Raw genomic sequence first — 71,441 nt, forward strand, 5'->3', positions numbered from 1 at the left:
TCGTAGTCTATACTATACGTCTGAGTAAACCCCTTTGCTACAAGGCGTGCTTTATACCGATTCACTTATCCATCTGGATTATGTTTCACAGTAAACACCCAACGACAACCTACAGCCTTCTTGCCGTGTGGTGGAGGCACAAGTTGCCAAGTATTGTTCTTCTACAACGCCTCCATCTCTTCCTCCATTGCCTTCCTCCACTTTGGATCCCCCAATGCATCCTGCACTCTGTTAGGTAATGATACAGCAGATATTTGATTCACAAATGATTCATATGACTTAGACAACCTCCTAGTGGACATATAATTGGCTACTGGGTATTTTGATTTGGCAGTAAGAGTAGGTTCATATCGTTTGGCTGATTGACCTCGAGTGGTCCTATTTGGTAACACATATTGCTCAACATTAGACTCACTATTGCTAGTACCAGTGGGTTGACATACCTCAAATGGGTGATCTTCAGTACCAGGAAGTTGTGGGTCAGGGGTAGAAGTGATGGCAGGAGGGGCAGTTGTGTCTTCAACTGCAGTTTCAATGATTGAAACTGGTGTTTGGATGTCTGGAGCCTCTGCTTCTGGAGGTGAGGAGCTGATGCTCTCAACTGGATCCGGCAAAATGCCTCCTGCTTGTGCGACTTCTCCACTTTCTGATTCCTCCCCCTCTCCATGATACAGCTCTTCAAAATATGAAGTCTCCCCCTGAAGGGCTGTAGCTGAGGAGGAAAAATAACTCATGTCCTCAAAGAAAGTAACATCCATAATGACATAGTACTTTTTGGTGGGTGGATGATAACACTTGTACCCTTTCTGATAACCGCCGTAGCCCACAAACACATACTTCAGTGCTCGGGCATCCAATTTAGACCACTGGTTTTTAGGAATATGGACAAAAACAACACAACCAAAGACACGAGCTGGAAGATTATGAAAGGAAGGTAAGTTTTCTATATTATCAATTGAGTGTTTGTTTCACAGTGTCTACAAGATGAATCTTTACTTATTTGTTTAGGTGCGCAACTAAATGAATATGTTAGGTCTCTAATGCTAGGAGTTACACTAGATTCGTATATGTTGTGTGTTGATTCCAATTGAGTAGCAAAATGTTTTCTTGAATTACATGTGATTCAAACCCTAGGTTTAGCAAGACTATCAATGTACTTGTAACCCTAAATTTATCCAAACCCTTTTCTTGCTTAATGATTTTGATATGTTAAACTTAGCGAGCTTGTGTCTAGGTTGCATAATCGGAAAAAGATTAAGTGGTGAGTTTGTATTCACTTAACGAAGAACTAAGAAAGAGTAATGGGTTAATTCCAAGGACTAAAATATTGAATATCGAGGAATATCGATAGTCCAAAAAATGGAAATATCAAGGAAATTTCGATCTAAGTAAATTTTCGAAAAAAAATTATGGAAATTTAGAAAGTAACATGGAAATCATTAATGAATTTTCATGAAATGTTTACATGATCAGTTACATATAATATTTCAAAAAAAAGTGTTTGATAAACTTAATTGTATAATGATTGTAGTAATTTAGAGTATAATAAGATACACTGACATGACAAAAGAAATGAAATTCTACATGAGAAATCTCAAAAAGACTTAAATAGGAGATTAGGAGAGTTAACTATTAATTATAATAATATTTTACAATTAAATAGATATGTTAAAATAAACATCGGTCTTCAAACAAATAGGAAAAGAAATAGGTCCCGATTGTAACAAAAAAAAAAACAAATAGGAAAAGAAGTAGAAAATGGTCCATAGAAATAAACTTTCTATGTTTTATTTTAATTTTTTTTAATAGAGCCAAATGTTTACTAGTTAGCAAATTAGATAATCAGAAGATTTATAAGCATGGACCATGGAGGGAATAGACTGAAAGAGCGATACATGACCCTATAAATTTTTAAAGTTTTCCTCTTTAGATGTCATACAGTTTATTCGAATTGGATAAAGACAAGGGCTAGTTTTCACAAGGTATCAGGTTCGAACCCCAACCTCGTCAAAATTTGACTTCAATTTTAATCAAAATACTTTCTAACCAACCTACATATCGTGAGAGGTGACAAAGTCCTCTTTGAACAAGATAGGCTGCGACAACTCAATCTCCACTCTAGGTGTCATTGATCCTCTAGGCACTTCAAAACATGCCCAGAAACAATCAACATTTATAGTTTTATACTCCCTTACTGTGCGGACCCGGGCCATTTTCCTGAGAACGGTGCAGGCAAAGGAGGCGGCGAGGCTAACGATGCCTGACGTCACAAGTGTTGTTGAATGATCCTCGAAAACCCGACCCCATTTTTTGCGCTAGGTTTTTCAAATTTTAACGACATTTGTGATTCTCTTTATTTTTCTAGTGAAATTTTCAGTGAACGATTATACCGTTATTTCGGATTAATAGAAGCTCCCCCACCACACACACACACACAAACCCATGGTGTCTGTAAGACAAACAAATGATGAATCAGATGAGAACAGAAACGAATGGCTACAGATATGTAGAAGATTACATACTACAGATGGATAACAAATCATACTCAACAATAACGTAACTTTTAGGATTCATTGGTTGAAAAAGCAAATGCATAACATTATGGACTACAAAAAAGTAACTATCGACAACAGGGTTCTTTTGAAGCATCGACAGTTGGTTGGAAGCTCATAAAGATATTTGGTCCTCCACCAAGGAAATCTACTCGGACGTCTCATCCTCTGCATCAGAAGACTGCTCAGACACCTCATCCTCCAAGTCCTCAGACTTCTCAGAAGTCTCACTATCTGAATCCTTAGACTTCTCAGATGCCTCGGCCTCAACATCATGTTCAGGAAGGTTCTCCGTCTTAGATTCCTTCAACTCATTTTCGTTATAAAGATCCCTTTGAACCGGGACATTCATTTGCTGCTGGGATGACATAACATTTGCAATGGCTCTAAATGCTGATGCTTGATTATTATCTATTAGTGTATCGTTTTCTACTTCATTGGCAGGATGCTCCTCTGATGGCAATTCTCTTTGTGGAGGAGGCACAAAAAATGGTATCTTACCCCTCTGCCAATCATGGAGGATCATCTTTGCCGCTGTCATCAGGTCAGGTTCCCCACCCTAGAAGGTGTGTATACAAAATTTTTAGGAAGGAAAATGAAAAGGAGAATTCATTGAAAAAAAAAAATCATATCAACATGAATAATTTGCAAGCATATGGTCTAATTGTATAAATTTTCCCATAAGTTGCAAGACTTCCCATTAATTGTTATATTTGACCGATTTTAAGTTCGCAAGTCTTGCAAGCATTTGAACAAAAAGCTGTAGCTACTGAAAAATAGCAAGAGACAATTATTAAGTAGCTAGTTACCTTCAAAAGCTTTCCGGATGATTTGCATAGCTGAACTAGAAAGTCATTATCATCCTCCCTGAACAATAAAACCACGTTAGGATTTACTACTTACCGCTTACATAGTTGCATGTAATTAGCAGGATTGCTGTGACAAGAAAATAAATAAATACAAAAACAGACTCCACAAAACTTTCAGGAAGAAGATAAACTGGTACAATACTGCTTATCAGGTGCACTGTAATTGCCAGACTGATACATTTTAAGGTTATTTTTTCCAAATCCAAAGCAAGATTTTTCGGGTCTTCAAGAAACGCCATTTCAAATTATACTCTTTTTTACTGTGAACATGGACTCAACTGAAGAGAGTGAAGACACCAGTGCAATCACAAGTTTAGAAAGATTTAGGACACTACAAATTTCTATTTAATACCAGGATACTAACATCAAATTCATCAGACAGAAAAGCACCATACCAGTCTTTTATCTTATATGCTCTTTGCAAGTGCTCTTTCTTAACTCGTTTCAAAACTTCGCCTATGTGTTCTGAAGCATCCTGCAAGTTTGTGACGCGTACCTGGAAAAGACATCACAATTGTTTAGCAGATGGTGTATAAAATATTGCATTCAAAGGCTCCAGCTCCAAAGTGAATGCGAACATATTTTACAATCATGATGCTTAAATGCAGAAGCAGAAGAAAATATTTTACATTATATATACACATCTACTGCACTGTATCAATCGATGTCGGACTTTAGAAAAAAAACATTGTCGAGCTATCGTATGGATAGACACAACAGCACATATTAACATTTTATAAAACAAGAACACTGCACTACTTGGGAAAAGCAGGTATAACCGTTAGAAGAAACTGAACATGCACTACTTCAACCTCTTTAATTTGCAACTCAAAGTGAAGACAGTTTGAATAAACCATTTTGCACCAGGGCACCATCTTTAAAGTATACATTCAGCTAGGACATTCTCACCCTAACCCTCATATTTTCACTAGATTGCTCGTCCTATCATTTGCCTAAGGAAATATCAAAAAATCAATATTTCCAAATTAAAGAGCAGCACAAAGACATACCACGCCCTTCAGTACAATATCTGTTTCAGAGTCGTTGGTTTGATAGACAACTCCGGGGCAGTCAATCAAGAAGATCCTCTTTGTGAGTGTTATATATTGCCACACTTTCGTTTCCCCTGGAATAGGAGCAACCTTGCAAACCTGCAGAGATAGGAACACACATAATGTCAGCTAGATCCAGTACTAGACTAGCAATCATTATAGAAAGACAAACCACAGCCCAATTTGCTATCCTTCCACTAAATTTGCAGAGTAAAGTTCCATAAACCATAATTACTGAGATTGTGCAAGGGTAAAACAGATCATTTTATTTTCAGCCTTTAGCTGATTACCACTGGCAGAGCACAGGATTTAAATGTTGACAATGCAAAACTAGAAGAAGAAAAAGAGTTCAGAAATGTTACATTTTTTGTTCGCAGTGTGTTGATAACAGATGACTTTCCAACATTGGGATACCCAACGAATCCCACAGAAATTGCTTGCTTGTCACTTTTTAATCGGGAAAATTGCCTCAACACTGATAGAAGGGAACCCTAAATGCAACAAAGCAAAATCAATACATTATTTGAAATAAAATTTATACAAGGTAGCAAGTGGAACAAAAAGAAATAAAAAGTTAACCCAGTTTTGAGGGGGCTAAGATGATTTTTTTCCCTATTAGTTCTTTTAAAGAGTTTAAATCTGATAATGACGAACAGAAAGTAGATTTTCAGATAATAACTGGGAGAAAGTAGATTTCATATTGAAGATACAAGTTCCAGAATTCCCGAGGAGATCTTCACTCCTTGACACACAGTTAATTTAGATGAAGGAATCAATCCATATGGAAGGTACCTTGCCAAATGACTTGTTGATGCTAGCATGAAATGCAAGAGTTGGAAACTCCGCCGACAATACTTTTAGCCAACCTTTTGTTGCCCACGCGGGAACCAAATCACACTGGAGAATACAAGTACTGATATTGTTACACTGCGCTAAGCTCATAATCATCTAGGACTCCAAACATGAGAAATAGAACCAACCTTGTTTAACAAGAGAATCAAGTGTTTATGTTTGCAATGCTCTTTCAAATGCTTCTCTAAGTGGTAACATCTTGTACCTTGCGGATCCCTTGCATCCAAAACCTGTAATAAGAAAGCTGAGCAAGAATTAAAACTAAAAAACAGCAATATGATGGAGGATGTATCAGTTGAGTGATCTCAGACAAGAAGGGTGAATAATTGTGGCAAGTGAGCAAACGATAGCATAAAATCAAATTAGATTTGATAACTATCAACAATCCATAAAGCGACTCTATGGATGAAGGTGGATGAAGCAAGATGCTAGAAGTAGAATGCACATTTTAAATCCAGAATTATTATGATGTACAGAGTCCTAAACCTACAAAACATGACAACATTATAAAACAATCCTGGTTTGCCATGTTACTATGTGCATCAATATGAACAGCAGAATAAATACAGTTACACTGAAATTAATTTGGTATACTTGCAAAGGTAAATGTGTAGATTAATATAATCTTAGTGGATGACAAAAGGGAGAAACACTGACCTGGACAACAACATCTGAGGAGTCTACCACTTTGTAGAGCTCGCCCCAAATACGTTTACTCTGTCCCTTCTCAAACATTGAATGGCGAACCAAGTCCCTAAAGCCGTCCGCTTCGCCTGCTTCTGCAGCAATGTCATCGTGCTTCTGCTCAAACACATCTACAGAGTAGCAAATTGTATTAGGTCAAGAACCATTTCATATTAGAAATAAGAAGTTGAATTAACTGACTCCTCTAGGTGTAAATCACAAATAACTGACCGCACAACTTAACCGAAAGAATTAGTTCTTCACAACAACTGGGTCCAAAAAACGAAGAAATAGTTACCCTGAGAACCATCGGCTTTCTTAGCTAGGGACTCGTAATTAGCTGCCAAGAGTTTTGGACGCTTCCTCTTTGTCTTAGGTCCAAATGCATCGGAAAACGGCTCTCTCTCAAGCAGATGAACTCTGGATTGCTTCATAAATATCATCAGAAACGTGAATTTAGTACATTGGAATACGATTGTGAAGTATGCAATCCATAACCAAAGTTAACAGATCAAATTAAACTTGTGAAACAAGGCCATCATAAATACCTTCTTATGGTCATTAAGAAGAGACATGGGCAATTTCTTCTCCTTCAAAATCACATTGTATCTATTAGACATGTGATTCTCGAGCTCGTCACGAAAGACTTGAAGCTCCTTCTGGCCCACGACCCTAGTATTCCCGAACCAGCGGCGATCGGGTTGGATTCGAGTGTTGGGCAACTCCTTGGACTGGAATTCGTTGCTGATGAACTTGCCCTTGCGGTCACGCTTGGGCCTCACCTTGTACATCTTGAGGCGGCGCACGGTGGCCGCACTTCGCTGCTCTTTGTTCTTCCCATCCGTGCGGTTCGCGTCCAGGGAGTGCTTCGGCCTCCCGGAAACGTTCACTTTCCTCTCAGTCTTCTTCGTCATCTTTGCGGTGGCCGGAGGCAGACTTCAATGGCGGCAGAGTTGTTTCTGTTATTCGTAAAACCCGAGTATAGGGTTTCAAAGAGGCGCTAGACGTTGGAGATATCAGTTATAATAGTCGACAAGGGCGTGGGTATCGGGTTGTGGGTTAGGTTTATCACTTCATCCTCAACCGACCCGTTTCTCAATTTTTTTATTTTATTTTTATTTTTAATTCCTATCATTTCCTTTTTTAGGCAAAAGATGGTCGTTCTTTTTACAAAAAAAAAAAAAAAGAAGATGGTAGTTTACAAGGCAATGCTCTTTACTAATTGAATAAAGAAATTATGTTCATTTAAAAGAAGAAAAAAAAATGTTCACGGTGGGGGTGGTCAACGTACAACAAGGTGACCCTCTTTCGCCTTATACTTTTATCTTGTGCATGGAAAATTTCATTAGAAACCTTAATGCCCCAACTTATAAGTCAAAGAATCATATTGGCCTTCTGTCTTCTCCTAATGGCTTTAGGATTTCTAATTTACTCTTTGCTGATGACTGTTTGATTTTTGCCAAGGCCTCAAACAAAGCTGCTACGTTTTTATCGAGATTTCTTCACTCTTTTGCTCAAGCTTCTGGTCAGAAAATAAATCTTGATAAGTCCTCTACCTAAATTTAATATGAAATTTCTAACAAAATTAAAAGTGAGATTACCAATAGGTTAAGTATCTAGCATAAGTCCACTATTGGTAAGTGGGATTCACAATATAGTCTTTTGGAAAGACCCTTTAAATGCTGAAGAACTTCTTATAAAAATTTCTAACAAGCTCAATGGCTAGAAAAAAAGCCACCCTTTTTAGAGCTGGTACGTTGACCCTCATTAAGTCCAACATTTTTGGAATGCCTAACCATGTGCTTTCTTCCTTTAAATGTCATTCCAAAGTAGGCCTCGTCAACCGGCCGGGCCGGACCCATTCATAGCGGGCCCGGGCCCGGGCCCGGCCTAATTACATTTTTAAATAGTGCTGGGCCGGGCCAAGCCGGGCTTCATTATAAATCATAAGATCCAAGCTCATCCTTATAAGGCGGGCCTTGCGGGCTTTTTCGGGCCGGGCCAGGTAGCCCACCTTTTTTCGGGTCGGGCCAGACTTTTCTATATCATTCTAAAAACATATATATAATTTTAGTATTATACATAATTTTTTTTATAAATCTATATTTATATATCATACATACACTCCAAAGAGCAAACCTCTATAAATTCAAAGAAAATGGGAAAACCGATCGTTGGATGTGATTATTACAATAAATTGTGCGTGTGGTTAAAAATTTAGTCAATTTCACCATAGTTTTGAACCCGATCGGATTGGTCAACCGTAGTCACTTATATGTTTTCTTGATTGACCGATGGCGTGACAACCGCGAAACGTGCTTATTTTTTTCACATCACGTTTTTAAATATTCCATCGATGGATGTGCGAGGACATAAGATAAAAAAAAAAAATTAATTACCAACACATTGCCCTATACCAATTTTCCTTCTAAAGTTATATGACTTATACATTGCATTTAAATTGTTGAGGTTCATTCTAAAGTAAGCATGAAGTGGAAAATGAATTCGGAGAAACCAACCGCTCGATGGAGAGATTATAATGTTTTATGGTGGTTGTAAAAAATCCAGCCAATTTGGTTCTCGTTTCGAATTCGATCAACTAGGTCAAACTTAGTTACTCTTATAAACCTATATTTATCTATCATACACTCCAAATGACAACCTCTATAAATTCAAAGAAAATGAAAAAACCAAACTGTTGGATAAGATTATTACAATAAATTATGAGTGTGGTAAAAAATTTAGCCAATTTCACCATATTTTCGAACCCGATCGAATTGGTCAACCGTAGTCACTTATATGTTTTCTTGGTTGACTGATGGCATGACGACTGCTAAACGTGCTTATTTTTTCACATCACGTTTGTAAATATTCCATCGATGGATGTGTGCGGACATAAGATAAAAAAAAAAATTTAATTACAAACACATTGGCCTATACCAATTTTCCTTCTAAAGTTATATGACTTATATATTGCATTTAAATTGTTGAGGTTCATTCTAAAGAAATCATGAAGTGGAAAATGAATTCGGAGAAACCAACCGCTCGATGGAGAGATTATAATGTTTTATGGTGGTTGTAGAAAATTCAGCCAATTTGATTCTCGTTTCGAATTCGATCAACTAGGTCAAACTTAGTTACTCTTATAAACCTATATTTATATATCATACACTCCAAAGGGCAACCTCTATCAATTCAAATAAAATGGGAAAACCGACCGTTAGATGAGATTATTATAATAAATTATGAGTGTGGTAAAAAATTTAACTAATTTCACCATATTTTTGAATCCGATCGAATCGGTCAACCATAGTCATGACTGCATGACATGTAGAATACTAGAATATATATGCACATATTCTATATAGAAGTATGAGAACTTCCAATTTCACCATAAACCAAATTACAACAAATTCACACTCATACAAAGACACACACACACACACATATAAACATGTCTAAAAGTCCTGGATCTTCAATAATGATGATGTGGCATACTGAAGATTTCCAAATATATATGCTGGGCCTTCTAGATGGGGCTTTCCGTGCATATTGTAAAAGATGTTGTAGATTCTCGTCCAAGCTGAATTTTTTTCACTTAAATTGCCATAACTCCTTCTAGAAAAGTAGGAATCGCAAACCGTAAAATTCTTCAGAAACTAGACACATGGGGCTTTCCGTGCATATAGGATTGTAGGGTACAGCTCCTAATTCCATCCGAGCAGTTCCCAGTAATTCAGTGAAGTTAGGTTCTAGACATGAACTTGTAAAAGATGTTGCAGATTCCCGTCCAAGCTGAACTGCCTTCACTTAAATTGCCATAACTCCTTCTAGAAAAATCGGAATCGCAAACCGTAAAATTCCTTAGAAACTAGACACATGGGGCTTTCCGTGCATATATGGTGCAGATCCTAATTCCATCCTAGCAGTTCCCAGTAATTCAGTGAAGTTGGGTGTTCTGCACAACAATTTCTGTGTTGCAGATTCTCGTTCAAGCTAAACTGCCTTCACTTAAATTGCTATAACTCCTTCTAGAAAAATCAAAATCGCAAACCGTAAAATTCCTCAGAAACTAGACACATGGGGCTTTCCGTGCATATAGCGTACAGCTCCTAATTCCATCCGAGAAGTTCCTAGTAATTCAGCGAAGTTAGATATTTTGCACAACAGTTTCTGTGTTAGTTAGCTCAGCTTAGCTTCTTTCTTTGAAACACACCTACAAAGACACTAAATTAATGTAAATGAACCATAAATAAGGAGAACTAAACATATATACCAAGAGAAAGAGGCATAGAAATATAAGAATTAAGAAAATATGAGCACATCAACATACATATATAGATATATATATATATATATATATAATATAATAGTTTACGGGCTTTTACGGGTCGGGCCTAGCGGGCTTTTGCTGGTTTTTTGACGGGCCGGGCCGGGCTTTTTGATGAGGTCTATTCTAAAGTGACAAAAACTATAGATCGTAATGAAACCAGAAATTTCTTTTGGGGAAAAGACACTCATTCCCCTACTGTTGCTTGGAACCAAATTTGTCTTATATAAGCAGGGGCGGAACTATGTTGGGGTCTGGGGGGGTCCGGACCCCTGCAAGTTTTTTTCAATATCTTCCTTATTTAGATATTTTATTCATAGAATATTAATATATACCATACTTATCTCACCAAAATTAATATATTAACCAATCACAACCCAGAATAATTAATATTCAGTATGACTTTAGATTAAATTTGTGTTTTCTTTTAGAAACTATTAAACCCTTAAAAAATATTTAACCTTCTTTCTTACTAAAATTTTTGTTCAAACATAAATTATGATATAAAATTATTAATTACTTCTTGGCTAATTAGTTTTTTTGATTATTTTGAATATTTGGTACTTGCGTTTAAGAAAAATTGCATTTTGGACCCCCCCAAACTTTCGATCCTAGTTCCGCCCCTGTATATAAGTCCCTCGGACTCGGAGGTCTTGGCATTAGACATGCAGCTTACCTTAATAAATTAAGCAGCCTTAGCCATACGGCAATCAGTGCCCTGTGGAGCTGCGGTCATCCTTCGATTGTGCCTTATTTTCGTGGGCAGTATCTATTATGACTATGAGGGGACCCATAATTAAGTGTGGCAATAGCAAACTATTTTAACAATATTTGATTGCGTTTAATACCCATCATTAATACAAACCGTGACCATCTCTTATTGCAATTTGAAAAGAAAAAAAAATCTTTTTGGACCTTCAAAAAAAATTAAAACAAAATAAGACTAGAAAAGTTGATCATCTAAAACTTAAAACAAAAGGAAAACTGAAATGATACAAATCAATTTCGATAATCCTTTCTCCTGTTGGAAAAATGAAATCAATTACCAGTTGCCTTTCACCAGTAAATCAGTGTTAGGCTTCCAGTAAGTTGCTATAGACCTACAGTTCATGATGATCTCTGTTGCATGTTAGTCCCATGGAATGATCATCGACTTTTCTTATTACGCACTTATGATACATTTACTAACTTGAAGTTAGTATCACAATAAAATAAATGATTTTAATGCATGACTTCCAATGTGTTTACTAACACAAAGTAAATCAGAATGCAAATGGATCCAGCATAAAAAAGCTATCGAAAATTTTCTCAAAAAAAAAAAAAAAAAAGACTATCGAAAGCAACTAAATTATCAGGCTCTCCATGTCTTCGCTGCAGGACACAGAAACTTTGACGAGTTCCACCTACCAACGTCTATATCTTAATGGCTTCATTGAATCGTTGACTCAGTTAAGGCCTAAGAGTCGGTCACCCAAACTGTACGCATATGCAAGACTAGCCTTTCTAGTTTCTGCAATAGTCCCTTAGAAAGACTTTCGGGTTAGTTTTAACTAGACGTGGTCTTAGCTTTAGAAATTATCTATTTTTTGTGTTCTTGCTTTTGTAATTTCTTACAAATTGCAATCAAAATATGAGGCTTTTGCAACACATTCCATCCTAAACCACAATGGCTTCAAAATCTAGTCTTATTTCTCTCTTCACACTCGCTTTCCTCTTTCTCACCCTCTTTTCTCTCCTCTCTTGTGCAAATGCAGAAGAAACTCACAACAAAACATCATCCTCAGTTGAGCATCTCAACGGGTCTCACAAAGGTGAGGTCAAAAGCATCATTGACCTCCAAAATTCCTTTAAAAAATTGGTTTATTGGAATTGAACACAAGATCCACGATCATTCCACTGACGATGAATTCGTCGAATTCATGTAGGAAGGCATCAAGACTTTGACCACCTCTTGTTACTATGGAGCTGCATTGACATTGATGTTGTATGGGTTACAGCTTCACGATGAGTAGTTACATCTTTATAGATAATCTTATGTAATCATTTGGAAGAATGTTAGACACCTTAAACAGATGTTACGGTTCTTCAATCTTCTATTTAATTTAAATAGCTTTAGGTTAAGTGTGTCAACTACCCTTGGGTTATACAATCTTAAAGATTGCGGATGAGCTGATCATCTTGTCACTGTTTGATGAGGTCTTTTTAATCGGCAATTGACAGTGTTGCTCTGTTTGCAATTTGGATGCTAAAGTCAGTTGCTGTCGTTATTTTGTGTACATTCTCAAGGTCGATTGACATGTTAGGACTAATTTGCTTCTTCCTTTGCGCTGGAGTTTGGAATTAATATATAGAAAGAAGAGTAGTTGTGCCAGACAGGTAGGGGAATAGAACATGTCCATGTTTTATGAACATCTTTGATGTTTAAGCTGGAAGTATCTATATAGGAGCAGTCTAAATATTAAGCTTTTATTTTAACCAAGAAAGTTCCTAGTTCCTCATTTCGCAAGTTTAGATGAAACTCTACTGCTTGCTTGATTTTCATCCATTGCCTAAAAATGTGGATGTGAAGAATAATAGCCTTCTTTCTCTGTAATGCTCTGCTTTGTAATGTACATTGTACAGTTATGGCTACCAAGGTTTTCATATCACTCCTAAACTGATGGAAGACGAACATGGGGTGGGTTACTTATTTTCATTGTTTCACATCACTTCCAAATATGGTTTCGCATGCTTGAACATGTAGAGCTTTGTGCTTGTTTTAGAGAACCAAACTAAAACACAATTCAAACACACACACGTGTCACATATAGTTTGGTTCTGAGCTCCCAATACACATATGTATTGTTTGCCAACTAGCTAGCTATTTGAAGAATTGTCTAACAATGGAGAGTGACATGGCGAACACTTGATCTTTCGAATAATGAAGAATGGTCCGCCTATTCAAAGAATACCCAAAAAAAAGTGACGGATCTCACATATTCCGGTCAAGTGAGAAATCAAGTCTCATAAGAAAAATCAACCTATACTTTTGATCGATGTCTGACGGTCTAGAGTTAAATTTAAAATGAGACCTGCTGTAGTGCTGGTAAAAGAATCTGCCATTTGTGTTTCTCATGAGAGATTACTGCGACAGCAAATTAAGGTATTTAATTTGTACAAAAAAGTTCGTTTCCTTTTTGACGGAAAAAGACTACTTGATGAAGCTCATTAATCTTTCTTTACTATTAAAAAAAAAGGTCCCAAAACATATATTAACTTTGAGGCAGATTTGAAGTTTAGGTCTTCACAATTTCTACATGTAGTCCACCAATGGCTTCTTAACTGATTAATTTAGGGAGTAAGATAAGCTGCAGGACTAGTTCTAGACTTCTAGCAACTGATGACCTTGATCGAATGAGCCCGTAAATACTTAGCGTCTTCTCCGACTGAGGAACTAGTCTTTTAATCAATATAGCGTCTTCTTTACTTCCAATTGATCATCTCGAACCTCAGGACCTAGCTAGTAATGCTAGTCAAAGTCACATCTTTTTTTTTTTGTTAAAGAAGACCGCTAGCTATATATATGGAAAATATAGCGAAGAATGGCCTATATATAGCAATACAAATACAAGGCTTTTGCAAAATAACTAGCTAGCTAACTCGGAGCAATGGCATCCAAATCTAATCTTTCTCTCTTCACTATCACTCTCCTCCTTGCCCTTCTTACTCTCCTCTCTTATGCAACTGCTTCTCATCCCCACAACAAGAGCTCTTCCCCATTTGAGTTCCTTGAGCATCTCAAGGGTTGCCACAAAGGTGATAAGGTCAAGGGCATCAATGACCTCAAGAAATACCTTGAAAAGTACGGTTACTTGAAATACAAGAATCACAGTCATTCGAACGATGATGATTTTGACGACCTTTTGGAGGAAGCCATCAAGACTTACCAGATCAATTACCACCTCAAGTCCACCGGAACATTGGATGGCAAAACAGTGTCGAAGATGATGACGCCTCGTTGTGGCGTGCCGGATATCATCAATGGCACCTCGTCCATGCGATCAGCCAAGAAAAGGCACCACCATGGTATCTAGCCATTTCATCTTATTAGACAATTAATTTGTCCTCTTAACTTTCTTACGAGTTATCAATAGAACACGCACTACTATATACAATTATACATTAATATACCCAAAATGATACATACATGCATCTACAATTACCATTTCTCCTCATGTTAATTGACTTTCAAAATGAAAATTAAAACCATACAGTAATTCTCTTGAATTAAAACTTGAACATTCTGTCTAACGATTTAAGTACTCGATATTGTTTTACAGGTTCAATTCATACCACTGCTCACTACTCATTTTTCGAGGGAAATCCAAAATGGCCTTCCTCGAAATACCATCTCACTTACGGTTTTCTCCCCAACACCCCATCCGAAGCCACGGGCGCTGTCGCACGGGCTTTCGCAACATGGGCTGGGAACACTCACTTCATGTTCAGCCAGTCCCAAAGTTATGAGAATGCGGATTTGAAGATTAGTTTTCATAAGGGTGATCATGGAGACGGGTATCCATTTGATGGCCGGGGAGGGGTCCTAGCCCATGCTTTTAGGCCGTCGGATGGAAGATTCCACTACGATGCTGATGAGCCTTGGTCTGTGGGTGCTACACCAGGTGCTTATGACCTGGAGACTGTGGCTTTGCATGAAATAGGGCACCTTCTGGGACTTGGACATAGCTCAGTGGAGGGAGCTATCATGGCCCCAGGTATTCCCCCGGGAGTGACTCGAAGTTTGCATGGGGACGATGTTCAAGGAATCAAGGCTTTATACAACGTCTGAGGAGCAGTGCTTTCAGTAGCTCGATCAAACAATTCAATGCATTGTTGTTAATTACCACGTACTCTTTTGTTGATTATGCTCCCCCATGGTCAGCTTTTAATTCTTCTTTCCTTTATAAAATAAGGTACCTGATCGAATACCATTTGTGGAGATTTTTCAGATTAATTAAAATGTAACAAAGAGAGTTGATGTATGTATGAAGAGCCGATGCTCTGGCAAATTATGATACATCTTCTTTTTATTGAGTTGGTGTGGTGAGATGTGTCTCCTCTTTTGTTCTGCAGCATTTTATTAAGATATCGAATTGGATTAAATCAATAAACGAACTGAATCTATCCAACCTGAGCCGTTCATTTTTATAATTGCAAATCGTAGTTAGGAATGCCTTAATAATTATCAATTTGGCTGAAAATTTGCAGAAGTGATCTATACATTAAGACCTAAAAACTGAACCGTCCAGATGTAGATATGCAATCGAAAAGTGAGTCTATTAAGGAAATCCGCATATTTTAATATATGCGGGGCGCGCGCGCGCACACACAGACATATATACTAGGCCAATCACAGGCGGACGTCCGCACTGTCGCTAAAGTGCTGAAGTCGACGCTGCAGTAGCTTTCAAGCGGCGGCGGCGGCGGCGCGGGGCTTGCTGGACGAAGGCTGGAGGCATCCCAAACCACTTTTGGGCAGCGATCGAGGTCAGAGGAGATCGAGGTTGAAGGTTTCTGGGCAGCGACCTCACCTGCAACTGCAAGTTCTGGGTAGCGCTATAGCGTCGTCGTCGGCGACTCCACCCGACTGCAGACTAGATTCTCAGACCCCTGGCCTTCGTTCGGCAAGCGGCGCCGCGCCGTTGACTCTTGATAGAGGCCAGAGGAGCGACGTCCGCACTTTTTCTGGGTTGCAGACGGCTATATATATATATATATATATATATATATATACAGTCTGGCTACGTGCGGACGTCTGTACCGTACGGACGGTACGAATTTCCCATTTTTCCCCACTTTCCTATCACATTTTCACATCTTAACCGTTCAGTTTTTAGGTCCTAATGTATAGATCACCTCTGCAAAATTTCAGCCAATTTGGTGATCGTTAAGGCATCTAAAACTGCAAATTACAACAATGTACACGAACGGTTCCGGTTTAGGGCCCTTCTAGTGAGGGATCCATTTTTTTGGCAATTTTAAGGGATCGCTCATTAGACCCACTTTTTAATCATATATTCACATCTTAACCGTTTAGTTTTTAGGAATATATGAGTAGATCATCTCTACAAATTTTCAGCAAAATTGATTATCATTAAGACATTTACAGTTGCGATTTACAATTATGAATACGAACGGTTCAGGTTGGACAGATTCGGTTCGTCTATTGATGTAATCTAGTTCGATACCTTAACGATCATCAATTTGTTGAAAATTTGCAGAAATGATCTATACATTAGGACCTAAAAACTGAACGGTTGAGATGCCGAAATACTATTGAAAAGTGGGTCTAATGAGCGATCCCTTAAAATGGCTAAAAAAAGGGATCTATATATGCATTCACAGGTGGAGTTAACCATTAAATGAGGAAAAATTCGATTATGTTATAAACTAGAGAATAAGAGAGAGATAGAATATAGGAGGAGGTAGAAGTGTGTATTTTATTCTCATTAGACCCCTTTATATAGGAGTAGTGTTTACATCATAAGGACATAACTAATGAGTATTTACAGTAGACAACCATATATAGATAATATCTACAACAGATTAGTCTCATCACGACAGCTACAATAATCAGACTACTTTAAGTCTCTCTTCAAGAATTATTTCTGTAAAAATTAATTATATTGAAAACCATAGCATCAACTAATCTATTGGAGAAAACAGATATATATGATGGGAATGAAAATCAAATAATCAGTAAACAATTTGTACGTGTATAACGTCAAAAGAAACGACATTCATGCATGCAAGTGGCTATCCATCAGATGACTAGAATATCACAGCCTCTCTCATTCATATTATCTCAAACTGTGAACTCATCCATCTGGAAATTGGTTTTATATATAAAGGGCGGATTTGGTATTTGAATAATTTGTGCATCAATGATTTGGTCGATAATGAATGTTTCCACGTCGAAGCTAGTTTCGTCTTTACAATTCTCTGATTTAACAATTTAAACCTAAACTACTAACAGAAACCTAACTGATAATGAATGTTGCCAAATATTGAGCTCAGCATGTTCTGGCGAGAGAACGATTAAAATAAATTTTATATGATTTCTGCTTGTTAAGCTCAACAGATCTATATGCAACATCCAACTCTACAAAAAAACGTAATTGATCACACCATCTCTTTACATTTACACATCAATAATATGAGGCTTCTGCAACATCCATACTCTTAACTCGGAGCAATGGCACCAAAATCTGATCTTTCTCTTTTCACAGTCACTCTCCTCCTCCTCCTCGCCTTCTTTTCTTTCCTATCTAATGCAACGGCAAACTCATCTCCGTTTGAGTTCCTTGAGCAGCTTAAGGGTTGTCACAAAGGTGACAAGGTCAAGGGCGTCAATGACCTCAAGAAGTACCTTCAAATGTTCGGTTACTTAAACTATGAGAACCACAGACATTCTGATGACAATGATTTTGACGAGCTCTTGGAGGAAGCCATCAAGACTTACCAGCTCAATTTCCACCTCAAGTCCACCGGAACGTTGGACAACAAAACCATATCACAGATGATCATGCCTCGTTGTGGTATGTGTGCCCGATATCATCAACGGCACCTCATCCATGCGATCAGCCAAGATAAAGCGCCATCACCGTACGTATTTCATCTCACTAGAAAATTAGATTATCATCTTAATTTCATTTCGTGACAAATTTTATTATTTTATTGCTTAGCTTATAATGTCTTTGTCATGGACTCATTGATATTACGGTCTTATTATTTTGCTAGCTATCCTCCTACTTTGCGCACTTGGATGCCAGAAGCTACACCCCTACACTCCTAGTAGCAATTTCAAAAGCAGCTCCTGGGGTCACTGTCTTTCCGGTTGTCCCTACAACATGAGCAGTAGCTCTGAAACAGTCCACGGACAAGCAGTTTGCCAGAATTGCACCAATGATGCAAACCAGGAAATCTTTCAAAGAGTTGTAAAACTGAAGATTCAAAGAAGCTTGGAAAAAGTGGTAATGCCTACAAGGTAATGTCATCTGTTATTGTTTGAAATGGCTTCAGACAATCAGGAGTTTGAATCACCATCCATGTGGTATTCTACTCATTGTATCTTTTGGCTACCAGCTTGGCAAAACAACCGTTAAGTGCAAATTAAAATTAAAGATAAATAAGAATTTCCAACAGAACCAGTTATTGACTTATTGTTGAGCAAATATAACTCTCAAATTTCCAAATTCTTATGTTACTGTGTACCAATATTTCCTCCAACCAAAGAAATGAAAGCAGATACTATATAATCATCAGCATAGCATGGACTTGAATTCAATCACATATCCAATCTGTAGTACCAAAATAGTGCATTATAATTCACCTATTTCAAACTATTGTGAGTTCTAGAACAACTTTTTGCTTTCACTAAATGAATGCCTCGGAGTTTGCCATTAGGATTGCATGCCTATTCAGTGATCGCCTCAGCAGTTTCCTTCCTTGAAGCTTGTAGCCTGTCCCTCAATTTTTTACTCTGTTCAAAGTTGGCTTTCCTCTTCAACGCTTTCTGCGGGAAAATAGAAAAACCTTTATCCCAAAGTAATGATTAAGATTGTATTTACATTCTATAGAGAGAAACCACTCACTTCCTGCCGAAAACAGCGATCAAGCTTTATTTTGAGATCTGTACATTCACCAATGAATTTTGCAAAAGGATGATCTAAATGACATTTCTGAAACTCCTCAATGATCTGCACAAAGATATAAGCAAATAAATTTCACAAAAACTTATCTACTTGCTGCTAAACCCAAATAACTTGATATGGCAAAATTGACAATTCCGACAACAGAGATTTTGGAAAAACAGAATATGTAGAGAAAGTAAATGTGTCTGTATCAGGATAAAGCGAAGTGATGAATGTTCGGACTTATGCTCTGCAAATCCAAAAGGAATTGTTTGTCAAAACCATCTCTCCTACCTATAGAAGATCTAACTCCCAATTAGTTAGAACTAGCTACAAAAATCCAATTACACAACTCTTCTCTAGTTGGTCTAGTGTATGTACATAACTGCTTGCATATGAATGAACAATTTCATCTCTTTTAGGTTTATGCTTTCTTTTCTTTGATAGAAAAGTCAATTAGTGATTGATGAACGATTATAAAAAGAAGGAAGTGCTTAATGACCTAACCCAAAAGAATACCCCATCTCAAGGGAAAAAGTTGCTGCACACACCTAATGAATTCAATACTCGTTACATCTGCTTGTAAGCAAGTGACCAGCAAAGCATTATCTTCACTACTAGTTGCAGATATACTGTTTCTATTATGGGCAAAATCATTACAATGGTCAGGCACATATGAGATTGAAAAATGATCGAACCACTACAAATGTTCCTTGATCGCATCAATAAGGTGCCCAGATTCTCCTCCTCATCGATAGTATAAACAATAGCATAGGCGTTTAATTCCAGTACAAGAGAACAAGAAAAATCCAGCTTGGATGCAAATTGCTATTCCAGAGTTAATCATCATATACCTTGAACTCTGAGTACCCTTCTATGAGTCGAACTACGTTATTGACTAGCGGTTTGATTATGTTTCTTGTCACTTATTTATAGTATTGGTTATCCGTTCCAAAGATTTAAGGGGGTTCAGTGACCCTTTACAGATTTCCCCAGTTTAAACACAAAAACAACTGTTCAAAGTCCACAACTGGATTAATATAAATTTAACCCAAATATATTTTATGGAGCACTCTGGCATTTCCAACTACTCATACGTAGATTATCAAATTCAAAATCCAAACCCATTACTCATTAACAGCATAGAGTTGAAAAATTTCTAGTGATCATCCAATTTGTTCACAGAAATGCCAAAAAAAAAAAAAAAAAGATAAATAGCAGATGAAGAATGTAAAAAGGATTGAGAACTCACTTGTGCACACATGGGGTGCTTGTGTAACGTTAATGGAGGATGCATTTTAAGGACTTAAACTGAATCAAACTCTCCAGCACCCTTTGCATAAAAACCATAAAGAATAATACCCAATTAGGATCTTCACTACAAAGATGATCCCAGCAACAAGGTATTGAAAGGCAGTGATGAATTGGGTCGAAATGAGAAGCAGAGATGTACCGTTTGGTTATTGGGTTTGTGAGTAGCGGAGTCCTTGAGTTGTTCCCCTCAGGTTTTAACAGCGAATTGCAGAAGCTGAAGCCAGAGGAATTGAAAGACAATCGAAAATAGAGAGAGAGAGAGAGAGAGAGATAGAGAGAGGGGATAGAGACGAAATGAATTGAAGCCCAAAGGCTGGCGGTGTCAATGAGATGAATAGAACTTGGAATTGGAGAGGGCGCATTTTAGCCCTACATGGGCCAAGCCCAAACCTAGTTTTAATTGCCCCTCATGTGGACATGATTTTCCTCGAACCACAACAAATGTGGCCTGTCCAGAAAACTATAGACCACATAAACCTAAATATCTCCCCAGTAATATGAAAAACAAACTGCAAGTCCTCAGCTAATAGATTCATAACCCGATTCCAAGAGAATAAAATATTTTAGTACATGGTTTTTTTATTTCTAGATATTTATTTAGATTTAGAATTTGAAATAGAATTTTGTACCTAAAGTTAAGAATATAATCTAGTAATTAAGTTAGAATCTTATTGTATATTATAATCGTATAATATATTAATATATTAATATAATTAATTAATTAATTATTATATCTATTTGAAAGCGAATTGGGTCCAAAGCCATGTAACACGATCATAGGAAGGCCGACTCTCACTGTTAGTGAAAGTAATGCGGCCGGCAAAGTTAGAAGCTAGAAAACTATTAAATCAACTCAAGAACAAGGTATTAGTATGAAAGACAATCTTAAATCAGCAACTCTAACAGTCAAAATCTCTCAGCAACACACACAGAGACCCAAATCTCCATATTCTACGAATATCAAATTGTGATCAAGCAATCAAAGTAAAGACGGTCTGCTGGAGAAAGAGGGCAAAGGATATTAGGGTTAATGGTTGCGTGGTTTTCTATAATTTTTTTTTTTTAAAAATAATACTTACAAAAATCCATGTGATTTCTTTGTATTGTCATTGTAATCCGTAGGAAATACATTTACAAGTCTAACAAATATCCTAGTGTAGTTAACTAGGTTCGAGCACTTAGATGGATTTTTCACACGGATATTAGGGGTGTGCAAAACAAGGTACAAACCGGCCAAACCGGTCAAAACCGACCGGTAACTTTAAAAATTGAATGCCGGTTCAATACCGAATCATACCATTTATGAATTGGGTTAGTTTGAACCCAAACCGACTGGTATGTTTGAATATAATAAGAAAAGGTTTTAAATTTTTATTATATATATATATATATATTCATTTGTCCAGTTGTTCTAAGTAACTTTTAAATATCTAATTATAACTTCATTCTCAAATGATGTACTATCATATCTAATATATAATCGCTATGATTAATTTGATCCTCTCATATCACATATCTCAATCTCCCATTCAGGAAGTTCTCTTGGTACTAATTGTTCGGGGTTCAGGCTTTACGTCCCCCCCCCCCTTTGTATTCAGCAGTTTCATTAATGAAGGCTTGAGGGCAGCCGAACTAGCCCTTATTTTCAAAAAAAAAAAAAGAAGTTTAATACTACCATATTAAGCAAGTATTTATAGCTAAGCCATCAAATAAGTCAATCACTTTGAATCTATTCTAGATTTTGGTTTTTGAATATTGGTTTTGGATTTGATTATTGTATTATAAAGTTAGATTATGTTTATTTAATATAATTTTTATTATTTAGATTGAATTTTACTAGATTTTTTTTTTCAAAAATAGTATGTCAATATAATATATGTTAAAACCGTCTAACCCACCAAACCAAACCATCTTTAATTGGATTGGATTGGATCGGGTTAATTTTTTTTTTTTTTTAATGACCGGCTGTCCAAAATGCTTAAACTACTCACTTTAGTATAGAAACAGTTTAGAGTCAAAACTGATCCAACCTAATCCGTTTGCAGCCCTAACGGATATCCTATGTATTTTCAGTTCACACATAAATATGTATGAAACAGTATTAGTAACGGAATATTGTCTTTCTATAATTTATTTAACACCCAAAAATAACAATTTCTAAATGAACTAATTAATATTATTATGTTTACCGAAATCTGTGTGAATTGTGATTCTCACGGATAACCGTGTGAGTAAATTATAAAATGTTTTAGCTTTCACGTTGAAGTTAAAATAGATCCTAAATTTTGAAGTCTGACCTAGCGCTCTGCTAGGGCTTGAGTTATTCCTCGCGGCTAATGGTTTCTCAAAACAGAACTCGGCTAACAAAGTTAAAATTTGTTGAGAAGTCTGTCAAATATCAAAATTTCAATGAGGTACAGGAACGGAAACAGGTAATTTGGGGACATAGGATTCCATGTCGTTTCATTAAGTGTTTTACGCAGATATCCGTGTTTTTTAAAATAATCTGTGTGAGTTACTTATTTTGCTAATAGTGTTGACTGCTTTAAAGCTACTCGGTATACTAGAACATGCAGTGTTTTCACACTACTAATGTCAAAAACCTTGCTTTCACAAGTCACCTCAAGCTGGCCTAGCTTTACCTACCTTTAATTTGTACAATTTAATATACCTAGCCAATAGTTTTAAAAGTCCAAACAAATTTCTATGTAGGAAGGCCCCAGAACCACCCCACTGTGTGTGTGTATATATATCTCTCTCAACAAAATCTTACTTGTATTGTCATCAAAAACAAAAAAGCTTACTTGTACCAAACAAGAGATAGAGAGAGAGTCGCCGAGTGTGTGATAGTCAAGATGCCCTCATTATGCTCTCTCGCATTCCAGGTGAATCGCTGCGAGCCGCGACTGATAACACCTGCAAAACCAACACCACATGAAACAAAGCTGCTGTCGGATATTGACGACAAGCAAACCCTCAGGTTCCATGTTCCATTCATCATTGCTTACGAGAACAATCCTTCATTATTGTTGAAACAAAATGACCCTGTTAAGGTGATTAGTGACGCGCTGAGTAGAGCACTGGTGTATTACTACCCTTTCGCTGGTAGGCTCAGGGAAGTGCATAAGAAAAAGCTTACGGTGGACTGCACTGGAGAAGGCATCTTGTTCGTCGAGGCTAATGCCAACGCCACGCTCGACGAACTCAAGGATGCAATTCTACCGCCTTGTCCATTCCTAGAGGAGTTCCTGTTTAATGTGCCAGGCTCTGATGGTATTGTTGGTTCTCCTTTGATCTTGATACAGGTGAAGTGATCAACTTAATTATACGTACTCCATCTACTATAATTTCTCTCAACTCATGCAATCCCACTTGGATACAGTAACCAGAAGGACATAATTCAACTTTTAAAGATTATAAATTCATAATCATACCTCCCCCATTTTTTGCTTACACATAATTAATCCTTGTATTTATAATCTCTTGACAAACATAGTAATAGTTGAACCTTAATTAGTCTAAAGTCTCAACCCTATATACGCCAAAAACATTAGTCTAATGGGAGATTTCATATTTGCAATATATTGATGTAGGTAACCCGTCTGACTTGCGGAGGTTTCATATTTGCATTGCGGTTAAACCACACAATGTGTGACGCATTTGGTTTGGTTCAATTCTTGAACGCAGTAGGCGAGATTGCCCTAGGCGTAGAAGCACCTTCTACTCCACCAGTGTGGGAACGAGAGCTCTTGAACGCCCGAGATCCCCCACGAATTTCATGTACACATCATGAATTTGATGATACCACTGGCCCCTCGTATCTGAACTCTGCAGCGACGGTCCAACAATCTTTCTGTTTTGGTCCCGAGGAGATAAAGGCCCTTAAGAAGCATCTTCCACCACACCTTTCGACCTGTTCATCCACATTTGATTTAATAACAGCTTGCGTGTGGAAATGTCGAACAATTTCACTTCAAATGGATCCCAAACAAATTGTCCGTCTGTCATGCATAATTAATGCACGTGGTAAACACAACAATGTATGTCTTCCTCGGGGATACTATGGCAACGCATTTGCATATCCGGCTGCTGTTTCAACTGCAGAACGTTTATGTAACAGTCCGTTGGGATATGCAGTGGAGTTGGTGAAAAAATCGAAAGCTAAAATGAGTGAAGAGTACTTGAGATCTGTGGCAGATTTTACGGAGATAAGAGGACGACCTCCACTTGCAATGAAAGGCATTAGTGACTTTACAGTTTCGGATAACACACGAACAGGTGCAGGAGAAATTGATTTCGGGTGGGGAAAGCCAATATATGCTGGAGTTGCCAAGTCCACTGATCTGATTAGCTTCTATGTCAGGAACATAAACAAAGATGAGCAATATGAAATTCTGGTACCAATATGCTTGCCATTGTTGTCTATGGAGAGGTTTCAGCAAGAGCTCAAGAAGATGATTAGTTTCTGCAAAGTGGAGATACCATCACGTATATAATATAATCAATTTACCTCATTAAGTACGATGGTTTAGGGTTATATTGAATATGCTCATGTCATCTGGTTAAAGAAATTTATAGACTTGTACTGGCGTTGGTTTCAGCTTAATCATCTCTAAAATATTATAAATGGTGTGTGTGTTATTTTTTGGTTCTTAATTTGATTAGTTTGCTCTTAATGTGTTAACTTTAGAAATTGATTTTACAACACACCATCTATATATTGAGAAAATTTATATACACCTATATATAAATGGATCGTTGTATTAAAAGAGAAGGATAGGCATTCGTTTCGACGGTCTCGAAGAGACCAGGTGAAATGATGCAATGTCTCAAATGGGATCCTCAGTTTGTGAAGGTAGTGTGGGCACTCTTAACTTAGTGTGCTGTACTTGTTCTACTTAGGGATTAGGTCCAAGACACATATCTTGATAATGGCAAGAAATTTTTGAGGTGTTCTTTTTCCTTAATATATTGGTTGTAGATTATTGGTCTAAAGTCAGAAAGAATACTAATATTTAGAAGGCTTTTACGAGTACTCGATCTAACAAGAGGAATGAAAAATAACTTAACAACAACTCTGAATCCTCAGCACTACTAAATCTTGATCAGAAAGAATACTAAAAATCTTAAGACCCACCCAACTGCCGCAATCTATTTTTAAAGTAGCTTGTGCATGGCTATTGCTATTGCTCTGTAAGATGGGGAAAAGCTAAGAATTGAAACATCTGACATATTTTTGATATATTTCTGATATATATATATATATATATATATTTTTTTTTTTTTTTTTTAGGGATCGATATATCTTAAGGAGTTAATATCTTATTTTCTACCGTTTCACAGAAATTTCTCCAACATTGTCAAATATCCCCGATATATTAGATATTTAGGATATATCTCCGATAAAATGAAGATATCTGCAAAATTTGATGGAAAAAAAAAAACAAAAAAGAGAAAAACACTACTAGGATAAAGTTCATAGACAATCAGTTCACAATTGATGTTAAAAAAAAAAATTCAATGTCTTAGTGGGCGATGTTAAAGATCGCCAAAACTAAGACATCGGTTCACAACTGATGTCTATTTTGCAACGAGACATCGGTTTAAGGTTCAGAACCGATGTAAAAACGTTAATGTGATCACCATTTTGGTGTGTTTAGCTATTGTCAAACCTTCATATTTTGGCATAAGATGCTTAATGAAATATAGGTCAAACAACACAATTATCCATTTTAACATCGTTTCTGATTTAGAAACGATGTCTGATAATACATCGGTTCTCATAAATTTTTGCTTGTGTTTCATAAGCTTTTCGTGTCTTTGGTACATAATATTTCACTAGACGTTCAATCTACATTCTGTAGTATAGTTTGAACTGATGTCCATATTTATGCTAGACATCGGTTTTGTTTATATATCGATGTCCATAGTTACACTATGCCAATAATGCCTTCAGACGACACATTTCAGACTACAGAAGTTTTGTTTTCTGTTGTCTGAAGTTTTTAAACTTCTTCAGAGAACATATAAATTAATTCTGTTGTCTAAATAGCATGAGAATCCATACTATTTTGGTTTTTTCATCTTTTTTGTAAGTTAGAAAATTAAGACAACAAATAACTGTTGTCTTAAAAGACTAAAGATTTCTCATTAAAATGTTGAAAATTGGGACGACAATTATATGCTGTCTGAAGAGCTGTAAATGCATTTCACTCAGATTTCAGGGACTGTATACTGCTTAAAACCAGAAGCCGTAAATGACTAGCAAAAATTTAAGAATCCCCGCTCAGTCGTTTTAGCTAAATTCTAATTTCCCACCAAATTAACCTTTTACTTGGAAGACATTCTTTTTCGAAAAGATGCCAAACCCAGATCTCTCAGTCTCCTTCATCTCTCATCCCGTTTCCTCTTCTTCTCTTCATCCTTGCTCGATGCCATCCCATCGATGTAAAAGATGAAGCCAATAATCCGGTCATTAGGTGAGTAAATATGTCTCTCCCAAATTCAATTGAGGGTTTTTTCTGATTTTATTTTATTTTATTTTAAATTCCTTTCAGATATGAGGAAGAACCGCTAGTGCGAAGAAGAAGAGAGCCATACCTACATAAACCCCTTCTTTCCGTCCTCTCTCTCTCTCTCTCTCTCTCTCTCGGTGTTTGTATTTACCTGATCTACTTTTTCAATCAAAAGCTTCAACTTGGTGGTTTTGAGGGATTTTGGGGTTTATCTCATCACCGATTCCTTCTGTGTTTCAGTTTTTGGTTTAATTTTGTGGTATTTGTTTGGGTTTTAGGGGTAGAAGTAGTTTTTGTTGGTTTTATTTTATTTTCTTTTATATTTAAAGATTCAAAACTTTTATTATTAATATGATTTTAAATAATATCAAAAGTTATCTGTTTTGGTTTTCCAAGAGTCATGTTCTTTTCAATAGGCATGAAGAGTTTATATAAGTTTGAACTCTTCAGACAAGAAAAGTACGCACAACAACTCTTTCTTTCCCCTATTCTTCATCTTCTTCTATTATCAAAACTTCCTTCTGTACCAATTCATATTCTCTACTCTTGGGTAATCGATAAAAGCTTGGCATCCCGTCTACCGTGAACGTGCGAAGCGGATTAGACAACCTGTGAGGTATAAGGGTTGTATCTTGGAGTTTGTAGACGACCGCCAACACCTGCACGAGAGGAGGCGTCTACGGCTTTAGGACAGCGACTGCCGTGCCTCTTTTGTTCTCACAGGCCAGATTTCTCGAACCATTTTCCTTCCTCTTATTTATGATTGTGATTATATGATTGAGTTCTCTGTTTGATTGATTTGATTTAGTAGACTTAGTACTGCAATTATAACAATCTAAAGCCGTAGATTTGTTATAACAATCTGTCTCTTAGATTTCATTCTCAATCAATATAGGATTCAGAACTTGATTAATAGAAATCAAAGAAAACGGGTGTCTGACTGCTGAATTGTGATTAAGAGAATAAGGCATCAGATTTAATTGTGCTATATCTATATTCTGTTGGTATAAAAAAAAAAAAAAAAAAAAAGTTGTCTGTTACTTTCATTGCCGAATTGGTTTAAGAGAAAAGGTAGCAGATTTTGATTGTATATATATAATCATCTGGTATTGAAAAGAACGAAAAAAAAAAAAATTTATTAGGAAAAGCATCTGGAAGTCGTAGTCAAATCCACTTGATCTTATATAATTGATGCATTGTGTGTGTATATTGATTGGCCTTGAAACTGATTTGACCATAATTGTTTATACATACGTTCTACTCTGCAAAAGGTTTATATACTTGAAACATTGCATCTGTTGTGTGTTTTGACGTTATTTTTTGTTCTCACAGTGTGCTTGCTATATATCTAATCTCTCTCCTATTCTTAGTATATTAAAATGACAAACTTAGATCAAGAGGCTCTTAGTGTTAAACCTGAAAAATTTAGTGGTCAACATTTCCGTAGATGGCAGAAACAGTTAAAATATTGGCTAACAGTTCTTGGGTATATTTCTGCCATTGAGGGGCATGATCAAAACAAAGCATCCTCTTCTTGGTTAACTCTGGAAGATATAGAATATCATTGTCATAATAGAATTTTAAGTGCTTTGTCTGACCACCTTTATGATGTGTATCACTCTACAACATCCACAGCCAAAGAACTTTGGGATGCATTAGAAGCCGAATATGGGATTGTAGATGCTGGAGTTGATAGGTTTACGGTCTCTAACTTTAATAGTTATAAGATGGTTGAAAACAAATCTGTAGATAGCCAAATCCATGAGTATCAAGAGCTTTTAAGGGGAATAGAAAAGAAAGGAACCAAGTTTAGTGAAGACTTCAAAGTGTCTTGCCTTATAGATAAATTGCCTCCTTCTTGGGATGAACATGCCAAGAGCCTTAGGCATAAACAAGGAGAGTTTACCCTTCGTCAAGCTATGAATAACCTTAGAGTTGAAGAAAAACAAAGGGTAGACCAAAAGGAAAAACCTGAGAAAACACCCATTGTGAACTTAGTTGTGGGAAACAAAAACCATAACAAGACTAAATTCCACAACAGAAATCGAAGAAGCAATTTTCAGCCTAGGGGGATAAACTTTAAGAACAATAGAGCCAACCATAACAAACAGTTCCAGAAATCTAGGGATCAAGGGAGAGAAAAGATATCTTGCTTTGTTTGTGGGAGGACCAACCATGTAGCAAGGAATTGCTTCTACAAAAGGACTGAGGAGAACAAGTCTCAAGCAAATAGGAATGGTCCAAAAGCTCAAGTGAATATGCTAATGGAGCAAGAGTCCTCTCAACCATTATTCAAGTATAATCCTTCTGTCAATTTTACTTATGAAAGTAAAACTTGGTGGTTTGATTCTGGAACTAACATACATGTTTGTCTTGACCGTGATTCTTTTAAAACTTACCAGAAATCAAGTGGAGGACGTGTAACTGGTTTCAACATTAACTCGGTCGCACAAGTTTATGGAATTGGAGATGTAGACTTGAAGATGACATCTGGAAAAGTCTTAAGCTTAAAGAATGTGCGACATATACCTACAGCTTATAAAAATTTAGTTAGTGGTTCTGCCTTAGTGGAACAAGGTTATAGAGTTGTATTAGAATCGAATAAGGTTGTAATAACCAAAAGTAATGTGTTTATTGGTAAAGGTTTTGTTTGTGAAGGATTATTTAAGTTAAATTTATCTCAAGATATTGGTACTTCTCAAGTTCTGAATGTTGAAACTAATAATGTTTGGCATGGAAGATTGGGACACATAAACTTAATTAAAATTAAGAAGATGATGGATCTGAACCTAGTTCCCAAATCAACCTTAAATCTGGAACACAAATGTGAAATTTGTGTGCAAGCTAAGCAACCCAAGAAACCTTTTAAGTCTGTTGTAAGAACAACACAAGTCCTAGAGCTTATACATAGTGACGTTTGTGATTCAAATAGGCCATCTACTAGAGCTGGAAATAAATATTTTGTGACCTTTATTGATGATTGCTCTAAGTATTGTTATGTCTATTTGATAAAACAAAGGATGAAGTATTTAGTAAATTCAAAATTTATAAGACTGAAGTAGAGAATCAATTAGAAAAGAAGATTAAACGTTTAAGGTTTGATAGAGGTGGTGAATATACTTCGAATGATCTAAGTGACTTTTGTGAAGAGCACGGAATAATACATGAGGTAACACCACCCTATTCTCCACAATCTAACGGAGTTGCCGAAAGGAAAAACAGAACATTATTAGATATGGTGAATGCAATGCTTTTGAGTTCTGGTCTACCTGAAAACTTGTGGGGGGAAGCATTACTAACAGCTTGTTTTATATTAAATAGAGTCATTGTTAAAAACAACACTGAAACCCCTTATGAAGTTTGGAAGAAGAGAACTCCAAATCTTCAAATCTTGAAAGTGTGGGGGTGTTTAGCCAATGTTACAATTCCTGATCCTAAAAGAAAGAAAATTGGACCCAAAACTGTAGATACCGTATTCTTAGGCTATGCTCACCATAGTAGTGCTAACAGATTTTTAGTGATAAATTCTGAGGTTAGTGAAATTTCCAATAACACTATAATTGAATGTAGGGATGCAACTTACTTTGAAGATATTTTCCCTTTCAAGTCTAGAATCCCAAATAAAACTGTAGATAGAGTCATTACTAATATTGATAAAGCTTCTGCTAGTACAAGTAATCCCATAAGTGAAGAATCAGAACCCGTAGAAGAACTTAGAAGAACTAAAAGAATGAGGAAAGAAAAGAATTTTGGAGATGATTTTGTAGTATTTCACATTGAAGGTGATCCAACTACATACAAAGAAGCTATGGCTTCTGCAGATGCTCCATTCTGGAAAGAAGCAATACATAGTGAGGTTGAGTCTATTTTACAAAATCACACTTGGGAATTAACCAACTTACCTCCTGGAACTAGACCAATTGGTTGCAAATGGGTTTTTAGGAAAAAGCTGAAACCTGATGGTAGCATAGACAAATATAAGGCTAGACTAGTAGCCAAAGGTTTCACACAAAAGAAAGGTATAGATTATTTTGATACATACTCACCTGTGTCCAGTATCACTACCATTAGAATTCTCATAGCTTTAGCATCCATACATAATTTAGTAATTCACCAAATGGATGTAAAAACTGCATTCTTGAACGGAGATTTAGATGAGGAGATATATATGGAGCAACCTGAGGGATTTATTGTTAAAGGTCAAGAACATAAAGTCTGCAAATTAATTAAGTCCCTTTATGGTCTTAAACAAGCTCCAAAACAATGGCATGAAAAGTTTGACAAGGTCATTTTAGATTATGATTTTAAAATCAATGAACATGATAAATGTGTCTACTATAAAGAATGTGATGGAGAGTGTGTAATATTATATATGTTTATATGTTGATGACATTCTATTGTTTGGAACAAGTCTAGAAATTGTGGAAAATGTGAAAATCTACTTATCAAAGAAATTTGATATGAAAGATTTAGGTGAAGCTAACATAATCCTAGGAATGAAATTAGAGAAAACTTCTCTAGGCTTTACTTTAAATCAGGCTAGTGCAATTGAAAAGATGCTAAAGAAATTTAATTATTATACTTGCAAGTCTGTTTCAACACCTTATGATCCTAACTTAGTTTTAAAGAAAAATATGGGAGAACCTGTGTCTCAACTGAAGTACTCACAAATGATTGGATCTTTGATGTACATAGCAAATAAGACTAGACCTGATATATCTTTTGCGGTTGGTAGATTAAGTAGATATACTCATAACCCAAGTAAGGATCATTGGATTGCTTTAGAAAGAGTCTTTAAGTATCTGAGAGGTACTTTAAATTTTTCTATTTGCTATAAAAGATTTCCTTGTGTAGTAGAAGGGTATACTGATGCCAATTGGATTTCTGATAGCTCGGATGTAAAATCCACTTCAGGATATGTTTTTCTATTAGGAGGAGCTGCCATATCTTGGGGATCCAAGAAACAAACTATAATTACTAGAAGTACTATGCAATCTGAACTTGTAGCACTTGATATTGCATGTACTGAGGCTGAATGGTTAAAAGATTTCCTACTTGAGATACCCTTGATTAGAAAGCCTATTCCAGCTATTTCTATCCATTGTGACAACAAGGCTGTGATAGAATTAGTAAAGCAAACACATTCTAATAAAAAAATGAATAGACATATATATGTTAGGTACAAATCTGTGAGAAGCCTATTGAACAAAGAAGTTGTATATTTAGACTTTGTAAAATCAGAAAAGAACATTGCTGATCAGTTGACTAAAGGACTAAAGGTCTATCTAGGAGTATAGTCCTAGATTTGTCGAGGGGGATGGGTTTAAGCCCATAAGGAAGTCACCTAGGGAAGCAACCCAACCTCTGTGATTGGAGATCCCATGAAGGAGGTTCAATGGGTAGAAACAATCCATATTGCGTGACTTAAAATTCCAGTACAAACAAAAAGATAAACGGAGAGGAAAAAAAAAAAAAAAAACTCTCCTACTCATCCCTATGACATTAGTACTGTTGACATGTGAAATTAAGGAAAGGTTATACCTTGAATGAGATTCGAGGCGGGCATACTCCCGCGGGGTACAAGTCACATGTACTCTTGGAGAACTCACCTAAGTGAGAGCAGTTGTGAGGCCGCAACGATGAGAGATGGGCTGCTCTCTATTAACTCTCATGATAATCAAGATAAAGCGCATGGCCATAAATAGCGCTAACCCGCGCCAAGTGTATGTATCGATATCATGTGTGTGACAATGTATAGTTTGACTAAAAGGGGTCTAGTTCAAGACATTTATAGTTCACTATGATTCCTTCAAATGAAAGTTGTTTACACTAAGTGTAGGTTCAAGTCCGGAAGACACCTACATCTATTCCATGGTATAAAAGTTGCCCAAGAAATTCCTTCTTTTAATCTGCCCATATCTCTGAGTTTTGAAGTTTTGAATCTTGTGGGGGATTGTTGGTTTTATTTTATTTTCTTTTATATTTTAAAGATTCAAAACTTTTATTATTAATATGATTTTAAATAATATCAAAAGTTATCTGTTTTGGTTTTCCAAGAGTCATGTTCTTTTCAACAGGCATGAAGAGTTTATATAAGTTTGAACTCTTCAGACAAGAAAAGTACGCACAACAACTCTTTCTTTCCCCTATTCTTCATCTTCTTCTATTATCAAAACTTCCTTCTGTACCAATTCATATTCTCTACTCTTGGGTAATCGATAAAAGCTTGGCATCCCATCTACCGTGAACGTGCGAAGCGGATTAGACAACCTGTGAGGTATAAGGGTTGTATCTTGGAGTTTGTAGACGACCGCCAACACCTGCATGAGGGGAGGCGTCTACGGCTTTAGGACAGCGACTGCCGTGCCTCTTTTGTTCTCACAGGCCAGATTTCTCGAACCATTTTCCTTCCTCTTATTTATGATTGTGATTATATGATTGAGTTCTCTGTTTGATTGATTTGATTTAGTAGACTTAGTACTACAATTGTAACCGTTTTTGCAGTAGAGAAAGCTGCGGTGGAGATATGATTACTGTAAGATCAAGCGTCTCTTTTCCGAGCACGCCCTTCTCTCCTCGTCCACCAGATCACTCACTCGGTAGGGTTCTCGATTCCATTTGCTTATTTGATCAACTTTAAAGGAAGGCTCTTTGATTCTGTCACTGATTTTTGTGTTCTGGGTTAGTGGATATTTGTTTGAATTGAGCTTCGGATGATGAGAATTTTGGGTTTTGGGGTGTTGGGTGTTGGCGGGTGTGTGTTAGAGTGGCTTGAGTTTTGTAATTAGTGAAATGTGTGTTCAGTTCATGATATAGTAATTGGTTTTGGTGATTTTGCGATGTGATTTCTATTCTTGCTTGATGGTGTAGAAGTTCCAGTGTGCAGAATTTGACTGTGGGAGGTGATACATTTGTATTAAGGTATGTAGTTGTCGACTTTTCACTTCTGAAATTGAGTTCTTGTTACTTTGTTACCATGATAATTGTTCACACTGCATATATTTCATTATTTGAGGAATAGTGGCTTATCCTTTTCCAACCAGAGGAGGGTTATTTTGATTATCATTGTCTCTACTACCATATAAGGAGTGTTGGGTTCGCACGTTAGCATCATTGATTAAAACTTCAAATCTTGGAATCAACAATGGCATCATATATCCTTCCTGATTCGTATAAACATACACTACTTTTCTGTGTTTCTTGTACACCCAAGTAATGCTTATTCAAGCTAGGTCTAGTTGGATTATAGCTTACTTCCATAGTACTTTTATCCTCTATGTTTGTGTGTGCTGGCATTTTACTGACAATGAAATGGATCAGGCCTACATCTTTGTCCATGCTCACTGGAGTGCGGTATAAATTTTCATACCTCAAGGTTAGTGTTTAAGGTATGAAGTAGATGTCAAAGAATTTATTTAAGGTATGAAGTAGATGTCATTTTTGTATGCCAAGAAATGTTTAAAAAGATCTTGCTGGCATGGCCAGTTTGTATATATTGGGCACTTTCTTATCGATATATAGCTGGATTAAAACAATGAAGAGAGATTGGGAATGTAAAGTTTACTTTTGTTGGGAAAAATAAAATGCAATTGTATATTTTTTTGTATTTGTTAATTAATAGCATTGTAAAAAGAGTGTAGAAAGAGTTAATATTCTAATGCTGGCTACACATGCATTGTCGCCTGATTGCAATTCTAATGTATTAGATGTGTAGAAAGAGTTAATATTCTATTGCTGGCTACACATTGTCGCCTGATTGCATTCATGAAATTTTTGTTTTGCTTTGATATGCTATAGGTCTCATTGTTAACTAAAGGTCTCATTGTGAAATTATAATCAGTTTCCTTCCATCAGTTTAAGGATTATGATACCAAGAACTCTGGTATTTTGAAAGAAATCTGCAGTAACTGACCTGCAGTACAGCCTTCTTTGGTATTTCTTTTTCCTGACTTATTGACCTTCAAATGACCTGAATTTTTGATATGTTTTACTTCTATTAGTTAGCAAAGGATCTGGAAAGTTTCATCGCATTTTGACATAAACTGAATGTTCTGTGAATTTTCCAAGTCTGGTCTGTAATTGAGAAAGTTCCAGAATTTTAAATGTTGCTCTGATTTTCTATTGAGATTTGAGTGGTGATTAAAGTATGTTGATAGAAGCTGCTTGTTTCTAGTTGACAGGTTAGATGAAAGCTCAATGCTAGCTATCAGTTGAGTGGCGAGCCCAGATTTCTCTGTTGTAGTTAGGTGGGATCTGATATCATCACTTGTGCTCATGTAATATTTTGTTTATATTGTTCTTACAGAACTATATATGCTTCCATACACTTGTTAATATATTTGTACTCTATAGTTAGTGATATAGGAAAACAATTTCAGTAGCTTTCAAGATGTTATGCTGATCACAACAATGGCTGTACTTGAAATTAGCTATTGTAAAAGCTAGCTGCTAGCTAGTTTAGTATCCTGAAACTGATGAGATTGTAGTTTGGTGGGTTACTTGATGCAATGGGAAATTTGCTAATTTTAGGTCCTATAATATGCTTTTGATGTCTGTTCGTACAAATTCAACACATACAGGTTTATGATATGTTGTACCACATATATAGTAACAACAAAAAGAACAACTGTATGTCGTTCCTATATACTTGTAACAACATAAAAGTGAAGTTCAATTCATTATCAAACAACAGAAGTTCTTCTAACAGACAACAGAAAAGCGAAGTTCATTTAACTATCACACAACAGAATTCGATTCCGTAGTAACGTTGTTCTGAGCTTATATCAACAATTAAATATCATTGAAAATGTATTCAAACAACAGATTGTTAAACATGCCTTTATTTTGGTAACCTCAGACAACATATAAATGTGTTCTTATTTAATTTCAGACAACAGCAGTTTTATTAAAACTGTAGTGTGTAATTGATTTAAACAACATTAATGTGTCGTTGTATGTGATTAGTAACCACAGAAAGCCCCAAATCCTTCAAAGTTGGGTTGTTCAGACGACAGAGCCTTGCGAAACTTCTGTTGTCTGAGTGAGAAGAGACGACAGAGGATATCTGTAGTCTGATGCCGTAAGAGACGGCAGTTGGATAGACAACAGATAATTTACATATCAGACGACAAATATCATCTGTCGTCTGAAGGCTTTATTGGCATAGTGTTATACCAGACATCGGTTTTTGTTTATATATCGATGTCCATAGTAATCTAGATATCGGTTCTGTTTATATATCGATGTCCATATTTATACTAGACATCGTTTTTGTTTATATATCAATGTTCATAGCAATGCTAGATATCGGTTTTTGTTTGGTAACTGATGTATTTTCTCTTTTCTGACATTGGTTTTTGTTTTCAAACTGATGTAATTTCTGTTTTTTGACATCAGTTCTTCATCAGTAACTGATGTTTTTTTTCATATCCCTTTTCTGCTGTATTTGGTACTAGAAAGTTGATCCACAAATAACATGAAATTCAAATGTACTTTAAATATTAGGGAATTGTATTAATTTCTATCCAAAATTAGAGCTTGAGGAAGTTTCAAAAGTTTTGCACAATAAACCCTAACCTACTTTAAGGCTAGTGTAGAAGATGCCACTACTGCAATAACTACATGCAGTATAATTTGTTCACAATTCATCCTGATATCACTACATCTACTACAAAATGGTCAGCAAAATCTAGCCATACTCAAAGTCATATTGCTTGTCAAGATCTAGCTATAGCAAAGTCTGCAAGTAGTCAATTGCTTCAATGCGCACCTCATCAAGTTGCTCTTGGATATTTGAGTTCCGACTCTTTGCCGCCCACTAGAAATGTATAACACAACATAAGTCATAATCATTGAAACTATTTAAATCAAACTGCTGGTCAAACTATAATATATGCATTTACCTTGGTTGAAAATGAAAGAGTGTCATCATTTATAATATCTTTCATATATCGCATCACATAATAGCCACACTCAACTCCACCCGGTTGTTTAGGTACGCCCTATATATTAGGATTATTGAATTAGAAATGCATTATTGAATTTTATAATCAAGCACATATATCATTACTTACCGGAAGTAATTTCACCTTGGACACTTTGTTAACCCTACCTGTTTCAGTATTGAAAGCTTTAACCGCACTGCACACCACCAAACAATGTCATTATCCAACATATTGTTACTTGGTTAGAGAAAAATACAAATAAAAAATCAAAATAGTGCTTACTTTATCACTGTTACGTCCCGAACCTAAATTTACTGATTTACTAATCATTAGGACGGTAAACGGCATTTACTTTCACTTTTACTGTCGTTTCAGTACTATTAGGGGGCCCTAAAATATGACTTTTTGTTCGGGCCAAAATTTGACAAAATGTTCTTCATGAAAGTTGTAGAGGACGTTAAACCGAGCGCGTGCATATGTGGTACGTAAAAATCGGAGTTCATATGAGAAAGTTATGGCCAAAATACTAAAGTTACTGTTCATAGTAATTTTCTATAAATAGCCGAGTTACTGTGGTAAGTTTCCATTTTCGGAAACTTACCGAGCCCTCCCGATTCTCTCTTCCTCTCCGACCTCTTCACCTTCTTCCGGCCATAACTCCTCCATCCGGCGACAGATTTTGACGTATAAGATGTCGTTGGAAAGCTCTCTTCCTTCTCTTCATTTCTGGGTTCTTTTCGTAGCTTAATATGAACTGTGGAAGATGCAGCAACGAGAAGAAGAGGACGATCACTGTAGCAGTTTTGAGTCAACGCCGATATTTTCCGATTCCGGCAATCTCCGGCCGCGAAATTGGCGTCGAAGGTTCAGTTTTCAACATAGATCATTTCCCCTAAGGTCTTTCATTTCAATTTGCAGTGTAGAGGTCGAATTAACAATTTCAATTTCTAGGGTTCTTGGAATTTCTGGAAATTTTTCACCGGCCAAATTGGAGCTCTTCCAGGTAAAATTGGAACTTGTTGTAGTTGAGAAAGAGGTTGGATTTGTTGAGTAGATGGTCTGCCAAATTTTGGTGGCCATCGGAGGTGGTTGCCGGTGGCTCGTTGGGCCCACGCGCTGCCACTGTTGGTGGCGCGTGGAGGCGTGTAGGGCAGTGTTTTAATTTTGATTTTTAGCCCATTAAATTGTATATATGTTGTAGAGCTTATATGTGAAGTTTGGTGAATTATGGAGGAGTTTGGAATTATTTGTGAATTTCCGAAGTTTGAAGTTTTGTGATTGAATTGTTGGAAATTCGGCCGTCGGATTTCCCTCGTTTTCGTTGTGGAATATGTTAATTGAGGAATTGGTGTTGTGGGAGAGATTTGGGTTGAATTTGAGAAGTAATGGAGATAGGGATTTTCAGGTTTCGTTTAGGTTCGTAATTATTTTATCGGATTGCCGTTTACGGAAATATAATTGTGTACAGGGCAATGCCGCGAGCTACGGTTAAATGAAGGAACTCGTTTGCGTGGTCGCCCAATAGTACTGTGAGTGGACTCTTGTTTTAAATAATGATGCATGCGTTTATTTTCTTGAATTAATGCTTTATTTAATTAACATATTATTTTCCGAGCATATGAATTGATTTCGGAATTTGATTTCGATTTATCTCGTGGATTTGCTTTCAATAATGATTTTCATGAAGTAATTATGATTTATACCGGTTGTGAATTTCGGATATTAATTTGTTATGCTCGGATTCGAGTTTATAATTTATGTTGAATTTCGACGAATTATTTTTCCGACGTGATTTCCGGAATTATACTACTTATATTATATTGCTATTCGTCGATTCGAGATTTTATAAGAGATTTTCGAAATGAGATTTCGATGGAGTTAGTTTTCATATTTATTTATCGACCTTCGGTTTTGGCATTGGGAATGCCTTGATGATGATCTAATTATTCTTTTAGCGTGTGGGACACGCTGTCGATTTTTGTGGCTTTCTACGAGAATTTCCGGGTACGGTTGGGAATCGTACCCGTGTTTTCTTTATTCGCGGGACTTATGGGGAAGCCTTACTGTTTTTCGATTTTCGTATGATTTTAACCCACCATACCTGGGTCGTCATATTTATTGCTAGCTAGCCTATTAGTACTCCTCCCTGCTTACTATGTGTTCGTGGGTGAGTAAGAGCAGAGCATGGGATGCTCCAGAGTGTGGGACACTCCGACCCGAGCCTGGGAGGCTCCCTTCTTTCGTATGGTGAAACTTCTTCCCCATATTTTTTCGTTGCTAGACTAACGGGGCTAGTCCGATTTTCACTGTAGCCAGCGAGGCTGATCTTATCTTCTTGAGAAACGAGATTTTGGTTTTACGATGTATTTTTCGAATGTGGTGACTAGCGAGGCTAGTCGATTTATCGTTTTGGAATTCTTGGATTTAAAGCTAAATGTGTTTTTCTAATTGTTGCATGCATCGGTTTTTAATGAAATAAATGTGGGAAAGTATGAAATCCTTTTTCTTTTAAATTGTTTATTTTTGTCCACTCACGCTAACGTTTTTCGTCTACTTTCCCCTGGGCCTTTCGGTTTTTAATGCCCAGTTTGCAGGCGAATTAGTGGAGGTCGGGCGTACATGACATTTGAGGCATAGTTGTCACTACTTCCGCAGCGTAGGATCGCTTGATCCTTTACTCTTCTTTTTATATCCTTGTGTATAGTAGTATTGCTCTGATAACCTTTGGGATTAGTATTTTTGAGTTTTGTGTTTTGTGAAAGTGGAGTTGTTGGTAATTGGGAGCAGGGTGGCTCCAGGAGTATAAGGTTGGTTTGCTTGAAGTGTTTTTGTGTGTTTTACAGGTTTTTGGGTAGTCCATTTTAGAGGTGACTATGCCGAATTTTTGGTAGAGTTATTCCTAAGGTGGGCCACACAGGGCCACCTCGGATTTCAGGGTGAAATTGGGGGCGCGTCCGGTCAATCACTATGTCCTCCCATGATTGGTAATGGACTGGTTTAGGCAAAGGGTCCAACATGTAGATTTCATCCTCCCAAATAATTGTCAATATCCAATGTTCCCTACATGATTAATGTAGCTCACATGATGCAATCAACAAAGAAGAATATATATATATATATATATATATATATATATGCAACTGAGCACCAAAAGGCATCATGATCAAATATATTACTTACCCCGGATTATATGGCATAAAAAATATACGGTCAGCCTTCCCCTCTTTCAACCGGTCAACCAAGTAGGAATGAAATCCTGGTCTTTCACATTTATATGTGGCTGCTGGATCAATAAAAACGAATGTATCCAACTCATCCCTTTGACTAATAATTTCATGTAGGTGCCTGTGTCAAAATAGTTGAATTAAATTTATGAAACTTGGCACATAAAAATAAAATTTAGGATTTAAGTAACAAGATGCTTACGCCATGTATGCTGCTATCACTCCTTGGCCAATCCACTTCATTTCTAAGAGATTAGTCACATTCTCAGTTAAGATGTAGAGTTCTTTTTGCACGCCAAAGACTTTATCATCCAACACTGTGCTTATTGACTCATTAGTCTCTTGCATTATAGTTTTGGCATGTTTGTACAATAAATTGCAGCGCTTGGGCATAAAAGGGTGTAGCTCAGCTTTATCGAACAATGATTTCACAATAGGACACTTCTTCTTCTTCTTGTTCTGTTAGACAATAAATTATATCACATCATCATTTAGCATTCTCTACTATAATACTTAATCCTAGTCGTGATATTTCCAATTAATCATACATTATGCACCAAACTATAAGTCCATACCTTTGATGGATGTTTCTGAATAACAAACTCCTCAGGCCAAGCTACGTGACTTCCAATAACTTCACGAACCAATTCCATCATACCTAATACAAGAAAAGGAAGTCGTGCGTCACCTTGAATCTCACCATCTACCGATACCCTAAGACATCCCTCCTTCAATGGAACTCCATGTATTGTCTTTGTCATATCCTCGTCATCGAATACGGTACCAAAAGCAACTATGTTGCTGATGGTATCCACTGCTAACTCACATGTGCCACCCTATAAAAAAAATACCAAATGCACAAAGTAGCAAAAATAAATAGATTATACACAATAACAAGAAGCATGATTATTAGGATTGGAAATTGGAATAATAGAGTTACCGTATCAGTAGGGGGAGGAACAATCTCGCAGTCATCCACATTTACTTTCACATTATCATTAAGATCAAATGAGTTCTTTTTTGCTGCATCATGGAAACTGCCTTTATTTGATATTGGTGTCAGCTGATTGTTTTCAAAACCAGCGACATTCATAGGAGTTGCATAGGGTGCCTTTTCTGAGAAACGTGCTTCTAATTCAGCAAGACTTTTATTAAAAAGCTCTTCTGTCTTTGCTTGTTGTTCATAAAGCAATTTCTTTGTCTCTTGCAACTCCCTATCTCGTTCTCTATCACTGGCCAATAATTCTGCTTTAGTAATTGTGACCCTTCTCTGCTTCGGAAGATTAAAGTATGTGGTTGGATTGACAAAACCTCCAACACCTCTCACCCTACCCGGGTGTTCAGGAGTTTCTAGTGCTTGAGTCAATATATCATCACTTCCTGAGATGTCTAGCTCACCCTTACTCTTCTTCTCTAGCAATTCATCCTAATATGATCAATATCCATAACAAGTGTCACAAGTATCATAAGAAAAGCAATGCTCAGTTGCTGGCCATGAACATGAATGAAATAACTATATAGATTCAAAACTTTCAGTTTCTGTGCTACTTACAATTTTTGATGCTATTGGTGTCACCTCCTCATCTATCTTCCCATTTTTAGGTACACGAGCTTTCTTCCATAACACTGTACGATCAATTACCTATCCTTCAGGCCAAGTCTCTCTCTGTGCATACCAGAAAAGTAGTAGTAAATGCAATGTACAATTGAAACATGACAAATTTCATTTATTTGCATAAAATCAGAGACAAGAACGGATTATAATTACCAATTCCTCCTGTAGTCCAATATAACCCTTTTTTGATAATTTGTGATGATATTTTCTCTTCTTCACTCGCTGACTTTGTTCATGATGAAGTTTCTACATAAAAACAAAGACTATTAATCATTATACCAGAAAGTAAGCTTTTATTACAGTCAACTACTTCTAATCAGAAAAGTAACTCCAATATATAATGTACAAACAAGAGCCTTATACATATATAAACTCATCATACCAATCATTGTTCTGTACTCCTCTGTTTTACAAATTCTCTCCATGGAAATAACCCAACGAATTCATACCCCTTCGGAGGCTTTCCCAATTTCTTCCTCTTTCCCAAGTAAGGCAGCACATGTTTATTTGTTAAGTTGGTCTTTAAACTGTCTCCATTTAGTCCCAGCAGATGCCAACACCATTTTCTTACTTTCAGGGGCCACTTTGAATGTATCCTATGCATAAACAAATGAGTTTCATTAGATGAAAAATTAAAATAATAATGTACTTAAGCTGTTCAGTAATAGCACAGGAAAATATTAATACAAATCTGGTAATAGTTGTCTGAGTCCCTATACTTACTTTCAAGAAATAAAGCTTGGCATGCATGCAAGTAGCGATACAAAAAATGAAACCAAAAATGCAAGTTAAAAATCTAATATGTAGCTCTATTAAGGAAGAACATCGAGAGCCGTTATATCTAATAGACGTGCAAAAGTGAAAGCCAGAACACACATATATATTGCAGTTAATTTTGCAACCCCAAATGGGTTTGTGTTTAAAGCATCAAATTCCATTTGATTGAATATTTCATTCCCTTCCCTTGTATTTCTCTGTAAACATATCACTATACTGATTTTAAGACAAAGGAAAAGATTAAAGAATTCATTTCCCAAATCAGAAGATCTACTGAGAGACAAAACCAGATGCTATTATCTAAAGTAATCTTATGGGCCTCAGTAAAGAAAAGGAAGAAGTCAAGAAACTGATTTCATAGTCAGACAGTAACCATATCTTGCAAGTAATAAGTCACATAACCGCAAAACCAACTCAATTTTGAAACCGAATAAATAAAAATAGACAGAAAAAGATTAAGTACAAATAAATTAAAACATGCATCAATGAATTTCACTAAATTTCCTCTGAATTCCAATAAACTCAAGTGAAAGCCACCACCATTGTTTAGATATGCTCTCAATTCCAAGCAAAGCAAACCGCAACTTTAAACAAATATGAATCAAATTCAAGAAAACAAACAGATACCCACGTCAAAACCCACATATACAAACAAGAAAGCACCAAAATTGACATGAAAGCAAGAAATTTTCATCTTTGTTTCACTAAATGAACATGTACCAGTCCAAAAACTAATATGTGGCACAGAATCTCACTGAGAGCCGTTATTCTATTATATCTAATATGTGGCACTTGTCAGAATCTGTTATATCTTTCATATATCAAAGAAAAAAACAAAACATTACCTGAACGTCGATCCAAAGTTTGTCTTTCTCATCACGGTTGACTTCGGGCCAGCTTTTTATGTTGATGGCACTATGCCAAAAAAGCTATCAGACAACAGAGGAGATCTGTCGTCTGATTAAAAAAATTTCTGTTGTCTAGTACGGTGCCGTCTCTTGGGGCATCAGACGACAGATTTCCTCTGTCGTCTTATTTATCAGACGACAGAAATTTGTTAGGTCTTCTGTTGTCTGATGAAATCGAGACATGAGGCTAGTGAATTCAAACGACAGATAAATGTCGTGTGATCTAGAAACAAATAACAGTTCCTTAGAATTTCTGTGGTCTGAATGGACTTATAATAACAGTTAAGTGTTGTTTTATTCCAGTTCAATAACAGTTAACTGTCATTCTTATTCAGTTTAGAATACAATTATCTATCGTCTTTAGTCACCTACGATAACATTGATATGTTGTTTTATATGCATTATAGTCACAGATAAGTGTACATTGAACTTAGTTAATACTACATTTATTTACCGTTTGAGTTTAGTCACAGATGACAGTTAAATGACGTTTAAAGGGAATATAAATAACAGTTGTCTGTGGTTTTTATTAACTTATAGTAATAGTTATCTGTTGTGGCATATAACTTGGAATTACAATTAAGTGTGACTTAAAAGTTGTTAAGGTTACATTTATCTATTGTTGTGGTTTATACTCTACAACAATTAACTGAAGGTTGAAGAGCACAGACAGGACAATTATTTGTTGCTTGAAGCTAATTTGAGTGACAGTTAAATGTTGTTTCATTTTCGACTCTGTCTTTGTTTTGACATGAAGACGACAATTATCTGTTGTTTGAGTGTCCAAATATGAACACATTTTTTCTTGTTTCTGTTGTTCTTTGACGCGTCCAACAACATCATTTTGTTGTTGCTTTCTATTCCAGATGTCATACTCGTATCCCTGTTGTGCCATAATCATGTAAATCTGGGAACAACACAATGCATTCATCAAATATGAAATCCATTCACAAAAATACCAATATTTGATCATCAATCTGTTCCTGCAGCTATACATACATCCATCATGGAGCTAAACTTAATAAACATCAGTTCAATAACCCATAGCAATTGGCATAATCAACAAATGTAACCCAAAAAACACTGATATCTCATACTACTGATCATAAACTATACTTGCAGGCCAAAAATAGATACTTAGACCAACTGCATAACTAGTTAATATGGGTTATAGATGATGCATGTCCAAAATTAGAATCTTCTCGACACACTAGCTCTGTTGAAATTGGCTGACATACTTTTCCCACTCAGCCCGGACCTGATCAATGTCTTTTTGTGTATAGAAGTGATTTGCTTTCCTTTCCCACTGCAAGTATTAAACAAAAAAATACAAGTTAATGTGAATGGATATGTTTCACAACAGTAATTAGAATTGGAAGGAGTTGATATATATATATATATATATACCAGAAATACTACCCGCGCTTTGCTGCGGAATTTGTTCTTGTGAGTAAATTAGAAAAATAACATACAAAAGGAAAATCATCACATTTCATTCAAATAGTGAAAACAGTTTTCATACATCTTAGATTTTAGCTGCAGTCTATTCGAAAGGAGATGATGCAAACATGCTAGCTGCATAAAAAGGCTAGCTATTGTAGTTGCAGCTTTACAAAAAGGATATAAGAGATAGATTAATCTATCAAAAGGAGCTGCTGGAGTGTATTTAAGGAGACAAAGTACTCTAGTTGGTTGTTTCAGTTGCAGCTTTGTAAAATGCTGGTGTTGGTTAAAAAAAGTGACGGCTCTGATTGGAGTTGTAGTTGCAGCTGCACGAAATTGATTAGTCTAGTAAAACCTATAACATAGCTATTTCAATTCAATTGTTTTTGTGTTTTAGCAGCTGACAATGGTGCTGATGATGATGATGTAGTTCCATGTTTTTTTGCTTGCCTAATTGACAGGTCCCGCCCCGAATTTCACCTTGAAATCCGAGGTGGCCCTGTGGGGCCCACCTTAGGAATAGCTCTACCAAAAATTCGGCAGAGTCACCCCTAAAATGGACTACCCAAAAACCTATAAAACACACAAAACACTTCAAGCAAGCCAACCTTATACTCCTGGAGCCACCCTTCTCCCAATTACTATCAACACCCCTTTCACAAAACACAAAACTCAACAATACTAAACCCCAATGTTATCAGAGCGATACTAATTCACAGGAATATAAAAAGAAGAGTAAAGGATCACGGAATCCTACAATGAGGAAGTAGTGACAACTATGCCTCAAATGCCATGTACTCCCGACCTCCACTAATTCGCCTGCAAACTGGGCATTAGAAACCAAAAGGCCCAGGGGAAAGTAGACGAAAAACGTTTGTGTGAGTGGACAAAAATAAACAATTTAAAAGAAAAAGGATTTCATACTTTCCCACATTTATTTCATTAAAAATCGATGCATGCAACAATTAGAAAAACACATTTAGCTTTAAATCCAAGAATTTCAAAACGATAAATCGACTAGCCTCGCTAGTCACCACATTCGAAAACTATATCGTAAAACCGAAATCTCGTTTCTCAAGAAGATAAGACCAGCCCCGCTGGCGACAGTGAAAATCGGACTGGCCCCGCTAGTCAAGCAACGATAAAATATGGGGAAGAAGTTTCACCATACGAAAGAAGAGAGCCTCCCAGGCTCAGGTCGGAGTGTCCCACACTCTGGAGCATCCCATGCTCTGCTCTTACTCATCCACGAACACATAGTAAGCAGGGAGGAGTACTAATAGGCTAGCTAGCAATAAATATGACGCCCCAGGTATGGTGGGTTAAAATCATACGAAAATCGAAAAACAGTAAGGCTTCCCCATAAGTCCCGCGAATAAAGAAAACACAGGTACGATTCCCAACCGTACCTGGAAATTCTTGTAGAAAGTCACATAAATCAACAGCGTGTCCCACACGCTAAAAGAATAATTAGATTATCAACAAGGCATTCCCAATGCCAAAACCGAAAGTCGATAAATAAATAGGAAATCACTTCATCGAAATCCCATCTCGAAAATCTTTCCAAAAATCTCAAATCAACGAACAGAAATATACTTAATTCCGGAAATCATCTCGGAAAAATAATTCGTTGAAATTCAACATCAATTATAAATTCGAATCCGAGCATAACAAATTAATAACCGGAACTCACAACCGGCCTAAATCATAAATACTTCATGAAAATCAATATTGAAAGCAAATCCACGAGATAACTAGAAATAAAATTCCAAAATCAATTCATATGCTCGGAAAGTAATATGTTAATTAAATAAAGCATTAATTCAAGAAAATAAACGCATGCATCATTATTTAAAACAAAAGTCCACTCACAGTACTATTGGGCGACCACGCAAACGAGTTCCTTCATTTAACCGTAGCTCGCGGCATTGCCCTGTACACAATTATATTTCCGTAAACGGCAATCCGATAAAATAAATACGAACCTAAACGAAACCCGAAAATCCATATCTCCAATACTTCTCAAATTCCACCCAAATCTCTCCCACAACACCAATTCCTCAATTAACATATTCCACAATGAAAACGAGGGAAATCCGACTCGGATTTCCCACAATTCAATCTCAAAACCCCGAACTTCGGAAAATCACAAACAATTCCAAACTCCTCCAAAATTCACCAAACTTCACATACAAGCTCTACAACATTTCTACAATTTAATGGGCTAAAAACTGGAATTAAAACACTGCCCAACACACCTCCACGCGCCACCAACAGTGGCAGCGCGTGGGCCCCACACGCCACCAACAGTGGCAGCGCGTGGGCCCCACGTGCCAGCGGCCACCACCTCCGATGGCCACCAAATTTTGGCAGCACCCTCATCTCATCATTCCAAACACTTTTCTCAACTACCACAACTCGAGAAAACAACTAGACCTAGGTCAACAATTAAGAAAACAGTAAACCCAGATTGATGAATAGTACAAAGAAATTCAAACCTTCGATTCTTCCTCCATGGTGCAAATCGTGGCTCAAGGCTAGGGGCAAAATGATCCTTGGCAAAAACTGAATCTTCGACGCCGGTTTGGTGGCCGGAGACGGCCGGAATCCGAAGATATCGACGTTGACTCAAACTGCTACAGTAAAGTTTTCCGGCTTGATTCTTCGTTTTCCGGCCAAACTGCCGTGAGTTATCGCTGTGGGGAGGTTGGGTAGAAGTTGAGGAGTCCAACGGTGCCACTCGTTCGTCCCCAGGTGGCCGGAATCGTGAGGTGGCCGGAGTAGCAGAGAAGAGGGAGAGAGATGCGGGGAGGAGGAGAGAAAGAGAGAAATGAAAAGTTACCGGCTGCCACAGTAAAAATTCAAATATATACTACTTACCATGAACATTAATTTTCACATTTTCGCTTATAACTTTCGCATACGAGCTCCAATTTTTACGTACCACATATGCACGCGCTCGGTTTAACGTCCTCTACAACTTCCATGAAGAACATTTTCTCAAATTTTGACCCGAACAAAAAGTCAACTTTTAGGGCCACTAAAAGTAATGAAATAGAGTAAAAAGTGAAAGTAATTGTCGTTTACCGTCCAAATGACTAGTAAACCGATAAATTTAGGTTCGGGACGTAACACTGTCACTTTAAAACAAAGTTGATTCTTCAAAGTGAACAAACAGTAGATGAACCATAACTTTAATTAATTCTGGATACAAAAACAGTCGGTCTAAATTTGTAACCAGTAACAGTCGGTCTAAATTTGTAACCGGTAGTGCAGATTCAAAGAGACTATTAATGTATATTAGTTTTAATGTTTAATCAAAATTGATCATTTCTCTAAAACATGCTACATAGAGTTCACAGACTATTAATATGGATTAGTTTCACTCTGTTCTTCTCTTTTGAAGGAGTGATCATGATAAGGGAAACCGCTTTAAAGCAACAAATGCAAATCTTCTCTTAGATTTATTTCATTTATGCCCTGGACCCAAAAAAAAAAACATATGTCCAGAAGTACAGAACTCAAACATCTGCACATCAAATAACACATGAATAGCTTTGGCATATGATACTGTTGATGTCTAAAAGTCCAGCGGTAGCTGGACCCTAGCTAACGTTGATCCGGTGGGCGGGTCGGTACTTGTGTTGTTCTCGAAGCTACCGTTATCTGTCAAATGAAATACAATGGGCGTCAGAGGGAGACCGCGCCGGGCGGTCTTCTGCTCTCCGATGCCTAAGTTAGTCAATGTATTTGTGTTGACAAAGTAACAGTAGATAAGTATTGAATGCGTCCTTAATGAGGAGAGAGGAGAGAACCTTTTATAGGTGAGGAAGAGGTTGATCTTCTCTTTGTTTTCGATGTGGGACTGACATGCTTCAGTTCCCAGTTTCAGAAGCTTCTGATGCCATCTTGGAGTGGCGCGTGGCGGCACGTCGGAGGTGATCTGGAGGTGGTCCGACGCCGAGGCCGTAGCCTGCCTGGCGGTGTGTCTGCATGTCATTGCTTTAGTTGGAATTAGTACCTTTGGCGGTACAATGAGCGTGGCCCATTATAGCTAATTATGCTTGCAAATGTACATGCATGTACAAGTCCCCCAATTCCCCAGTCAAGGAGGGCAATCTTGGTTGGGGAGTTGCTCGGTGGTTTGAAGCGTTTTCTTCCGCTAGACTTGCAAGAGCATAATTAGCGTCAGTGCGTCGTCAACCGTTAGTTTTACTGAGCAAACGCTTTATACCCTTTCGGGCGGGCCCCTGTTGGGCCCCCCAGGGAGTCCCCCACTCCCCTGCGAAGATAGACCTCCGGATGGTCGGCAAATTGTTTGTTGAGGGGGAGCTGCACGGAGCAGAGGGTGTTGGGTAGCGAGCCCAATGTGACACCCAAATGACGGGGGTCAACGTGCCTGATCAGGGCCGTCGTAGACTGTTGACTAGTCCCCGTGTCCCGTAGGGACGGTCTGACGGTAACGCCGCGTGGCTGTCGTTGTCAGAGTGAGGCGTGGCCTCGGGATTCACAGTTTGGCGGATATCCCCCCGCTAAATGTAGCAGGAAGCAGCGTCCGGTAGACGCGGCTGTCGGTATTTTGTTGAACGATATTGCGTTGAACAAAGCACGCAGTTTGCAAGATGAAAGGGGGTTCCGCCAGAGATGTATAGCGGAAGACACCCCGCTTGCAGGATGGCTATGGAGAAGTTCCGCTGTCGGGGTTCCGCTCAGCGGAGACTTCCTCACATGGAATAGGACAAGGGAGAAGTTCTGCTGGCGGGGTTTCGCTCAGCGGAGACTTCATCACTTGGAAGAGGACAAGGGAGAAGTTCCGCTGGCGGGGTTTCGCTCAGCGGAGACTTCGTCACTTGGAGGATGACAAGGGAGAAGTTCCGCTGGCGGGGTTTCGCTCAGCGGAGACTTCGTCACTTGGAGGATGACAAGGGAGAAGTTCCGCTGGCGGGGTTTCGCTCAGCGGAGACTTCGTCACTTGAAAGAGGCCAAGGGAGAAGTTCCGCTGGCGGGGTTTCGCTCAGCGGAGACTTCATCACTTGGGGGATGACAAGGGAGAAGTTCCGCTGGCGGGGTTTTGCTCAGCGGAGACTCGGACGGTTGGTGAAGTTATCGCAGTGGTTACTTCCACCAGACGCTTCGTCTGGTGGTAGTAGACACGTGTCCAACCCGCAGGGGGTTAGCGTGCGGAGGCCTGTCCCCTAAGCCTGGCCGTCTGCTTACCATAAATGATAGTAATTACGGGTTTCGAAATCGAAGCGACGCCTCGGTTAATCCGGGTAGTAAGTGGAGGTCTGTGACACGTGTACGGCTGTCGTGTGATGTCGTTTTGCAGCGGACGGCGGAGGACGCGCTAATGTTGACATAAAAGGGGGGGAAAGCCAGCGACTTTGGTAAAAGCTTCAAACCCACAGTCGTGTTCTTATCGCTCTACTTGTCCGAGACTGAAGAAAGAGGTTGCCGGAGCTTGGAGATATCGTTCCCGGAGAAACGGCGATAGCGGCCCCCAGGATTACCGTGCATCATCGTATCGTAGGTTTCACCACCGAGGTTGGTATCCGGATTTATTTTTCCTGTTTCATTGGATCTGCTACTCTCTGGGTTTTGTTGTTTGTCTTTCTGGGGTGACTGCTGGTTTTGTTGGGCGTGTTCTGAGGTGTAAAATGAGATTTTGGGGGGGGGGGGGGGTTGAATTGCGGTTGGCAAAGCGTTACTGGTTAGGGATTTAGATGGCCGAATCTGGGTTGAGTGCGTTTGTTCGTGTTTTGGCATTTTCTGGGTTTTTTGTTCTTGATGTCCTCGGCTATAACTGATGTGAGAATAGGCTAGATCTGTGTTTGTGCTAACTGATGTGGGTTTTAGGGTTTTGGGATGGCTAACGTCATAGAGATTTCGAGCAGTGAGGATTCCGGGTCTGACGTGTCGTTCAGCGCGGCGGATAGGATTTTTATTGACTCGTTGCGTCCGTCTGCCCATGCAGGAACCTCACTGCCAGAACCGCTAGAAGTTGAGCCGCTACAGACCATCCCCTGGGAAGTAGCTATGGGTCGTGGTTCGCGTCCAGAGAGCTCTAGGGCGGGTGAAGCCGCTGCTGCCAACGCTAGGCGCGATGAGCGTTTGGCGAGCAATAGTGCTGCTAGCGGCTCCGCTGGAGAAGAAGAAGTAGCGGGGCAGAATGCTGAGTCGGCGTGGTTTCTATCTGATGGCACCGCCGTCGACGAGGCAGAAGGGCGGATGGACGCCGCTGCCGTTAACCGAATGAAGCAGACGTTCCGGTTGCCGGGCTCGGTGAAGCTGCGCCCGCCGACAGCGGATGAGAAGGCCTCGATTCTCCCAGCGGGATTTGCTGCCGTTCATGAGGCGATATTCCGCCAAGGAGTGACATTCCCGCTGGTGCCAAATCTCCAAATCCTGGTATGCGAATTTGGCCTTGCCTTTGGTCAGATTTGCCCCAACATGTGGCGGTTGATGTTGGCCATGAACTCACTCTGGCGGTTGTCCGGGTGCGAGGGGCCTACTGTGGCGGAAGTGCTTCACTTCTACGAGCTGGTGTACGTGAAGCGCCGAGGTTGCAAAGGGCAAGTGAACTTGAGCCGCCGGCAGGGAGCCCCCAAGCTGATCGAAAATCTAAGGGACTCAATGTCCTACTGGCGGGGGACCTTCTGCGTCGCCACAGAGGGTTGGGAGTATCACGCCAGGTCGAACGAGGAAGGGCCGACATTTAGGATTAAGTCGGAGTTCCAACCCATTCGAGGTTGGTAACCGGTTTCCGCTGAACGTAGTTGGCGGGTTTACGTATTTGTATTTGTAGTCTCACTAACTATTACCGTTTTTGTGCAGCGGGACTGCGGTACACGTTAACGCGCGAAGAAGAGTGCCGCGTAGCGAGGATCAGAGGTTGCTGGCGGAACCGCAACTTGCTAGATTTCCGACTTCTGACCGGTTGGGAGTTGCTGGTCGACCAGCGGCTAACGCGTTCCATTGGTGAGAAATCTCCGCCATACCGTTTTCTCTTCTTTTTTTTGTATGTGTGATCTGGACTGACTGGTACCCATTTTTTTTAGAAACTCCGCCGGGTAATAAATCAAGTCGCGACGCTTTCGAAAAGGCCATGGACCGCGCCGAGATAGACGACTTTCTGGAGGCCATGTACGCCGAGGGGCTGGCGGCTCAGCAGACGCTGGTGAACCCCGAGACACTGGCACTGAGTCAGTCTGAGGTTCCCGTGGTGCTGCCTATGCCGCACCACTCCCACCTTGGTGAGGATGGTCTGCCGGTAGTGCAGACGGGGACCCAAGCGGCTGGCGGGGAGAGGGGAAGCGTTGCGGCTGGGCAACAGAAGGAGCGGATGCCTGCTCAGAGGCGTGGCCCTCAAAAGGGGAAAGTGGTGCAACCGGCGGAGCCACCAGTGAGGGTGACGAGGACCGCCGCTGGGAACCAAAGGGCGCTGGAGAGAAAACGCCGGCAGGTTGATTCTCCTGACGAGGAAGAGGAAGAGGAGGTTGAGGTAATCGGGGCCCGCCGACAGAAGAAGGCTCGCCAAGCTCCTTCGAAAACTGTTGCGGTGGAGGGAGAGACGCCCGCCGGCAGTGATCTGGACTCGTTTGCCGAGTACGCTGCGTTCATGACAGATGGTGAGCGGGAGTTCCTCTTCCATTTATGCGAACGGCTAGGGTTCGGCGGCCTAGCGGGTATCTCGCGCCCCACGACAATTGACCAATCGCCCTTCAGCTCGGCGTTTGGTCAAATATCGGCGGGACTGCACGACATGTTCGTGGCGGCGTCGAAGCGGCCCCTGATTGAGGGGGAGCTGAGGGATGAAATCCAAGGTCTCCAGAGGGAGTTGGCGGAGACGAAGGAGAAGCTGGCGGAGGCGGAGCGGGGGTTTGCCAAGGCGGAATGTGACTATGCCGACGTCCGCGGTAAGCTCAACGTAGCCATTGAGCGGGACTTGGAGAGGAATGAATATGTCTCCAAGTTGGAGCAAGACATAGTCCTGCTGCAGGAGCGGATAGCCGCCAAGGACAAAAAACTCATTATTGTGCAGCGGGAGTCCGCCGACCGAATGGCTGAAGTGAAGCGGCTGGGGGGTGAGGTTACCCAGCTGAGGGCTGAAGGGAGTACCGCTGCGGCCGCCGCCGTTGAGGCGTTCAAGCAGTCGGCGGAGTTTAAGAAGGCAATGACCGAGTCGGCGAAGGCTGGGGCCCGAGCAAATATAGACATGCTGAAGCGGAAGGGCGCCATTGACTTCGCCAAAGCGTCACAGCCTGACGCGCCGCCGGCTGAGAGTATCCCGCCGGAGACAGACGTGCCTGCCCCAGCCGGAGGTGCCTGCTCGGGCAGCGGAGAAAGTGGCGCTCATCTGGCGGAAGGGTCCCAGCAGACTCCCCACCCCACCCCGTCGGAGGTGTCACGTGCCGGATTCCTGGAGGCACACACCCGGGCGGATGGTACCATGGAGACCCCCAGTCCGACGGCGCGAGGGTCCGACCAAGCGAGTCGATCGATCGTGCCGCCGCCCGCCGAAGCAGAAAATGTCGAAGGCAACCCCTGAAGCCGGCCGAGGCCGCTGGAGACCTTCCTAGTTTTTTTTTTTTTTTTTTGTTTTGTGGCCGCTGAGTCACGACAGCTTGTAAAGAATATTGAAAGTGAAATAAATTTCTGAATTGGTTTGCCATGATGTGTTTGCAAGTGCTAGTGTTTTGAGTTATATATATTTCTTCTGTCGATCAATGAAACATTAAAGGAATTAAGATTGGTCCAAGTGCACCACGTAGCGGACGAAGTCCGCCGATGATTGCTGGCGTTGCCAGTTGCCCTCAGTGCTAGACTTGGTAACAATGGTTTGAATAATTCCTCGTTTCATTGATAACTGACGGATCAGTGTACAAAAGTGGGGTAGTACCCGTTGGGTAGCTTCCCTTAGCTAAATATTTGAACAAAAAATTTAGCTAAGTCAAGATGCTCTTGGGTAGCGGTTTGACTATTTGTAGTAATACTGAAGGTGTTCAGTATTCCAAGGGTGGGTCGATGTGACGCCGTCCTTGTCCATTAAGTAGAACGTGCCTGGGCTAACGACTTCCACAATTTTGTACGGGCCTTCCCATGTTGGGCGGAGTTTTGTTGGTGGCGGGATGACTTCCTTCATGACCGAGTCCCCCAATTGGAGGCTCCGGGCCTTGACCCTGGCGTTGTAGAAACGCGATACCCGTTGTTTGTTTTGTAAATTGTGTAAATGGGCCTTGTGTCTTTTTTCCTCTAGGAGGTCCCTGTCCAAGTTGACGCCGTTGCTGTTGGTCTCTAGGCAGTAGCCGTTGACCCTAGCGGTGGGCTGAGTTACCTCAATAGGAAGGACAGCTTCTGTGCCGAACATCATACAAAAAGGGGTTTCGCCGGTGGCGGTAGTTGGAGTTGTCCGGATGGCCCATAGGACCTCTGGAAGTTTTTCTGCCCACAAACCCTTGGCGTCGTCGAGCTTCTTTTTTAGCAGCTTCTTGATTATCTTGTTTGCAGCTTCGACCTGGCCGTTGGTTTGGGGATGGGCGACAGTTGCAAAACTTAACTTGGTGCCCAGGTTGGCGGCAAATGAGATGAGTTCCTTATTGTTGAACTGTGTGCCGTTGTCTATAATGATTGTATGTGGGATGCCATAGCGGTAGTAGATATTCTTCCAAAGGAAGCGGATTACCTTTGCGGTAGTTATTGCCGTCAGTGGCTCCGCTTCTACCCACTTACTGTTGTAGTCGATGGCGACAATGATGTACTTGAACTGGCCCTTGGCGGTTTGGAACTTTCCCATCAAATCAAGGCCCCACGTGGAATGAATCCATGGGCCGATGATGACTGACAGTGGTTCCGCCGGTGCATGTGGGAGATCTGCAAACTGTTGGCATTTGTGGCAAGACCTCGAAATCCGCCGAGCGTCATCACCAAGCGTGGGCCAGAAGTAACCTTGTCGCATTGTGCGGTTAGCCAAGGATCTGGCGCCCGAGTGGTTTCCGCATTCCCCGCCATGGATTTCTGATAGGACGACCTTTCCCTCCTCTGGGGTTAGACAGCGGAGGTTGGGGTGGGTGAATCCCTGGCGGTAAAGCTTGCCGTCCTGGATGTTGTAGCGGGTTGCCCTGCATTTGAGCTGTCTTGCGTGGACTTTATCTTCTGGCAATGTGCCGCTGCGCGTATGCAATGATTTCGTCCATCCAGCTGGGATTGACCTGAATGTTGAAAATCTCCGCCAGGGTCTTTGTGACACTTGGCTTGTCAAGGTATTCCACCCTTGTGTCCGCTGGACTCTGATGTGGTTGGGCGGTTGCCAGTCTCGCCAGTGAATCAGCCTTAGCGTTCTTTTCCCTGGGGATTTGTGTGATGGAGTGAAATTTGAACTTTTTTAGCAAGGTTTTGACGTACCCCAAATATGCCGCTAACTGCTGGTCCTTGGCCTGGAAGCTGTCGTTGACCTGGTTAACGACTAGTTGCTAGTCGCTGAATATGTTGACGCTGTCAGCTCCTGAGTCAATGACGAGGAGTAGACCGGCGACAAGTGCCTCGTATTCCGCCATATTGTTTGAAGCCTTGAAGTTGAATTTCAATGCGTACTCCGCGTTCAGTCCCCCGGGTCCTGTTAAGATGACTCCGACGCCGCTGGCCTTGGCGCAAGCGGAGCCGTCCACGTGCAGGTTCCAATCTGACCGTAGGGGAGTTGCCTCCTCACCGTTTACTATTTCTGTTCCGGGCTCTGTTTGAGTACCGGGTTCCGCCTGACGCTCAGTAAGTTCAGTGATGAAGTCCGCCACTGCCTGGCCCTTCATGGCGGTTCTTGGCTTGTACTCTATGTCGAATTCGCTGAGCTCAATGGCCCACTTACTGAGGCGCCCCGAGTGTTCAGGGTTCTGCATCACTTGCCTCAGCGGTTGATTGGTTAACACATGGATCGTGTGAGCCTGGAAGTACTGCCGGAGGCGTTTGGCGGAACGATAAGTGCGAGGGCCAGTTGCTCCAATGGTGAAAATCTTGTTTCTGCTCCGTTCATGCCTCTGCCGGCGTAGAACACTGGGAGCTCATCCTGGCCCTCCCGCCGGACAATGGCGTAACTTATCGCCGTTGCCGAGACCGCTAGATAGATGAACAGTGTTTCTCCTTGCACAGGGACAGAAAGGAGAGGGACTGCCGCCAGGTATTCCTTTAGGCCCTGGAACGCCGCCTGACACTCTGGGTTCCAGTCAATGACCTTCTTGTGAGTTGTTTTGAGGAGTTTGAAGAATGGGGCACACCTATCAGTTAGTCGAGAGATGAATCGAGAAAGGGCGGTTAGCTTGCCCTGGAGGCACTGGACGTCCACCTTATACTCGGGGTTCGCCAGGTTAAGGATGGCCTGTACCTTATCCGGGTTAGCCTCGATACCTCGCTCGCTGACGATGTAACCGAGAAATTTGCTAGCGGTGACTGCAAAGAAACATTTTTCTGGGTTGAGGCGCATATCATAGGCCAGGAGGATGGTTACTATGATCCTGAGGTTTGCCACATGTCCACTGGCCTTTATGCTCTTAACTAGCATGTCGTCCACGTAGACCTCGATGATTTTGCCCAGATGCTCAGCGAACATGGCGTTCATCAACCGCTGGTAATTTGCACCGGTTCTTCAGACCGAAAGGTATGACATTGTAGCAGTAGAGGCCTTTATCGGTGGTGAAGGTGGTGCATTCCTGGTCGCTGGGGTGCATCCTGATCTGATTGTATCCGGAGAAAGCGTCCATCATACTGAGGAGCTCGTGTCCGGCAGTTGAATCGACTAACTGATCGATACGAGGTAGCGGGAAACTATCCTTTGGGCATGCCTTGTTGAGATTTTTGAAGTCGACGCACATCCGCCACTTGCCGCTGGGCTTTTTGACCATTACCAAGTTTGAGATCCACTGGGGATAGATGACTTGGCTGATGAATCCAATGTTCCGTAGTTTGGCGACCTCCTCTCCGATTGCCCGGTATTTTTCCTCATCAAAGGCCCTCCGCTTCTGCTTGATAGGGTAAAAGGAGGGTTTGATGGTCAGCTTATGAGTGATAATTTCAGGGGAGATACCTGGCATGTCCGCGTAGGACCATGCAAAGACGGCGGCGTTGTCACGCAGGAATTGAGTGAGCTCTGCCTCCACCTCTGGATCCAGTTGGGCGCCTATGCGGACTGTCCGCTCAGGGTGCTCGTCTGAGATGCAGACAACCTTTAACGACGTGTCCGGGTTGACCGGCTCCTTCCTTACATATTTCTCCTCCTCATCCCTAGGATCCTCAAAGATGTTTGGTGGCGGTGCCTCATTACCCACCGTCAGAATTTCATGGCGGCGCGTTGACCGCGCCATAGTCGTTGAATAACATTCTCGTGCCAGCTGTTGGCTTCCCCTCACACAGCCCGTGCCGTTGGGCGTGGGGAACTTCATGAGAAGCATGTACCCGGCAATGATGCACTTGAGCTTGTTAAGCGCTGGTCGACCAATGATGGCGTTGTATGAACTGACACAGTCGACGATAATGAACTCTGTATGCACCTCCGCCATGCACGGACTAGTGCCAATAACCAAGCGCATGTAATCCGACCCTAGCGGTTGTGTGATGTCACCGGAAAAGCTGAGCAGTGGCTCGTGATCCTGGAGTAGTTTTTTGTTTCGCTTGAGATGGTCGTAGCAACCGCTGAAGATAACGTTGACAGCGGATCCGCTGTCCACTAAGATTCTCCCCACTGAGAATTTGCCAAGAATGGCATCGACCAAGAATGGGTCATCATGGGGTAAATGCACTCCGCGCTCCTTCTCCTCTGAGAAGGTAATAGGTTCCCAACCTGATCTTGGGAGCTTGGCGGATCTTTCGTAGCGGATGTTGCAGACTTCCTTCGGATGATTAGCGCGTGCATAGCGCTTTCTTGCCCTGTGGGACATGTTGGTGATTGGAGCACCGCCGTCGATGGTGTTGATGCGGCCCAAGGTCTCGACATTGGCAATTACTGGTGGTGGTTGGCGCACCCTGAACTGTTCCATCTTGCCGTCACGGTACAAGGTCTCAACGGCTGTTTTGAGAGCATTGCAGCTATTGGTATTGTGGCCGCTGTCCTCGTGGTATTTGCACCACTTGCCGGTGTTCCTGGGTTTACCCGTTTTTGGGTACTTTGGAGGGGGTGGCGGTGGAATCAGATCCTTGCACTGATTATAGATATCTTCATACGAGGCCGTTAAGACCGTGAAAACTGCATACCGCTGCGAGGACTCCACCAGCTTATTGCGGTTATCTCCATGGGTTGGGCGGTTTCCCCTGTTGTAAGGCTGGTCCTTCTGCCGCTTGTTCTGGTGGTGGCCCTGCTGCCACTCCCTTTTCTTGTCAGTTGGTGGTGCCGAGGGGTTCTTGTTAGCGGTTTCCTGGTGACTGGAGGATGGCTGTGTTGACTTTGTTGGCGTTGCTGGTGGTGGTGGGGTTTCTCCATATGTGATGAATTCCGCCTGAGCGTGAATGACCGCCTCACTCATGACGTGGTCATACGTCGCATTGGGATGACTGTAGTTGAGGTGATAGAGGAACGGTCCCTTGAGAAGTCCCTTTCTGAAGGCCGCTGATGCCATAGTTTTGTCTAGGTCGCGGCACTGAGACGCTGCCGCCCGCCACCTTGTGACGAAGGCCTTCAGTGATTCGTCCTCCCCCTGCTTAACGCTGAACAGCTGACTCGTGTTGTGATGCCCGGCGGACAATAAGATGAAACGGGAGAGGAAAGCGTGTGATAGTGCATGGAATGAGCTGACAGAACCTGGCGGACATTCAAAGAACCAGTTCATTGCCTCGCCATCCAGTGTTTCGCTGAACAAATGGCATAAGGTGGCGTCGTCAAAACCCTTGTTGTTGGTGACCTTCTTGAAGGTGTCCATGTGGACGAAGGGATCGTACAATCCGCCGTAGTGCGGCATCTTTGGGGTTTTTGCATATGCTGGTCTGACAGCCTGCAGAATTGCAGCGGAAAAGGGCCCTGGTCTGGAAGTGAAGAGAGGATTCCGAGTTGGCGCTGGGACGCCCGATTCCGCCCGAATCAATCTCTGCTCCAGTTGTTGCATCCTTTCCAATAGCTGGGCGGTCGCCTCTTCGGCGGAATCGGTCTGAATGATCCGCTGGGCTGGCTTGCACCTCGGCACAGGCGGATTACCCTCTGTCCTCGCCCTGGTTTCTGAGCGGTTGGTGTGCGGGAGTGATTCCGCCTCTTGCTCCAACATTAGCTGAGGTATGGGCGGTGGTCCCATTCCCAACAACTCAGGTGGGTTCAGCGGTACCTGCATCTGTACGACCGGCCCTGGTACCAATGTGCTGGTGCTGGGTCGACTACGCCTGGTGCTACGTGACTGCTCGCTCTGTGCTGGGCGGTCGGTGGCCGCCAGCGTCTTCTTTAGTTCCTCAAAACGTGTCATTAGTGTAGCCACCTGCCTTTGGGCTTCAGCCTTTTCCCTGCGCTCCTCCTCACGTTCTCTGTTCGCCTTGTGAAGATCCGCCAGTGCTAGCTCGTACATGGTGACGAGATCTTGGCCTGATGGGTGGCTGCTGCCTGGGTTTGCCTCACCGCCGGGGTTGGCCGGGGTTGTGAATAGTGCACGGTTAACGCCGATCGCGGGGTCGGAGGGTTGGGGGATGGCGGGCTGTTCTGCTTGCTCCTCCGCGTTTCCCCCGCTACCGTTAGTCATGGTGATTGTAGTGGGATGACCTTCTGTTCAAGGGTTCCCACAGACGGCGCCAATGTTGATGTCTAAAAGTCCAGCGGTAGCTGGACCCTAGCTAACGTTGATCCGGTGGGCGGATTGGTACTTGTGTTGTTCTCGAAGCTACCGTTATCTGTCAAATGAAATACAATGGGCGTCAGAGGGAGACCGCCCCGGGCGGTCTTCTGCTCTCCGATGCCTAAGTTAGTCAATGTATTTGTGTTGACAAAGTAACAGTAGATAAGTATTGAATGCGTCCTTAATGAGGAGAGAGGAGAGAACCTTTTATAGGTGAGGAAGAGGTTGATCTTCTCTGTGTTTTCGATGTGGGACTGACATGCTTCAGTTCCCAGTTTCAGAAGCTTCTGATGCCATCTTGGCATGGCGCGTGGCGGCGCGTCGGCGGTGATCTGGAGGTGGTCCGACGCCGAGGCCGTAGCCTACCTGGCGGTGTGTCTGCATGTCATTCCTTTAGTTGGAATTAGTACCTTTGGCGGTACAATGAGCGTGGCCCATTATAGCTAATTATGCTTGCAAATGTACATGCATGTACAGATACCAACAGATCGAGAGAGAGAAATTGGTAAATAGGTTGCAAGTAAAAGAAGCGAAAATTAACAAAGTTTATATGCACACTCATAGTCAACAGCTTTAAGCACTTCATACATTGCTGTCTTTATTTATCACAAATAATCCTAAAGATACAACAAAAACTCTGGAGGCATGCTTTTAATTTGACCAAGTAAAAGTTATTATCAATTACCTGAAATAACTTGGGCAAAATCCATCCACTTTCAAGGTCAATCTCCAATATCTTCATGACCTCCATAACCTGTCAGAGAGAGACTTATAGGATACTTTGGAAAACAATAATGGAACATAAAGAGATTAATAGATTTGTTAAATGGTGAGAAGTAGAGACTGAAACCAGAGACCTAATAACAAACTCTACTGCATGTTTTATGAATGAAAAGAAAAAAAAAATTAAAACTTCATCATTATAGTATACTAAAGAGCAGTTCATGAATCAAAAATGTATGTCATTATGAAAAACACATACCAGTATGATCATAAAAACAAAAAAAAAAAAACAAAAAAAATCAAAAGCTTGAAACTCAGATTAAGGAAACATAAAAATCAAATAAAAAGATACAAAGATGAAATCAATGTTTAAAAACAGAGTAACACCTTTGAAAAGCAAACAATTATCCACATTATACATGAAAATCATCAGAGAAAAGCTATCACTTGGAAGAGCAAAAGTTATTACCTTTAATTAAAGAAAAGTTAACAATCATTTGCTTGTAGAACCATTCTAATACTATTCTGATATATCACCAATACAACCAATTCACCTATTCTAATACTATTCTGATATATCATCATTTACTTTTTCTTTTTCAAAAAGAAAAAGTACAGTGTCGAAACATTGATTTCTTATTCCTTAAGAAGCTAAAATGTAAGAATGTACATACATATAAGGATTGGAACTTCCAGTGCGGTTTCTCATCCTTGATGTCAATAAATCAGCCATCTGCTCTATCTCGGGAAGAAATTTAAGAGCGTGATAGTTCACCCCGCAGCCTGTTGATTTCTTGAGGAACATTGACATACCTGAAACAAAAAAAGGCATAATATTGTAAGGTTAAATATAGTTGAGTCATTCCCTAATAGCTTAAGCTTATATCTGGAAAAAATATTACAGCTTTACCAAATCAAAAATTAGATTTCATAATAGAAAAGCAGCATGTAAATCTTTTTTTTCTTTGAACCAAAATGCAGCTACAATAATACAAATAGATACTTTAGAAGAGATTAATAAATACTATCACTATAATTTACTGAGATTTAAAGAGTGTTATTTAGGACTTCTATTTGCACAGAAGAAGTACAATGTAATGACAATTACAGATCATTATAGAGATTAAAACATGAAATTTGCAAAAATTGAGCAGCACCTATCTATAGAGAAACATCAACTCATATCACCTAAAGCTCTCATATATAAAATTAATGGACACAGAGAAGAACACAAAGAACTATGGCTTATATGTAGACCACATCTAACCTCAGTTTACAGATTATATAGTTGATTTCTAATGTTTAATGTACATACATGTACATTTGCAAGCATAATTAGCTATAATGGGCCATGCTCATTGTACCGCCAGAGGTACTAATTCCAACCAAAGGAATGACATGCAGACACACTGCCAGACGGGCTACAGCCTCAACGTCGGACCACCTCCAGATCGCCGCCGACGGGCCGCCACTCGCCGCGCCAAGATGGCATCAGAGGCTTCTGAAAAGGGGAACTGAAGCATATCAGTCCCACATCGAAAACAAAGAGAAGGTCAACCTCTTTCCCACCCATAAAAGGTTCTCTCCTCTCTCATTAATGAGGCATTCCATATTTTACCTATTGTTACTCTGTCAACATAAATACGTGGACTAACTTAGGCATCGGAGAGTCGAAGACCGCCCAGCGCGGTCTCCCTCTGACGTCCCAGTGTTCTATTTGACAGATAGTGTAAGCCTTAAGAACATCGCAGGTATTAACCAGCCAGTCGGATCAGCGTTAACGAAGGTTCAGCTACCGCCGGACTTTTAAAAATTAACATTGGCGCCGTCTGTGGGAATCCTTGAACAAAAGGCCATCCCACCACACTCACCATGACTAACGGTAGCGGGGGAAACGTTGAAGAGCGGGCAGACCATCCCTCCATCCCCCAACCCTCCGACCCAGCGATAGGCTTTAACCGCGCACTATTCACAACCCCAGTCAACCCCGGCGGTGAGGTAAATCCAAGCAGCAGTCGCCCCACGGGCCAAGATCTCGTCACTATGTACGAGCTAGCACTAGCGGATCTTCATAAGGCAAACAGAGAACGTGAGGAGGAACGCAAAGAAAAGGCTGAAGCACAAGGACAAGTGGCTACGCTCATGGCACGTTTCGAGGAACTAAAAAAGACGCTGGAGGCCACCGCCCGCCCAGCACAGAGCGAGCAGTCACGTAGCACCAGGCGAAGTCGACCCGACACCGGCACATTGGTACCGGGGCCGATCATACGGATGCAAGTACCGCTGAACCCACCTGAGTTGTTGGGAGTGGGACCACCGCCCATACCCCAGTTAATGTTGGAGCAGGAGGCGGAATCACTCCCGCACACCAACCGCTCGGAGGCTAGGGCGAGGACTGAAGGCAGTCCCCCTGTACCGAGAAGAAGGCCGTCCCAGCGGGTCATTCAGGCTGATTCTGCCGCCGAGGCAACTGCCCAGATGTTGGAAAGGATGCACCAATTGGAGCAGAGATTGATCCGGGCGGAATCGGGCATCCCAGCGCCAACTCAGAATCCGCTCTTCGCTTCCAGACCTGGGCCCTTCACCGCTACAATTCTGCTGGCTGTGAGACCGGCATATGCAAAAACCCCAAAGATGCCGCATTACGGCGGAATGTCTGATCCCTTTGTGCACATGGACACCTTCAAGAAGGTCACCAACAACAAGGGGTTCGATGACGCCACATTGTGCCACTTGTTCAGCGAAACGTTGGATGGCGAGGCAATGAGCTGGTTCTTTGAGTGTCCGCCGGGGTCTGTCAGCTCATTCCATGCATTATCAAACGCCTTCCTCTCCCGGTTTATCTTATTATCCGCCGGGCATCACAACACAAGTCAGCTGTTCAGCGTCAAGCAGAGCAAGGACGAATCACTGAAGGCCTTCGTCACAAGGTGGTGAGCGGCAGCGTTTCAGTGCCGTGACCTAGACAAAAAAATGGCATCAGCGGCCTTCAGGAAGGGACTTCTCAAGGGGCCGTTCCTCTATCACCTCAACTACAGTCATCCCAATGCAACGTATGACCATGTCATGAGTGAGGCGGTCATTCACGCCCTGGCGGAATTCATCACATATGGAGAGACCCCACCGCCACAAGCAACTCCAGCAAAGTCGACACAGCCATCCTCCATTCATCAGGAAATCGCTGACAAGATCCAGTCAGCACCGCCAACTGACAAGAAGAGGGAGTGGCAGCACGACCACCACCAGAACAAGCGGCAGAAGGACCAGCATCACAACAAGGGCAACCGCCCAACCCATGGGGATAACCGCAACAAGCAGGCAGAGTCCTCCCAGCGGTATGCAGTATTCACGGTCCTGATGGCCTCGTATGAGGACATTTACAATCAGTGCAAGGATCAGATCCCACCGCCACCCCCTCCAAGGTACCTAAAAACAGGCAAACCCAGGAACACCGGCAACTGGTGCAAATACCACGAGGACAGCGGCCACAATACCAACAGCTGCAATGCTCTCAAAACGGCCGTTGAAACCTTATATCGGGACGGCAGGCTGGAGCAGTTCAAGGTGCGCCAACCACCACCAGTAATTGCCAACGTTGAGACCTTGGGCCGCATCAACACCATCGATGGCGGTGCTCCAATCACCAGCATGTCTCACAGGGCAAGAAAGCGTTATGCACGCGCTAATCATCCCAAGGAGGTCTGCAACATATGCTACGAGAGATCCGCCAAACTCCCAAGATCAGGATGGGAACCTATTACCTTCTTTTAGGAGGAGGAGCGCGGAGTGCATTTACCCCATGACGACCCATTCTTGGTCGATGCCATTCTTGGCAAATTCTCGGTGGGGAGAATCTTGGTGGATAGCGGGTCCGCTGTCAACGTCATCTTCAGCGGTTGCTACGACCATCTCAAGCGAAACAAAAAACTACTCCAGGATCACGAGCCACTGCTCAGCTTCTCCGGTGACGTCACACAACCGCTAGGGTCGGATTACATGCGACTGGTTATTGGCACTAGTCCATGCATGGCGGAGGTACATACGGAATTCATTATTGTCGACTGTTTCAGTTCGTACAACGCCATCATTGGCCTACCAGCGCTCAACAAGCTCATGTGCATCATTGCCGGGTACATGCTTCTCATGAAGTTCTCCACGCCCAACGGCACGGGCTGTGTGAGGGGAAGCCAGCAGCTGGCACGAGAATGTTATTCAACTACTGTAGCACGGTCAACGCGCCGCCATGAAATTCTGAAGGTGGGTAATGAGGCACCGCCACCAAATATCTTTGAGGATCCTAGAGATGAGGAAGAGAAATATGTAAGGAAGGAGCCGGTCAACCCGGACACATCGTTGAAGGTTGTCTGCATCTCGGATGAGCACCCTGAGCGGACAGTCCGCATAGGCGCCCAACTAAACCCAGAGGTGGAGGCAGAGCTCACACAATTCCTACGTGATAATGCCGACGTCTTTGCATGGTCCTACGAGGACATGCCAGGTATCTCTCCTGAAATTATCACGCATAAACTGACCATCAAACCCTCCTTTTATCCCATCAAGCAGAAGCGAAGGGCCTTTGATGAGGAAAAATACCGCGCAATCGGAGAAGAAGTCGCCAAACTCCAGGACATTGGATTCATCCGCCAAGTCATCTATCCCCAGTGGATCTCAAATTTGGTAATGGTCAAAAAGCCCAGCGGCAAGTGGCGGATGTGTGTCGACTTCAAAAATCTCAACAAGGCATGCCCAAAGGATAGTTTCCCGCTACCTCGTATCGATCAACTAGTCGATTCAACCGCCGGACATGAGCTCCTCAGCATGATTGACGCTTTCTCTGGATATAATCAGATCAAGATGCACCCCAGCGACCAGGAATGCACCACCTTCACCACCGACAAAGGCCTCTACTGCTACAATGTCATGCCTTTCGGTCTGAAGAACACCGGTGCAACTTACCAGCGGTTGATGAATGCCATGTTCGCTGAGCATCTGGGAAAAATCATCGAGGTCTACGTGGACGACATGCTAGTTAAGAGCATAAAGGCCAGTGGACATGTGGCAAACCTCAGGATCATTGTAACCATCCTCCTGGCCTATGGTATGCGCCTCAACCTAGAAAAGTGTTTCTTTGCAGTCACCGCTAGCAAATTTCTGGGTTACATCGTCAGCGAGCGAGGTATTGAGGCTAACCCGGATAAGGTACAAGCCATCCTTAACCTGGCGGACCCCGAGTATAAGGTGGACGTCCAGTGCCTTCAGGGCAAGTTAACCGCCCTTTCTCGTTTCATCTCTCGACTCACTGATAAGTGTGCCCCATTCTTCAAACTCCTCAAAACAACTCACAAGAAGGTCATCGACTGGAACCCAGAATGTCAGGCGGCGTTCTAGGGCCTGAAGGAATACCTGGCGGCAGTCCCTCTCCTCTCTGTCCCGGTGCAAGGAGAAACACTATTCATATACCTAGCAGTATCGGCATCGGCGGTAAGTTGCGCCATTGTCCGACGGGAAGGCCAAGATGAACTCCCGGTGTTCTACGCCGGCAGAGGCATGAACGGAGCAGAAACAAGATATCCTCCCTTGGAGCAACTGCCCCTCGCACTTATCGTTGCCGCCAGACGCCTCCGCCAATACTTCCAGGCTCACACGATCCATGTCTTAACCAATCAGCCGCTGAGGCAGGTGATGCAGAATCCTGAACACTCGGGGCGCCTCAGCAAGTGGGCCATTGAGCTCAGCGAGTTCGACATAGAATACAGGCCAAGAACCGCCATGAAGGGCTAGGCGGTGGCGGACTTCATCGCTGAACTCACCGACCGTCAGCCTGAACCCGGCACTGTGACAGGTCCCGGAACACAAAGGGTAACAGTTGAGGAGGCAAATCCCCTACAGTCAGGTTGGAACCTGTATGTGGACGGCTCCGCCAGCGCCAAGGCCAGCGGCGCCGGAGTCATCTTAACAGGACCCGGGGGACTAAACGCGGAGTACGCGTTGAAATTCAACTTCAAAGCTTCAAACAACATGGCAGAGTACGAGGCACTCATCGCCGGTCTGCTACTTGCCATTGACTCAGGCGCTGACAGCGTCAACATATTCAGCGACTCGCAGTTAGTCGTTAACCAGGTCAACGGCAGCTTCCAGGCCAAGGACCAGCAGTTAGCGGCATATTTGGGGTACGTCATAACTTTGCTAAAAAGTTCAAATTTCACAACATCACACAAATCCCCAGGGAAAAGAACGCCAAGGCTGATTCACTGGCGAGACTGGCAACCGCCCAGCCACAGCCGAGTCCAGCGCACACAAGGGTGGAATACCTTGACAAGCCAAGCATCACAAAGACCCTGGCGGAAATCTTCAACATTGAAGTCAACCCCAGCTGGATGGACGAAATCATCGCATACAAACGCAGTGGCACACTGCCAGAGGATAAGATCCAGGCAAGACAGCTCAAGCGGAGAGCAACCCGCTACAACATCCAGAATGGAAAACTTTACCGCCAAGGATTCACCCATCCCAACCTCCGTTGTCTAACCCCAGAGGAGGGAAGGGTCGTCCTAGCAGAAATCCACGGCGGAGAATGTGGAAACCACTCAGGCGCCAGATCCTTGGCCAACCGCACATTGCGACAGGGCTACTTCTGGCCCACACTTGGCGATGACGCCCCGCAAATTTCGAGGTCTTGCCACAAATGCCAACAGTTTGCAGATCTCCCACATGCACCGACAGAACCACTGTCAGTTAACATCGGCCCTTGGGTTCACTCCACGTGGGGCCTCGATTTGATGGGGAGGTTCCAGACCTCCAAGGGCCAGTTCAAGTACATCATCGTCGCCATCGACTACAACAGTAAGTGGATAGAGGCGGAACCACTGACGGCAATCACTACCACCAAGGTCATTCGATTTCTTTGGAAGAACATCTACTGCCGCTATGGTGTCCCACATACAGTCATTACGGACAACGGTACACAGTTCAACAACAAAGAACTCATATCGTTCACCGCCAACTTGGGCACCAAGTTAAGTTTTGCATCCGTCGCCCACCCCCAAACAAACGGCCAAGTCGAAGCAGCAAACAAAATAATCAAGAAGCTGCTAAAAAGAAGCTCGACGACGCCAAGGGTTTGTGGGCGGAGAAGCTTCCAGAAGTCCTATGGGCCATCCGGACAACTCCAACTACCGCCACCGGCGAAACTCCATTCTGTATGATGTTCGGCACGGAGGCGGTCCTGCCTATTGAAGTAACTCAGCCTACCGCTAGGGTCGAAGGTTACTGCCCAGACACCAACAACGACGGTGTTAACTTGGACAGGGACCTCCTAGAAGAGAAAAGACATAGGGCCCATTTGCACAACTTGCAAAACAAAAGGCTGGTATCGCGTTTCTACAACGCCAGAGTCAAGGCCCGGAACCTCCAATGGGGGGACTGGGTAATGAAGGAAGTTATTCCGCCACCAACAAAACTCCGCCCAACTTGGGAAGGCCCGTACAAAATTGTGGAAGTCGTTAGCCCAGGCACCTTCTACTTAATGGACAAGGATGGCGTCACGTCGACCCACCCTTGGAATACCGAACACCTTCGGTATTACTACAAATAGTCAGACCGCTACCCAGGAGCATCTTGACTTAGCTAAATTTTTGTTCAATATTTAGCTAAGGGAAGCTACCCAACGGGTACTACCCCACTTTTGTACACTGGTCAATCAGCTATCAATGAAATGAGGAATTATTCAAACCATTATTACCAAGTCTAGCACTGAGGGCAACTGGCAACGCCAACAATCGTCAGCGGACCTCGTCCGCTACACGGTGCACTTGGACCAATCTTAATCCCTTTAATGTTTCATTGATGGACAAAACGACTCAAAGTGCTAGCAGTACAAACACATCATAGCAAACACCAATTCAATACTTCATTCCATTTCGCAACATTCATTACAAATTGTCATGCCTCAGCGGCTATATATATATATATATATATATATATAAAACTAAGACAGTCTAGTGTGGTCCCAGCTGGCTTCAGGGGTTGCCCTCGGCACCTTCTGCTTCAGCAGGCGGCGGCACAATCGCTCGACTCGTTTGATCAGACCCTCGCGCAGACGGACTTGGGGTCTCTATGGTGCCGTTCGCCCGGGTGTGCGCCGCCAGGAATCAGGCACGCGACACCTCCGACGGGGTGGGGTGGGGAGTTTGCTGGGACCCTTCCGCCGGGTGTGCACCACTTTCTCCACTGCCTGACCGGGCGCCTCCCGTTGGGGCAGGCACGGCATCTTTCTCCAGCGGGGTACTCTTAGCCGGCGGCACATCAGGCTGTGACGCTTTGGCGAAGTCGATGGCGCCCTTCCGCTTTAGCATGTCTATGTTTGCTACGGCTCCAGCCTTCGCTGACTCGATCATCGCCTTCTTAAACTCCGCCGACTGCTTGAATGCTTCAACGGCGGCGGCCGCGGCGGTACTCCCTTCAGCCCTCAGGCGGGTAACCTCACCCTCCAGCCGCTTCACCTCAGTCATTCTGGCGGCGGACTCCCGCTGCACAACAATGAGTTTTTTGTCCTTGGCGGCTATCCGCTCCTGCAGCAGGGCGATGTCCTGCTCCAACTTGGAAACATATTCATTCCTCTCCAAGTCCCGCTCAATAGTTACGTTGAGCTTACCGCGGACGTCGGCATAGTCACATTCCGCCTTGGCCAGCCCCCGCTCTACCTCCGCCAGTCGCTCCTTCGCCTCCGCCAACTCCCTCTGCAGACCTTGGATTTCCTCCCTGAGCTCCCCCTCGACCAGGGGCTGCTTTGACGCCGCCACAAACATGTCATGCAGTCCCGCCGATATTTGACCAAACGCCGAGCTGAAGGGCAATTGGTCAATTGCCGTGGGGCGCGAGATACCCGCCAGGCCACCAAACCCTAGCCGTTCGCATAGATGGAAGAGGAACTCCCGCTCACCATCTGTCATGAACGCAGCATACTCGGCGAACGAGTCCAGCTCACTAGCGGCGGGCGCCTCTCCCTCCACCGCAACAGTTTTCGACGGAGCTTGTCGAGCCTTCTTCTGTCGGTGGGCCCCGATCACCTCCACCTCCTCCCCCTATTCCTCAGAAGGAGAGTCAACCTGCCGACGTTTTCTCTCCAGCGCCCTTTGGTTCCCGGCGGCGGTCCTCCTCGTCCTCACCGGCGGCTCCTCCCTTGGCACAGTGGCAGTTTCCGCCGGTGGCACCACCTTCTCCTTTTGGGGGCCACGCCTACTGGCAGGCATCCGCTCCTTCTGATGCCCCGCTGCAGCGCTTCCCCTCTCCCCGCCGGCCACTTCGGTCCCCGCCTGCACTACCGGCAGATCGTCCTCACCAAGATGGGAGTGGTGCGGCATTGGCAGCACCACCGGAACCTCGGACGGGCTCAGCGCCAGTGTCTCGGGGTTCACCAGCGTCTTCTGGGCCTCCAGCCCCTCGGCGTACATGTTCTCCAGAAAATTGTCTATCTCCGCGCGGTCCATTGCTTTTTCAAAGGCGTCGCGACTCGACTTGTTACCCGGCGGGGTTTCTAAAGAAAAAAAGAAAAACCCGTCAGTCCGGATCACTTGTCACAAAAAAAAAAAAAAAAAAAAAGCGGTATGGCCAATGGAGCGAGTTAGCCGCTGTTCGACTAGTAACTCCCAACCGGTCAGAAGCCGGAAGTCCAACAAATTGCGGTTCCGCCAGCAACCTCTGATCGTCGCTACTCCTCTTCGCGCGTTAGGGTATACCGCAGTCCCGTTGCACAAACACATTAATCTTTAGTAAGAATACAAGGTCTGCAAATACATTAACCCGCCAACTACGTTCAGCGGAAACCGGTTACCAACCTCGGATGGGTTGGAACTCCGACTTAATCTTAAATGTCGGCCCTCCCTCGTTCGACTTGGCGTGATACTCCCAACCCTCTGTGGCGATGCAGAAGGTCCCCGCCAGTAGGACATTGAGTCCCTCAGATTCTCGATCAATTTGGGCGCTCCCTGACGGCGGCTCAGGTTCACTTGCCCTCTGCAACCTCGGCGCTTCACATACACCAGCTCGTAGAAGTGAAGCACTTCCGCCACAGTAGGTCCCTCGCACCAGGACAACCGCCACAGTGAGTTCATTGCCAACATCAACCGCCACATGTTGGGGAAAATCTGACCGAAGGCAAGGCCAAATTCGCACACCAGTATTTGGAGATTCGGCACCAGCGGAAGTGTCACCCCTTGGAGGAATATCGCCTCATGCACCGCCGCAAATCCCACTGGGAGAATCGACGCCTGCTTATACGCCGTCGGCGGGCGGAGCTTCATCGAGCCAAGCAACCGGAACGTCTGCTTCATTCGAGTGACAGCGGCGGCATTCATCCGCCTTCCTGCCTCGTCGACGGCGGTGCCATCCTGGAGGAACCACGCTGACTCAGCATTCTGCCCCGCTGCTTCTTCTTCCCCAGCGGAGCCGCTGGCAGCACTATTGCTCGCCAAACGCTCGTCGCGCCTAGCTTTGGCAGCAGCGGCCTCACCCGCCCTAGAGCTCTCTGGACGCGGACCACGACCCATAGCTACTTCCCAAGGTATGGTCTGTAGCGGTTCAACCTCTAGCGGTTCTGGCAGTGAGGTTCCTGCATGGGCAGACGGACGCAACGAATCAATAAAAATCCTATCCGCCGCGCTGAACGACACGTCAGACCCGGAATCCTCACTGCTCGAAATCTCTATGACGTTAGCCATCCCAAACCCTAAAACCCACACCAGTTAGCACAAACACAGATCTAGCCTATTCTTACATCAGTTATAGCCAAGGGCATCAAGAGCAAAACCCAGAAAATCCCAAAGTAGGAACAAACTCACTCAACCCAGATTCGACCATCTAACAAATCCCCAAACACCAAGTCTTTGCCAACCACCATAATCCAACCCCCCCCCCCCCCCCCCCCAAATCTCGTTTTACACCTCAGAACACCCCAAAGAAAAAACAGGAATCATCCCAGAAAGACAAAAACAACAAAACCCAGAAAATAACAGATCCAATAAAACAGGAAAAATGAAATCCAGATACCAACCTCGGTGGTGAAGCCTACGTTACGATGGTGCACAGCAATCTTCGGGGGGTGCTATCGTCGTTTCTCCGGGAACGGTATCTCCAGCCTCTGGCGACCTCTTTCTTCGGTCTCGGACAGGCAGAGTAACC

General features: G+C 41.7%; 5 protein-coding genes and 1 long non-coding RNA gene across 6 annotated transcripts; 3 read left to right on the plus strand and 3 right to left on the minus strand.

Annotated features, from left to right (window-relative positions):
* Positions 1–2,479: 2,479 nt before the first annotated feature.
* Positions 2,480–7,023, minus strand: LOC112179448 (nuclear/nucleolar GTPase 2). The gene is made up of 10 exons (XM_024317865.2): positions 6,558–7,023; positions 6,308–6,437; positions 5,983–6,140; positions 5,454–5,555; positions 5,266–5,370; positions 4,836–4,964; positions 4,432–4,572; positions 3,817–3,917; positions 3,362–3,419; positions 2,480–3,111 (listed from the first exon to the last, which is right to left on the minus strand). Exons 1-10 carry the CDS (start codon positions 6,921–6,923, stop codon positions 2,701–2,703), a joined length of 1,701 nt encoding a protein of 566 aa, XP_024173633.1. The 5' UTR covers positions 6,924–7,023; the 3' UTR covers positions 2,480–2,700.
* A 6,955-nt stretch (positions 7,024–13,978) lies between these two features.
* Positions 13,979–15,286, plus strand: LOC112175085 (metalloendoproteinase 2-MMP). The gene is made up of 2 exons (XM_024312748.2): positions 13,979–14,404; positions 14,659–15,286. Exons 1-2 carry the CDS (start codon positions 13,987–13,989, stop codon positions 15,165–15,167), a joined length of 927 nt encoding a protein of 308 aa, XP_024168516.1. The 5' UTR covers positions 13,979–13,986; the 3' UTR covers positions 15,168–15,286.
* Positions 15,287–17,457: 2,171 nt separating this feature from the next.
* LOC112179109 (metalloendoproteinase 5-MMP) lies at positions 17,458–18,537 on the plus strand. The gene is made up of 2 exons (XM_024317433.2): positions 17,458–17,983; positions 18,119–18,537. The coding sequence occupies exons 1-2, from the start codon at positions 17,574–17,576 to the stop codon at positions 18,171–18,173; spliced, it is 465 nt and encodes a 154-aa protein (XP_024173201.1). The 5' UTR covers positions 17,458–17,573; the 3' UTR covers positions 18,174–18,537.
* Positions 18,538–18,597: 60 nt separating this feature from the next.
* LOC112179110 (COX assembly mitochondrial protein 2 homolog) lies at positions 18,598–20,625 on the minus strand. Its single transcript, XM_024317434.2, has 4 exons — positions 20,465–20,625; positions 20,264–20,344; positions 18,973–19,077; positions 18,598–18,893 (listed from the first exon to the last, which is right to left on the minus strand). The coding sequence occupies exons 2-4, from the start codon at positions 20,306–20,308 to the stop codon at positions 18,795–18,797; spliced, it is 249 nt and encodes an 82-aa protein (XP_024173202.1). The 5' UTR covers positions 20,309–20,344; positions 20,465–20,625; the 3' UTR covers positions 18,598–18,794.
* Positions 20,626–23,134: 2,509 nt separating this feature from the next.
* Positions 23,135–24,821, plus strand: LOC112175857 (alcohol acyl transferase 1 allele GSa). The gene is made up of 2 exons (XM_024313606.2): positions 23,135–23,630; positions 23,919–24,821. The coding sequence occupies exons 1-2, from the start codon at positions 23,181–23,183 to the stop codon at positions 24,819–24,821; spliced, it is 1,353 nt and encodes a 450-aa protein (XP_024169374.1). The 5' UTR covers positions 23,135–23,180.
* An 11,777-nt stretch (positions 24,822–36,598) lies between these two features.
* LOC121050489 lies at positions 36,599–36,960 on the minus strand. Its single transcript, XR_005803143.1, has 3 exons — positions 36,914–36,960; positions 36,743–36,841; positions 36,599–36,657 (listed from the first exon to the last, which is right to left on the minus strand). It is a non-coding gene; the product is annotated as an uncharacterized LOC121050489 (long non-coding RNA).
* Between the last annotated feature and the right edge of the window lie 34,481 nt (positions 36,961–71,441).

This window comes from Rosa chinensis, chromosome 7 (assembly GCF_002994745.2).
Source record: "Rosa chinensis cultivar Old Blush chromosome 7, RchiOBHm-V2, whole genome shotgun sequence".
NCBI classification, from domain to species: Eukaryota; Viridiplantae; Streptophyta; class Magnoliopsida; order Rosales; family Rosaceae; genus Rosa; species Rosa chinensis.

Coding starts and splice junctions, on each gene's coding strand:
- LOC112179448 (XM_024317865.2), bottom strand. CDS start 6,923: ATGACGAAGAAGACTGAGAGGAAAGTGAACGTTTCCGGGAGGCCGAAG. Junction 6,438..6,557: donor TTCTTAATGACCATAAGAAG/GTATTTATGATG, acceptor ATATTTATGAAG/CAATCCAGAGTTCATCTGCT. Junction 3,918..4,431: donor ATATTGTACTGAAGGGCGTG/GTATGTCTTTGT, acceptor TGTCTTTTCCAG/GTACGCGTCACAAACTTGCA.
- LOC112179109 (XM_024317433.2), top strand. CDS start 17,574: ATGGCACCAAAATCTGATCTTTCTCTTTTCACAGTCACTCTCCTCCTC. Junction 17,984..18,118: donor CAAGATAAAGCGCCATCACC/GTACGTATTTCA, acceptor TTATTTTGCTAG/CTATCCTCCTACTTTGCGCA.
- LOC112175085 (XM_024312748.2), top strand. CDS start 13,987: ATGGCATCCAAATCTAATCTTTCTCTCTTCACTATCACTCTCCTCCTT. Junction 14,405..14,658: donor CAAGAAAAGGCACCACCATG/GTATCTAGCCAT, acceptor ATTGTTTTACAG/GTTCAATTCATACCACTGCT.
- LOC112179110 (XM_024317434.2), bottom strand. CDS start 20,308: ATGCATCCTCCATTAACGTTACACAAGCACCCCATGTGTGCACAA. Junction 19,078..20,263: donor AGCACCCCATGTGTGCACAA/GTGAGTTCTCAA, acceptor ATCTTTGTGCAG/ATCATTGAGGAGTTTCAGAA. Junction 18,894..18,972: donor ATCGCTGTTTTCGGCAGGAA/GTGAGTGGTTTC, acceptor ATTTTCCCGCAG/AAAGCGTTGAAGAGGAAAGC.
- LOC112175857 (XM_024313606.2), top strand. CDS start 23,181: ATGCCCTCATTATGCTCTCTCGCATTCCAGGTGAATCGCTGCGAGCCG. Junction 23,631..23,918: donor CTCCTTTGATCTTGATACAG/GTGAAGTGATCA, acceptor ATATTGATGTAG/GTAACCCGTCTGACTTGCGG.